This window comes from Rattus norvegicus, chromosome 2 (genome assembly GCF_021556685.1).
Source record: "Rattus norvegicus strain SHRSP/BbbUtx chromosome 2, alternate assembly SHRSP_T2T, whole genome shotgun sequence".
NCBI classification, from domain to species: domain Eukaryota; kingdom Metazoa; phylum Chordata; class Mammalia; order Rodentia; family Muridae; genus Rattus; species Rattus norvegicus.
The window spans coordinates 31,481,113-31,553,201 of record NC_141535.1 but is presented as its reverse complement, the minus strand read 5'-3'; the positions used below and the strand labels follow the sequence as shown (position 1 = coordinate 31,553,201).

At 45.0% G+C, this 72,089-nt stretch overlaps 1 long non-coding RNA gene and 1 other non-coding gene across 2 annotated transcripts; both read right to left on the bottom strand.

The window, feature by feature from the left end:
* Positions 1-5,356: 5,356 nt before the first annotated feature.
* Positions 5,357-5,460, bottom strand: LOC120101204 (U6 spliceosomal RNA). Its single transcript, XR_015678955.1, has one exon. It is a non-coding gene; the product is annotated as a U6 spliceosomal RNA (small nuclear RNA).
* An 8,978-nt stretch (positions 5,461-14,438) lies between these two features.
* LOC120100680 (uncharacterized) lies at positions 14,439-66,190 on the bottom strand. The gene is made up of 3 exons (XR_015670563.1): positions 65,927-66,190; positions 56,427-56,527; positions 14,439-14,891 (listed from the first exon to the last, which is right to left on the bottom strand). It is a non-coding gene; the product is annotated as an uncharacterized LOC120100680 (long non-coding RNA).
* Positions 66,191-72,089: the final 5,899 nt, after the last annotated feature.

Here is a 72,089-nt window from a genome sequence, read left to right as displayed (position 1 = left end):
TCAACGAAACATGATTTTAATTACATAATCACTTTGAAACTATAATTATACAATAAACGACGAGGATTAACGGGAAGTATAGACTACATTAAAAATTGCTTAGGTCTTGAGAAAACAAACTGAACATAAGGGGGGGAAGAAAGGGATGAAACCCGAGGTCTTGGGGAGGGGGTTGATAAAGCCTACCACGGTTTTCCTCTGGGCTGCTGAGGGATGGGCGCCTGGGGCTTTTGGCCTGGGCCACAAGCAGGCGAGTTTCTGAGTAAAAAGCAAGCTAATCCAAGACAGAATCAAAGAGAGACCCAGAAAGATGGCTCTTGCTAAACTTTCTACAAGAGCAAATAAAGCTGTTGCTTGACATTCGCTAAACGCTTTCAGGGCACCCGCAGTGCAGCGGGAGGTTGTTTTGTTGGCCCTCCGCTTCCAGGAGGAAAAACATCCAACAGAAATGGCGCCCGGGGTGCGGCGTTGCCCGCAAGGAGTTTATAAACAGCTGTCCACGGCCCCAGCGCGACTGTGAACGCCCTGGGGCTCACACGCAAACCGTGCTCTCCGCCCGACACCAACTTCCTGGCCCTGAACCCTTCTGAACTACCCCGGCCTTCTGTAGTTGCTTCAGGGTTCGCATTTAATTTTCGTGGAGGCCAAGGGCATGAACCAGATTTTTCTTCTAAAAGGTAGAAACTTGGCCTCTCACTCCCTTTCAGTTTTTAGGAGTCTGCAGAAACAGAGGCTCAGGAACCTACTGACACTAGCCCTACCGACCTTCAGACCCGGAGGCTATGTTCTGGAACCTGGTGACAGGGGTCTAGGCTAGGGCCCTGATTCTGCCTAGTCCTGAGAAACACAAAAGGAGCAGAAATGGGGGGATGGGGGCCGTGAGCACCACAGACAGAGGCCAGAAGTGTCTTTTTCAGTAGAATTCATTTTACCTGCGTCGCCAGGCTTGAGCACTGGGGAGGGAGTAAGAGACCTCGCAAATGTAACCTCATCTTTTAAAGGCGGAGTTTTATGACACATTTATGACCCACGTTGTCTTGGTTCACTTTTAATGCTCTGCCGTATATGTATAGGTGTGGGCGGTTTGGAAGGTAGATGCCTGACCTGATTTCAATGTACATGTGCAGGGTTAAACATTAGCACCCCTGATATCAGCCAAGAGGGGCACTCCTGCTTTTTGTTTAAGCTGAACATTGACGGCTGAAGAAAGTGGGATGTTTAAATTAAAGCGCGACCCAGGGGATGTTTTCTGCAGAACTCAGAGGTAGGGTTTGGGAAGCCAGCTGGAGAAAGTGACAATATGCATCTTGCCTTGTTTTTGCTTGGGCCCCGTGGTTACTCAGGTCTGACCCATTAATATTAAGCCACATCAGTCTGCAGTGGACCATCAACAACCACGGAAAAAATAACGAAAGAGAAATAAAATAGTTCATCCGAAGAGTCCTACTGTGAACGTGTTTATTCTTCGATTTCCTAAGCCCAGGATGTAATTTTCTCACCGCCCTCTTGCAAACAAAAGTTCTGGACTGGCTGGACACTGCTAAGGCCCTTCCAAAACCCCAGGGAAATTACCAGTGGGCACTAAGTCAGGGGTTGATTTTTATGGAGTCTGAAGGGAAAATAGGCATGTTGAGAATGGGAAGAAGAGATAAAGAAAGAGAAAGAATATGACAGGTAGAAACGGAGAGATAGAGCCTTGGGAGTAATGGTGACTAATAGGTATTATTTATCCACCACTTAGTAATATAAGAGATCTTTCTTATATTACCTCAGCTGATGCCTCTGTGACATCTACTTGTTAATAATACCAAACACATGTGGTATGTTTCCTGTGTGCTGTCGTGCCTGACATCCTCCCCTTCCTCCTATCGCACGTATGGGCAAGAATAGCCCGATCCCGTCTTACATATCAACACCCCAAGCATCAAGAGATCATTTAATCCATCCTAGGCCTCCTGGCCATGAATGGCCAGAATACATTGGAACCCAGAGTGGATTGGAATTCTTGGTCACCTAAGAGTAATGGTTTCACTCAGTCCTGAAAGCCTTGCATCGTGCTGGGCCAAGAACCATCAGCATGGACCTCCTGCTACTCTGGAGAGATGACAAGGGTGACCAGCCAGGCACTGAGGATCTTCTTCTCATGAGGGCTGGTGGCCGTGAAGGAAGTTTGGGTCTGGGTCTCTTTGACACCAGGTGCAACCCTCTGCAAAAGAAGTGGCTCAGGGACCATTGAGCGGGGAGGAGGGCGATTAGGCACGGGATTACTGCAGCTCCCAGGTGGCCTGCAGGGCCACCAGCTGCATTTACCAGAGTGATAATGCTCTACTGTCTTCTCCAGACACTGACAACTTACACCGCAAAATCAGGTGATGGACACACACCTCTGAAGGCTGCCGCATCTCCCAGTGCAAGGAGCATTCGAGGACAGAACTTAGTTGCACACTTGAAATAAAGGAGAAAGCTGCCATGTACTGATCAAGAGGAGGAGCCTGAGACAACGGCTCCCAGTTATCAGCACCGCCTGTGAGTGAGTGGCTGCAAGCTGGCTTTGTCCCATTCCTAGCAAGACAAAGGTGACTGTCCTGCTTAGCACTGTGTCTAGTGTGTCTAGGGGAGAAATAATGGTGGCCCCTTTCCATTTTACAGGCAGCCAGGCAGAGTAACCCATGTGGAAGAGCCGCCAGCATGTGTTTGGGTCTACTGCCTGGCTCTGTTAGCTGATCTAACTTTCAGTTCATGGGTTTGTTTGTTTGTTTGTTTGTTTTTTGGAAAAATCAGAGTGGAAGCTCTGAGCACACTGAGAAGGAGGAGGAGGATAGCAGAAGGTCCTTCCCCTAAATCCAGAAGGCCAGAGTCCTCCCTGTAGAGAACTGTAGCATTCTGGTGGGGAGGGAGCTTTATCAGATGGCCTTAGTGGAGGAAGCATGCAGAGACCTTTCAAGGCAAATTTCCACCCTAGCTGCACATCTGAAGCCTTTGGAGAAGTTTTGAAATTTTGATGCTCAGAGTAATCGAATCCACTCTTGAATGAAAAAAACCAAGACGGCTTGATATAAGATTTCTGGAGTTTTTAAGCACACCAAACACACAGCTCTGTCTGAGGATCGCTCCTGAGGGTAAGTGTCTCCATCCTTACAAATATCTCCCCTGCCTGATACTGGATAGCCATTTTTTTTTCCTAAGTAACATTGTTGAGACTTAGGAAATGTCTATGCTTGGTCCAAGGTTAGCTCAGAGGCATAGCACAGGTTAGTTCAGTGCTGGGGAGCCACATTCACCTATACCGAGTCACTTTCAGCTGTTGTTCTTCAAGTTGAGTCCCTGGGAGACTAGACCAGCGATTCTCAACCTGTGGGTCTCCTCTGCCCTTTGAAGGCAAAAACAACCTTTTCACAGGGGTAGTGTAAGACCACTAGAAAACCCAGACATTTACATTTACAATTTCGTAACAGTGGCAAAACCACAGTTATGAAGTAGCAATGAAAATAATTTTATGGTTGGGGGTCACCACAACACGAAGAGCTGTATTAAAGGATCACGGCGTTAGGAAGGCTGAGAACCACTGCTCTGCAGTGTGGCAGGAGATTATGGGGTCAGAAAAGCCACAGCTTGCGGGGGCAAAGAACCGTCCGCAGCCAGGGTCTTAATCAGGGAAGGAGACAGGATGAGAAAGGACAAATGGCAGCTTTGGTTTCTTTGGGAAAGATAGGTCCCCAGATAACCCTGCACCCTAGACAGTTCCCAGGGCCTATGGTTTATAAAAGTGGCATGGGACAAGTCAAGCCTGGTCACATGCATGCAGTGTCACTTTTGGAACAGCTTAGAACTACATAGTGAGCTTTAGGCTAAGAGTCAGAAAGTCCACCTAAGCCGTTGGTAGGTCTCTTAACCCGGGTCCTGTCCTGTGAACTGCAGATTAGGCGGATTAGACAGGAGACTCTCTCTTCCTGCTCATACATGCACCTGGAACCATTTTTGGCCATGGTAGGAATGGGTTCAAGCCTGGACTCAGACTGGAACATCACATGGCAATGTTTCGCTTCGATGCTTTCCTAAGACAGGCGACTCTGGCTGTGGTTGTTTTTAGTGCCATCTTCAGCCACCTCCTCCCCCTCTTCCTTCTGTCAAGTTGTCTACTGTAGAATTTGTAGAAACACTTGGCAGAGTATGTGAAGCCACCCTGACATCGCTCTGGCTGTGAATAGGATCAGAGCAGGTCACTGTTTTGAGCAAAGGAGTCAAGAATCAGTCTTCTGACCGAGGTGTCTCCCATTGCCTTGGTTAAGCTCTGGAAGTGTAAGGGCCAGCATGGTGATTTGCTGTCCCGCAGAGAAGTCTGCACTACGAGTCAAGGGATCCTTCAACCAAGTCCTCTCAATATCTGTGTATGTGTACCACGTGTCTGTGTATGTTATACCACAGGGGTCTGGTTTCTGACTCTTCATTAGAATACCTGGGCTTGCTCCTAAACTTAATAGTGTCCCCCAGAGAGCCCCCGTCATGCCTTGAAATAGTGTAAGTAAAGCAAAGCGTTTATATACTTAGCCTATCACATATCCTGGCTTTGCAATGTGGTGTATAGGAGTACCTGCTGTTTTCCCTGTGACTTCCTGGCTGACTGGAAACTGCAGTTTGCTGCTACTGCCCGGTAGCTCAAGACTATTCTACCATGAGCCACTAGCTTAGGAGAAAAAATGACAACTGGGAATACATTTTCTACTTCCAAACCACTGTGAAGGTGAAAGAAATCCTAAGGTGAATCACGGTTAAGTCGGGGACTGTAACCACAGCCCAGGCAGATCCAGATGGGTTAATTCACCAGCTCAGGTGCTAACAGCCACACAGGGATTTTAAACAACTTGCTGTGACTCTAATAGGCTGCTGGGTTTGGAAGCAGTAGCCTAGGGGAGGTCACGGAGAGGCCAGTAGTCAGCTGGAGATTTAAGGAAGGACCATTACCTGGACACTGCGATCTGAGAGGCTCTGTGGACGTAGTGACGACCCATGGGATGTAGAGGAGAGAGGAGAAGACATCTGAGCATAGAATCCCAGGAGAGCTCAAGGCAAGCACAGTGAGTGGAAGGAGGAGAGACTGCAAAAGGGACAGGACTGGGAGAGCTGGCGATGCAGGAGAAAGGCCTGAGGGATGAGTCTCCACGAGGAACATGGTAACAGGAAGTGCAACAGTGCCAGCTCCACCAAGGGGCTGATTGAAGGCTGCCATTTAAGAAAAGTCTTCACTGGAGTTGACATCTAAGAAGCCCTGGGCTGCCTTAGCCGGGTCGTTGTGACCATCTCCTTTTCATCCCACAGGATGCACAAAAGGACTCTAACTGGTACTTTGTTTGAGTTTTAAAATACGGACTGCCTCAGGAATCCGCATGTCATCCTCGTGCAGGGGCCATGTTAAGCTTCCGTGTATTATTTTGGTTCCAGCGCGTCTGCCAAAGTGAGCACTGGCTGTTCATTTTGATGCTTAACTTGAAACGGGGTACACACACACACACACACACACACACACACACACACACACACAAACTAGTGCAGAAGACACTATGCACTGGAGGAAAGCCAAACCCACACTCGCAGCCAGAATATGAAAACTATTTAAAACTCTCTGGAGGCTTCTCCTCTCGTGGCAAAAGCATCCCCTCCAGCCAGGTGGCAAGCTAAGCAAATCCAGCCGTGACTCCAGGCCACAAAAGTCAGCACCGTGGCTGCCAAAGCCTTGTGGGCCTAACAGGAAACCCACGGAGCAAAGCAACCTATGGCCTCCACCATGATGGTTTCTCTAAGGAAACTCAGAGAGCCTACAATGGGGGAAAAGAAGAAACCACAGAAACACCAAAAAAAGAAACAGAAGATCAGCCCAATGCCATCCCATGTGAGAAGGATGCTCGAAGAGTCCGCATCCCTCAGCCAGACTCTTCAGGGCAGAGGCTAGCTCTGCAAGGAGATGGGAGCCCGACGGCCATCTTGGTGTTGTCACTTCCTAGTCGGTCCTCCAGGTGACACCCACCCATTCAGCTCCTAATCTCATCCATCCTCTCAAGAGCCAGCTTGTTGAAGGGGCTGCTGGGCTGGGTCAGCAGACTACCAGGCTCTGTCTCGGCAGCTGAGCTGTGGGGGAAAAAAAAATCTGGAAGGACTCCAGTAACTGGTCTTTTCCTGGCTTGTCTTTTGGGCTAGGTGAAAACACGAGGCAGAAAATGGCAGTACCCTCACACCCTCGCGCCTGCCTCCCCGCCCAACCCCGGGTGGGTGGCTGGAAATGAACACAAGAGGGCGCTCTCTGTCTTGACCTGGGCGTAGGTTACAGGGCAAACCCTTAGGAACACTGAGTTTTTCCGTTGGCACATCGTGCTTCCTTTTTAAAAGCTGTTGCTTCCCCACCCGGACCCCGCCAATGACGACTATGCCCAGTGGCTCCCCACTGCCAGATTCCAAAATACTCTCTCTCTCTCTCTCTCTCTCTCTCTCTCTCTCTCTCTCTCTCTCTCTCTCTCTCTCTCCCTCCCCCATGGTCTGCAATTTTCCTCTTGCCCTGAAGCCACTGCTATGCAATTTGCACCTCACTAATTTCCTGACTGAGGCTTAATGCGGTCTGGTCACTGCTCACCCACCCACCCGGACAGCAGTGGCAGCAGTTGCTCACATCTGATTGGACGCTTATGGACTGGACACAACTCAGAAATTCAGTTTCGAAGAATCACATAGAAGGGCAGATGTTTGAGGAGCACAGAATCCCCTGGATTGAGGGCTCCTCCACACCCATGCTATGAATGGAGCTGTTTCCGAGCAAGCAAAACATCACACTTCGCTTGGTTGGAGGGGGTGTTGCTTGGCAGGATCGCGTGATTGACGCTCTTGTGGTCCAATTTGCTGCTCACTGAAGCATTAAAGCGGCAACCCTGAAGTCACTAGAAAGCCGGCAGCCTGAGCTAAGAGTGCTCGCTTCCAACCTACAAATAAAAAGCACTCTGTTGACGTTCTCATTTTGCCCGAGTTCTCAAAGCGTCTTTCACGTGGGCTTGCCAAATATGTAATGCATGGGCCCGCCAAGTACTTCTACAGGTGGCAATTAAAACAGCTGAGGTCTTCTCCCCATAATGATGGGTTGGGAAGACTATATAAGGGCTGAGGTTCTTATTTATGCTTCCTCGTTCTTAAAGGCAGAGTGGTTTAGGGGGAAATTCACTGGGGTTAGATGCCAGGTTTTGGTACAGATTAATCTGTGACCTCAGACGGCTTATTTAGACGCCTCAATTCTTGGCTTTCTAATCTGTGAAATGAAAGGTTTGACTAGATCATAGTTCGAGGGTCATTTTTGGCTAATGTTCTGGGAGCCCATTGTGTCCTTGCAATTACACGGACACTATCTGTCCTTATTTAATATCTTTTGGTCTTTTAAGAGAAAACATCCTGTCTGGAGGGAGAGATTGATTGATTAAGCACATTTTAAACAAATTATAAAGAGACATCTCTGTGAAACAAGGGCGGATGCAAGTAGGTTCTTATTCCTTCTAAGTCTCTCTGTCCCTCCCCATATCTCCCTACCTTTGTGTGTGTGTGTGTGAGTGTGTGTGTGTGAGTGTGTGTGTGTGAGTGTGTGAGTGTGTATGAGTGAGTGTGAGTGAGTGAGTGTGTGTGAGCGTGTGAGAGTGTGTGAGTGTGTGAGTGAGTGTGTGTGAGAGTGTGTGTGAGTGTGTGAGTGTGTGTGAGAGTGTGTGAGTGTGTGTGAGAGTGTGTGTGTGAGTGAGTGTGTGTGTGAGTGTGTGTGTTGTGTGAGTGTGTGTGAGTGTGTGTGTGAGTGAGAGTGTGTGAGTGTGTGTGAGTGAGTGTGTGTGAGAGTGTGTATGAGTATGTGTGAGTGTGTGAGTGTGTGTGAGAGTGTGTGAGTGTGTGTGAGAGTGTGTGTGAGTGTGAGTGAGTGTGTGTGAGTGTGTGTGTGAGTGTGTGTGAGTGTGTTGTGTGAGTGTGTGTGAGTGTGTGTGAGTGTGTGTGAGAGTGTGTGTGAGTGAGTGTGTGAGAGTGTGTGAGAGTGTGTGAGTGAGAGTGTATGTGTGTGTGTAGGTGCTCATGTATGTAAGTGCAGGTGCTGGTGGAGGCTAATACTCATTGGAACTGGAGATACAGACAGTTGTGACTTGCCCAGTGTGGGGTCAGGAACCAAATTCAGGTCCTCTGCAAAAGGCAGTGTGCACACAACTATCCCTCCAGCCCTACAATGAAATTCTTATTCTCAGATAACTGTGAATCTCCAAAAATATAAGGTGGATGTGGTGTTTACCTCCTTTGAGTGATGATGAGGGAATATAAACTCACTCTGAGTGATTGGTGACAACACACACGCCCCTGTCCCACGATGGTCCTGACACAGCTGTATTCCTCAACTGTGTTACTTATAAGCTACTTCTGTCAAGTTTTCAAAATACCAATAACTCAACAGATTCTCCAAATGGATTGATTTACAGAATTGCTCAGTTTGAAACATGTGCCATTTATATGATAGTAGTAAGTGGCTCAAGGTATCTCTGGGCATTTTAAGCTTTTTCCTGTGCATGGGTGTATGCATGCATGAATGCGCACACACACACACACACACACACACACACACACACTCACACACACTCACATACACTCACACACATACACACTCATACTCACACTCACTCACACTCACACACTCACACACATACACTCACACTCACATTCACACACTCACTCACACTCACACACACTCACACACTCACATACACTCACACACTCACATTCATACACACTCACTCACACTCACACACTCACACACTCACACATTCACACACACTCACACACATACACTCACACACTCACATTCACTCACACTCACACACTCACACATTCACACACACTCACACATACACTCACACACTCACATTCACTCACACTCACACACTCACACACTCACATTCACTCACACTCACACTCACACACTCACACTCACACACTCACACTCACACACTCGCACACTCACATACACTCACACACTCACATTCACACACACACACTCACACACACACAAACTCACATTCACACACACACACAAACTCACATTCACACACACACACAAACTCACATTCACACACACTCACACACAAACAACTCACATTCACACACACTCACACACAAACTCACATTCACACACACACACTCACACACACACATAAAGAAAGAGAGAGAGCATTCAAATATATGCATTGCTTGAACTTTCTGTTAAAACCAATCAAAGCTGTCATTGGTAGCAATGGTTCCTTTGATAGCTCTGTCCACACAAGCTTCCAATCTAAGTGGCTGCCTTCTGGAAGGCACTGAGCTGCCTTGGTGGAAAGGGTGGCAGGATTTCCAGAGCTTAGTACAAAATGGAAACGGAGAGCCCTTTGTCGGGAAGCTATTGAAAAATTCAGTATGATAACAGTGGAGCACTGAACTAAGCGGGAGGCTCTCAGAGACTGCAGATTCCTGGGATCAGCCCTGCCTCCTGCCTCCCTGGCCTGCACTACTGGCAGAGGGTTTGCTCCTGTTAGGGCAAAGAGCTGCTGAGGGCCAGGTGTCAATTGCCTAGCTAGCAGGTGCCTTGAACTAAGGATGTGAAGTAGGGGGCGGGGCTTATCTCCTAGCAGCAGAGAACAGCATCAGGACCATTAGGGACCACATCTAGTCCTCATTTACCAATGAAAACCCTGGAGCCCAGAGGGGTGCCAAGAGTCTCCCAAGTGTACAGAACAGAGCCTACCTGATAACAGCATAGCCCGCCGTCAAATTCATCAGGCCTGTAGGAGTGCAGCCCACCTCTAACAAAGGACGCTTTCTGTTGGTTTTGTTTAGAATGTCCTAATGTTCTGGGGGATCCTTTTTACTTTTCTTCTGGTGGGGTGAGGACAGCGACCTAGGGGTGGAGTGGTAAAGCACTCCTGGCCTGTCTCCTTCGGCCCTTGTCGCCATGGTGTCTTCCTTCCTCCTCAGCATTCAGCACTCCTAGCACCCCCGTATGTACCCCTCTGCCATCCTCCAGTTTAAAGGGTTGGCAATGGCTGCCAACAGTTTTCAGTCTTGGTGACAGGGAACCCTAGGGAGTTCTAGAACTGTGTGTTAAAACTGGAACCTAAGAGGGACCAGTAAGCAAACCCCTTTCTTTTCTCTTTTGCAGGACCGTGTCCAGAGACTCTCAGAGCACTGGCTCAGGAAGGAATGGCGAAGGCCCAGCCCTCTCTCCCTGGTGGTGCCAGATGCAAAGCCACCAGGTGTCCTACATAGTTACTCACTCACATCCGTGATTCTCGACTTACACACCACCCTCTTTCCACTCTGTCCACTTTGGTCAATGGCCTGTGCTCCCACTCCCTTGCCTTCCTCTCCCTCACTACCTTCCACCATGCCTGGGGCTCGAAAACCCGCTCCAGAGGCAGGATCTCATTATACAACCCAGATTGGCCTAAAACTCCTATGTAGGCCAGGATGGCCTTGGAACTTCAATTCTACTGAATGCTGGGGTCAACAGTTATGTGATTCACACCTGGCTTCACACCTGGCTTCACACTCGACCCTTTAAACCCTTTTCTTAAATGATGGACAGACAAACAGATGGGTGGACAGATGGAGGGACAGACGGACAGACAGACAAAACAATAGAACTTTTATCTTAGGGCTTCTCATCCCAGAGGGCTCTCTATTAAGCACATGGATGTTCCGGCAGACTCTGTTTCTAGCAGAATGCAGTTGAATATAGCTTTTGCTACTGGGGAATCTTTCTTAGTTGCTTCCAGGATTCCAGGGGCAAACGTGGACAGGAAACTAAAATCTGGAGCCTGGTCTGGTTCCTGGAGGCAGATTCCTGTTCCCCGCTTCAGCCAGTCTGGAACACCTCTCCTTCCTTATCACCCTAACCCACCCGGACTCCTCCCAAGAGCCCACCACTTCCAGATACATCATTCCCTAATGTCCTGGTAAATACAGTCTTAGGTTCATTAGTGTCCACTGATCTTCCACATCGTGATGTCCTATCTTCAGAGTGAGTTCTCCCACTGGTTGAGGAGTTTAGGTGGAAGGCTACCTGATGTCCCCCCCCCCCACACTGGAATGTGCTCTCTAGGACAGAGCATCTGGGTGTAGCACAAGCCACAGGGCAAGCATGCAAGTCTGTCTGGGAGCCCAGGACCCGTTGAGGACAATGGGACTTTTATTTCTTCTTGCCTCTGCTGGTAGTCTCTCTCCTGCTCTCTTTCTTGGTTGGGCTTTGGTTTAGACTTACCCTTCTGGGATTCGCTTGGTGTTTTCTTTTGCATGCCACCGGGAAAGTTTCTCTTTCCAAAGTGGACGGTACACAGATGGGTCAGTTAGTCATAGGCCCTGCCGGACCACAAGCGTTGGTGTTCAAAGGCTTCCCCAAACCAGCCTGACAGACAGAGGCCAGTCACACTCGCTTCTGGCCATTTGGAGAAGCATGATACATGACAAGCTAATCTTAAAATTACTGTTTTCTGTTGGGTTTATGAAATCTTAACTGAGTACCCTTCTCCCTACTGACCCCAAGGTTTTCACAGAACTGTCTAGAAGAAAAGTATTTTTGTGCAGGGTGTCTATTTGCTCCTCCTCTTTATGGATCGCTCACCATGTTTCCGGTCACCACAGACAGCCCTGTCCCCTTTATCTCAGTGACAAGACGAATCAAATGATGTAAAAGGCTGACTGCCCTTTAACCCAGCCAAGGATCTGTTGTTGGTTGGTTGCTAATAAAATACTAAAAAGTGTAGGAGGGAGGGAGTCTGATATCAGTGAAGGTCTTTAGGAATCCCCGAGAGATTCCAATTCTGCCTTTGCACCCTGGGTAGTTGTGGTATAACCTGTCCTCAGCTATTCCTGAGGCTAAGTGCTTGACACCATTATTTTCTGCTCAGGGGAACTGGGGTCCCACAAATGCACTCAATCTGGACTCTGAGCCTGAAGCCTCAGCCTGGGGAGTTTTGTAGACTCACTCCGGTGGAGAGATGCAGTATGATTTGAATTTACACACAACCACCTCACATACAGGCAAGCTCATACCATACACATTCACACACAATCACCTTGAGTACAGGCAAGCTCATACCATACACATTCACACACAACCATGTCACATACAGGCAAGTTCACACTATACACAATCACACACAGTCACCCCACATACAGCTAACTTCACACTATACACAATCACACACAATCACCCCCACACAGGCAAGTTAAGACTATACACAATCACATACAACCATATCAATTACAGGCAAGTTCACACTATACACAATAACACACAGTCACCCCACATACAACTAAGTTCACACTACACACAATCACACACAATCACCCCCCACACAGGCAAGTTAAGACTATACACGATCACATACAGCCATGTCACTTACAGACAAGTTCACACTATACACAGTCACCCCCCACACAGGCAAGCTCATGTTACCTGAGTGATGTCATCTACCTGAGGCCTGAGTGACTTCTCTTGGATACCAGTGCCTTCCCCTGGACTTACTTCATCATAATTAGCACCGTATGAAGTTAGTACTACTTATAGGAAGGATGTAAAGTAAAAAAAAACCAAACAAACAGCGAAATACATTCTTTTCCCACCTCAGCACATCTTCTTCTAAAGGTGGAAGAAGGACAAGACTTTGTTTTCAGATCCCTCATTTCCAGTCATCTGGGAGCCATTCAAAGGCCATGCATTTGCTGTTGATACCGTTTATAATTTTTAGATTAACTACAGTCACATACGCATCTGTACAGTGAAACCCGTCTGGAAGGCTCAGTGGCTGAAGGCTGACACAGTTGCACCCTCACGCCACCCCCTGACATCCTGACCCAGAACCGACCACCCACACCTCCCTGATCTCCCTTTGCTGCTCCTTCTCCGTTCCAGCCCGAGGTGCCAGTCATTTCCTACTGCTGACTTCTATTCTCTAGTTTTGATGCTGATAACTGTTAACCTCTTTGTTAACAGATAAGCAGACTGTAACTCCCTCACCCACTCTTCAGCTCCTGGAAAGTCTTGCTCTTTCCATTTCAGAGCCATTAAGAATGTCCCAGGAAGGGGTTGGGGATTTAGCTCAGTGGTAGAGCGCTTGCCTACCCTGGGTTCGGTCCCCAGCTCCGAAAAAAAGAACCAAAAAAAAAAAAAAAAAAAGAATGTCCCAGGAAGCTGATACACGGTTGCTCATAATCATTAAATCAAAGGGATAAATCCCAATAGCTCAGGCTTAGAGCACAGATCATAATCATTAAATCAAAGGGATAAATCCCAATAGCTCAGGCTTAGAGCACAGAGCTTTGTAGCGAGCAGGCAAACATTGCTAAGCTAGCATGTCGTACAGTCAAACCACCCAAATCCTGATTTTAATGGTGATGCTTTCTAACGTTATGTGTGGACGCAACACTTTCCAAATGTGACCTCCAGCAGCATCCGGGATCCCCATCCTCCTTCTTTGTTGTTCCCGCACGGCTCATAGGAGGGACAAGGTTCCTTCTGCTGGTCCTTAAAGACACGAGGGATTCTGCTTATAATTTTGTCCATGAAACATTAGCTTATGAGCCCGCTTACGCAGGTCATTTAAGTCCAGGTTTAGCTCGAGAGTTAGGGGATTTAACAACTATTCCAAGAGGGTGGCTATGTATATGCATCCATTAATTAAAAATGACTTATAAAAAGAATATTGAGAGAAAAACGTAAAGTTGATATAGAACCTAAACACGGTTTGACTCATTTTGCTGACGTCATGCGGTAATTTCGGTGATGGGAGATGTGCCGCCCGGAAGCAATTCACTCCGTAGAGCGGTAGAATAAGCCTGTACAGTTAAGCCGTAATGTCCATGCTTCCAGCCACCAGTGCAATTTCCCCTCTCTCAAATTATTCATTTCCTTTTTAATAGGTCACGTCTCATTTCCTGCGATTCAGCACTGGGTCCAATACAGTTATGGATTTGAGAGGAGGAAAAGAAAGAGAGCAGACAGGAGAGAAGCTTGGAGAAATAAGATGGCCCTGTTCTTAATTTCCCAGAGCACTTTGAGTCCGAGGCTCTCCTTTGCTTGTAAAGGGCTGTGCTGAGTGTATACTCTTGTTGTTGTTGTTGTTGTTGTTGTTATTATTATTATTATTATTATTATTATTATTATATAAGTACACTGTAGCTGTCTTCAGACACACCAGAAGAGGGCATCAGATCTCATTACAGATGGTTGTGAGCCACCATGTGGTTGCTGGGATTTGAACTCAGGACCTCTGGAAGAACAGTCAGTGCTCTTAACCCCTGAGCCATCTCTCCAGCCCTGAGTTTATACTCTTGAAAGAATAAGAAGCACACTGAAAAAAAAAAAAAAAAAAACGCCTCTTGATGAATAGTGCTTTTGCGCATGTCAGGAGAAGGAAGTGCCACAATGTGCATTTCTCCACAAGGCCAGGGAGAATATTTTGAAAAGTAAACTCCCATGTCATATGAAAAATAGACCAGTCCCTACATCTGTCTTGAGAAGCAATAAATCACGAACAAATATTTTAATGGCTTCAAACTACAGTAAAAAAGAGAAATTGTCCATGGCAGCTAACATTCTCATTGGGAGCGTTCTTCACACTGGGTCTCTGAATTATTATCGTGCATCCACATTTATAGTTCTGATGGATTCACAGGAAAACATCACGGGACCGCAGTCCTGTTAAATGACAGACGTAGAGAAAAACCATACCAAGATGAAGAATTCAGGGTAGCAGCCAACCCCGGTTACACACTCTGCAGCCTGAGAGGCCACTTAGGATGCAGTTGACATAGACAGCTCACTCCGACTTCATTCCGTAACGTTTGTTTTGATTAAAAGCCTGTAAGATAAGCATAGCCCTCGATAAGTATTTATTTAGTAAATCAATATTGAGTCTAAATGTGGTTCAGACTCTCCCCACCTCCTCATCGGTGGTTTGGGTGGGCATAGCTTTTGGGTGTTAGGAAATCGCTGGTCTTGAAGAGAGAACTCCGCGGTTTGGATGGGATGTTTCTCTTACAGAGGATGTGTTCAACTCCCAACACCCACATTAGGTGGCTCACGACTGCCTGTAACTGTACCTCCAAAGAGTCCAGTGCTTCTGCCCTCAGAGGGCACGCTCATGCACACACACACACACACACACACACACACACACACACACACACACTAAAATTCTTATAGATCGTGAGTTAGAAAACCGTCATGACCTCCCGTGCTAATGAGCGGCTAAGCAATCTTTTTCTGTACAGCTCTTCAGAGAGCTGGTGTGCTCCAAGTGAGGTCTAAAGCATGTCCTTATCTACCAGCTGACACAGTAGTAGAAACCCATTTCCCTTCACTGAATGCCTCAGAAACGTATTATGCAAAATGAGGTGTTCTGCTTACCCAAAGACAGTGAGTGTGCAAAGTTCAACCTATCCATAGCTTTTGTCTCTATTCTTCTAAATGAGTAGACATTAAAAAAAAATTAGACCAAGGGGCTGGAGAGATGGCTCAGTAGTTAAGAGCACTGGCTATTCTTCCAGGGCACCTGGGTTCGATTTCAGCACCCACATGACAGCTGATCCCTGACTGTAACTCTGGCTCCCAGAGATCTAGAAGCCTCCTCTGGCCTCTCTGCACACCTCTGGACACCTGCAGGTATAATACACCTAATGAAACTTTTAACTTTTAAAAAAATGAAAGTACACTTTTTAAAAAATGAAAGTAAAAGTGCAAAAAAAAAAATTTAAAAAGGGCTAGAGAAATGGCTCAGTGGTTAAGAACACTATTCTTCCAGAGGTCCTGAATTAATTTCCCGGCAACCACATGTTGGCTCACAACCGTCTGTAATGGGATCTGATGACCTCTTCTGGCGTGTCTGAAGACAGTGACAGTGTACTCGCATACATAAGTAAATAAATCTCTGAAAAAAGGAAAGTAAAATTGTATCATAGGATACATACTATTTTTCATTTCTCTCCCACATTATTATCCAATTTGGTTTTTGCTCACTGCGTTCTTTTTGAAAGTCATGTGATAGGACAGGGTTTCAGGCTTTCTTCGGAAAGGATCTCTTTCATTTGGGGGATCTACTCAGCTCTCATTTGCACACTTCATCTCATTGTGTCCCAGCACTGATCTGGATCCCAGGATGCAGATGGGCAGGAGTCTCTGCCTTCGCTGTCTTCCCTGCCTCAGTTTATCATCTACCTTTGAACCTTGAGGACCACACATTTTGGTCCCCACATTACTGGCTGAATATCTTGATTGCAAACCTTTCTCACACTGTGAGACAAACCTGAACTTCCAAAGTAGTTCTTGATCTCTCAGGTAAGATTGATAGACATTCTAGAAAACACAGCTTGAGAAGCAGGAGGGTCCAGGAGGAGAATGAGAAACCACCCGTCACTGGACCATTCTAGGCATGATATTGTAGGCTTAGGGTGGGGTGCTTGGGATGTGACATGTTTTATTCAGGGCTGGAGGTGGGAAGAGAGGTTACAATTACAAAGTGTTGATCACTGATCTGAAAAGGATTCAAATTACAGACAGATTTAAAGCACTGGTTCTCACCCTTCCTAATGCTGCGACCCCTTAATACAATTCCTCATGTTGTGGTGACCCCAAACCATACAATTATTTTCGTTGCTGCTTCATAACTAATTTTGCTACTGCTAAGAATGTTAATGTAAGTATCTTTTTTTTGATGGCCTTAGGTGACCACTGTGGCCGCGGACCCACAGATTGTGAACCCCTAGCTTAAAGGAATCAACCCCAATGATGCTGTAATTAACCCAATACTGCAAAGGTTTGAGGTTGAAAAAAATCAACCAACAAAGCCACAGCACTCTGGACCTGTGTCTTCTTCTGGGACTCTGGTTACACAGTGATAAAAGGGCCCACTCGGGAATGAGTCTCGGACAGCCCCGCTCAGTGTTAGCTTTGACGTCACTTCAACTCCGTTTCTCTGGTTCGTGAATTGAGGACAGGAGGGAGGGAATGGACCTACAGTGTGCAGGTCTCGAGAAGAGGGATGAGGGAGAATTTGCTTACAAAACAGATGCTTTAGGAAAGGATCTGCCAAGGCTGGGTGAGTGTCGCTTCCTGGGTGCATGAAGGTGGGGTTGGTGCAGGCAACCCTTCCCCATCTCATACCTACCTGGCCCCAAGTCTGCCTCAGCTGTACCCAGGCTTCCCGTTGCTTGGCTGTGTGAAGCCTACAGCCCTGTATGTGACCTGAGCTGACTCCACTTAGCCCCTTCTACCAGGCAAGGCTCAGACCGTCCTAGCCTAGAGAAGGTCAAGTGGGGTTCAGGGTTTCCGCCTACCGTTGTGCTATTTATAGCTGTCGTTGCCTTCGTTTTTCTCTCAGGTCGTTAATTATGTCTTTTATCCCTCCAGTTTTCTGAAAAGAATAATTGACTCAAAGTGCCGGGGTGTCAAATATTTATGGACAGTGGTGTGTGTGGCAGTGGAAGCAGCAGAAATTAGAAGAGGCCTTAGAGAACTATAGAACCAGGAAAGCCGTGGCCAGAAGTTTCTAAGGTACCCTAGCTCCTGGGCCGCAGACAGATGTTTACAGGAATAGGGCAGTTTCCTAAGGCAGGACTGGCCTGGTATGACACAGTACCAGCATATCAGGGCCTCTTGAGGAGGAGAGTGTACACCCTTTCCAAAGCAGGCAAATGGCTCTCTTAAGGATAATTTGTAGACCCAAGAAAAACATGGTTGCAGGTTGGATTTGGCCCAGGGGTCAGCAATTGAACATTCTTGGGTGGTCCCACCCCTTCCACAGACAGAAAATAAGCAGGTCCACGGAGAGGACTCACCCCTTCAGTGACCAGATGGGCCTAGAACCCAGGTTTTCCCAGCTAGCTGGCTCAGGGTCTTCTGCTCTGGAACGGCGCTCCTCCACCCTTGCCCTCCTGAGGGGAATGCGATGACAGTTTGACTGAAAGCAAATGGTGCCTCTTCAAGCTATGCTTACTCCAAAAAAAAAGCCAGCCACAGGTTTATCTTCAGCCCGTGTGGAACAGGCCCCTTTTAAATGGCTCCAAGCTACTCACCTGCTTCCTTGCAGCTGACAAAGACCTAAACAACAAAAACAAAAACAAAAACAAAAAAACCTGGATTCCTGAATGTTTCCGGTTGCTAAAAGTCCCGCCTCAGAAGGTCCATGGGATCTAATTCCTCTTTTCTGCTCTGTGAAATGGCTGTTCTAATTTCTGTCAAAATGGATGCCACCTGCAAAAGAGGCCCTCACAGTTGATCTAGAAACATCCTAAGTTCCTGGACTTTGATTTGGTCACTGCCCCTCGAGAAGGGACTGAAGCCTGTGGGGCGTTTTCCCTGTGATTTCTGTTTGGGGTGGGTGGAATGTATCCTGGTTGTCTGCAAATGTCACTTTCTCCGGAAGTCACACGCCTAGGATGACAGCTGCCCTGGAACAGCAGCAGGAGAGACACAGGGGCCCTGAGAGACATTCTGTTGCCACATCTATCCCTACTCTGAGGCTAAGCACTCATTACTTCCCGAGGTTTTACCCCCAGGACGCTACCTCACCTCATCACCGCTGGTTTGGGAAACTATGGTTACTCCCACTGCTCTATCCCAACTGTGAGCATGAGACCATCACCAGTGGGCTTTACTCATTATTTTCTATATAGCTCAAGTTCCGGAAGTCTAGCGAGCGAGACTCTTTCTCCTCCTCCCCAGCAACCTCAGGAGGAGGCTGGGATCACCACAACTATTGCTCACTGAATGTTGACTATTCTCCAAATATAGCGCCAAGTCCTAGAGCCTTCCTCCCTAACCCTAAGTCCCCAATTCCCTATCACCTCAGTGGGGGTGATATTTTGTTTTGTTTGAGACACTGGGTAACCCACACTGGCCTCAAACTTACGATCCTGCCTCCCAAGTACTGGGATTATAGCATACCCTACCACGGATGCCTTGTTTTGTTTGCTTGTTTGACGGTCATGTGGTTGTGTGTAGGGTGATGCAAAGGGTTCCTAGAAGGTGACCCGCTCTTAGGATTTTAGTCTCAAAGATGAAAGCCCGAAGACAGAAAGATGGCTGAAGGTCTAACAAGGAAGGAACAGGTACCATGAGCTGACAAGACAGCCCCCCAAGACTTAGAGGCACTGTTTTCTAAAGCATTCAGATCTAGACACACTTGGGTCCACCTGCCCAGGGACCCTGAGGTAATAGAACCAGACATTTTTCCACATGTGACCCTGAACCCCTCAGTGACAGCCCCTGACACCAAGCCTAATGTGTGCACGCACACACGAGAGAGAAAGAGAGAGAGAGAGAGAGAGAGGGAGAGAGAGAGAGAGAGGGAGAGAGAGAGAGAGGGAGAGAGAGAGAGAGGGAGAGAGAGAGATTGACTGATCCTGGGATTTCCCTAGGGGGAAAGGTACGCCAGGCTTATCTTATCAAGGAAAGGGAACGTGACATTTCTTGCCTTCTCTGAGTATCACAGAGAAGTTCATATTGTGTTTATTCTGTCTCTTTCAAATCTGTGTTGTTCCTTGTTAAATCGTGAGGTTGCTGAGTGTGATAGACTGGTCAAGAGGATCCAGGAGGGGCTGCGGATCCAACTGATTTCAGGTCCCATCACACGATGTGACCAAGACACTAACACTGTGCACACATTTCGCTACGTCATCCGTGTATATCCGTTTTCCCAAACCATGAATCAATCTCCTCCTACAAAGGATCCAGGGCGTCTGTATTTTTTAACTCATGTCTTAGAATGGTCAGCACAGAGCTCAGCACCCAGAGAGTGCACACAATATTAAGAAAAATCTGCATCAATGGGCTTTGTGCACAGAGCTATTTGTCCCCACACGGACAGATCTGTCCTCGTCTGCTTCGTCTGCACTCACATACACACACACTCGCGCTCACAATTAAAATAATAAAATAAATCTGAAAAAAAAAACCCACAACGTAACCCTTTACTGCCTCCTGTCACTGCAGCGCCCGCCCCCATTCTGCTTGGCTCTCTGTTACTGTCTTAGGGTTTTACTGCTGTGAAGAGACACCATGATCAAAGCAACTCGTATGAAAGAAAACATTTAACTGGGGCTGGCTTACACTTTCAGAGGTCTAGCCCATTATCACCATGGCAGGAAGCAAGGCAGCGTGTAGGCAGGATTGGTGCTGAAGAAGGAGCTGAGAGTTCTGCATCTTGGTCCAAAGGCAACCAGAGGGAGACTGTGTACCACACTGGGTGGAGCTTAAACATAGGAGACCTCAAAGCCTTCCCACACAGTGACACACTTCCCCCAACAAGACCACACCTCCTAATAGTGCCACTCCCTATGGGCATTCAAACACATAAGTCTGTGGAGGCCATTCCTACTCAAACCACCACATTTACCAAACAATAAAACCAGTCCAACAGCAAGTCAAAAGCTCCCAAACATTGCAAAACTCAGACCAAATAGCTGGAGGTCTATGTCCAGTCAAGGTTGTTTGAGGGGCTGTGTTGTGAGGTCTGAGATGAGTCAGAGGTCCTGAGAGTCAAAGAGCCACTTCCAGTTTTGCTGCACTGAATCAGGTACATCCTGTATGACTTAAATGCATTACGGTCTGTCAGTTGATAGAATTGTTATTATCTATTCTTACTAATTTCATGTGTAGTGTTCTATTAAGTTTTTTCAAGGGTTTGAGGCTATTCAATCATTTCAACTGGGGACCTAAGGTGTTGCTTGGACTGATGAAACATATAGTTTTCTTAAATAAATATTTTCATACAATATTTTGATTATAGTTTGTTCTCTCTCATCTCCTCCCAGAACCTCCCAACCTCCTAACCCATATAACTCCATGCCTGTCTCTGTTATGACACTCTAGTTGTCCTAGAACTCACAATGTAGACCAAGTTGGCTTTGTGTTCACAGAGATTCACATTTCTCTGACTCCTAAGTGATAGAATTAAAGTTATACATCACCATACCCTGGCCTCCTCTCTCTCTTTAGAAAATAAGCAGACAATCAGAACACCAAACAAACAGAAAAAGAAAACAGGAGAAACACACACACACACACACACACACACACACACACACCACAAGAACACAAAATTCACACACACACACACCACAAAATACAAAATTCACACACACCACAAAAGCACACAATACACACACATACACAAACATACACATACACACACCACAAAAATACAAAATTCACACACACACAGTGCAAAAACACAACAATTGGAAATCATAATATATAAGCCAGAGACTTGTGCATGAGACTAGTAAGGTTAAAAAAAAAAGGCCAAACGACACATTATGAGACAAAAACAAATCTCCAGAAATAACTTAAATTCATTTTGGGTTGGCCATCTACTGTGATATATAAGTTTCTGCCCTTAAATGTGGCTTGTATACCCAGTGAGACTCTTGGTTTTTCCCTTGCAAGCAGTTGGCAGGGCTGATGATATTTTCAGCTACAACACAGAATGTTCAATTCCATCCGGTGCTATCTTTTCTTGGTTCCTATAGTCTATAGTTCTATTGGCTGGCACTTAAATGTCCCAGGTTGTTTTTCCCCGTGGATTGACACTTTTGTAGGCATACAATGTCCTCTTTGATAATTTGCTGTACAGTCTGCTCTATTTAAAATTACCATAGACTCCTGTTTCCATTGGTGGATGTTAGTAAATATCTTCTTTGGGTTTTCTTTTCAGACAGCCCCTATAATCATATTTTAAAATAAATGTTCTATTTATTCTTATTTTTTGTGTACGACTGTTCTGCTTACACATTTCTCTGTGCACCATACTCATGAAGTGTCATCAAAGACCCAAAGAAAGTGGCAGACCCCTTAAGACTGATTTCATCTGTGTTCCCTTGTTTCAAATTTGTGTGTGTGTGTGTGTGTGTGTGTGTGTGTGTGTGTGTGTGTGTGTTGAGTCAGTAAAGTTATTTCACCTGGAGAATTTGAGAAATTTCCAGCTGTTATTTCTACACACACCCGCTTTCCTGTTCTTTCTTCTTTCCTTCACAGAGGACATGGAAATTAAAGTCTCGGTCCCACAGGTCCTGACACTGTTCTGTCTGTCTGTCTGCTTGCTTGCTTTTTAAACTGGTTTTTCAGCGTGCACAATGACAACCATTCCATTTTCCAGTTCCTTAATTTTTCCTCTGCCCTCGTTCTATTGATGAGGTGATAAAGCCTTTTGTTAAGATTACTGCATATTTCAGTTCTGAAGTTAATATATTTTTTCTCTATTTTTTCTATTTCTTTGCTGAGACATTCTATTTCTTTTCTGAATCCCTTTATGTTTTTTCTCTTTAAAATATTATATTACAAATGTGTTCATAACTCCTTACTGGGGCTTTTTCAAAACTCATATCTGCTTAAAATTATCATTTCAGTGTCAGCCTCTGTGACTGCTCCCTGGTGGATTATATTTCTTCATATACTATGGACTAGGGGGGAGTCATTATTTTGTGTTAGTTTTTAAACACATAACTAAGAAATTCATTATGAGGCTTTGAAAAAAAATCCAGCTAGAAAGAAAGAATCATAGAGTGGTGGTGGGGTGGGGTAGTACCATAGACCCAACAGCTTGAAATCTTGGTTCTTAGTTGGTGGAACTGTCTGGGAAGGATTAAGGAGTGGCCTTGTTGGAGGAGGTGTGGCCTGCCCTGGGGGTGGGCTTTGAGGTTACAGAAGGCTTGCATCATTCTCACTGTACTCTCTGCTTGAGATTTAAGCTCTCAGTGTCCTGTTACCACCTCTTCACCCCATTATTACAGTCTCTCTGGAACCATTGCATAGTTAAACCATCTCTCTTAAAGATTGCTTGGCCATGAAGTTTCATTACAGTAATAGACAAGTAACCAATATACTTGGTTTTATAGGGATTAATAAAAGTGATGTTCGGGGGTCAAAACTAACTTTCTTATAGAGAAAGACTCTATGTAACTTTCCCTCAATGCTATTGTTCTAATTAAGGGTCTTCTTCTGACCTCTGACATGTATGGCATGTGTTAAAGAATTGTCACTGAGCTTCAAATGATCCGATGATGATGGAAGAAGATTTTGTTATATTTAGACACAATTTGAGGTTTTAAAGTAACTCCATTGCCTGATTGCTCTGAATGAGCAAATGAACTGTTCTAGGCCAGGTGTTACATCAGAGTGATCTGCTCGGTATTCTAACCTATGGCGTCATTTACATACATATGTACATACATGCATGTGTGCATGCATACATGCTTACATACATATATACATACACACACGTATACATACAAACATGTTAAGAATGCACATTGCGGGGCTGGAGAGATGGCTCAGCAGTTAAAAGCACAGGCTGCTCTTCCAGAGGTCCTGAGTTCAAATCCCAGCAACCACATGGTGGTTCACAACCACCTGTAATGATATCTGATGCCCTCTACTGGTGTTATCTAAAGACAGCTACAGTGTACTTATATATAATAAATCTTTAAAAAAAAAAAAAAGAATGCACATTGCAAGTCGATGAAGGTGGGCTACAATCGAAGCTCCATGGGTAATCTCAAATGGCACTACGTCAGATTTGATTCAAGCTTGAAGCAGACAGGCTGACTAGATAACTTAATGAGACCCCACGATACCAGCCTGAGCCCCAGGAAGAAGAAGCGTTGTTGATTGGGAGCATCAGGTTACATTTTGAGATCCAAATCAAATATTTCAGAAAGGATCGTGTTACTTTTTATAAGTTTCAAAATAAAAATCACTATTTGGAAAACCTTTATCCTCTAAAAAAATGAAAAGAAAGAAAAAAGGGAGGGAGGAGGAGAAGGAATGAAGAATAGAAGGGAGAATGAAGGGAGGGAGTGGGGAGGGAGGGAGGGAGGGAGGGAGGGAGAGCAGATGGGAGGGAGGGAGGGAAGCCTGGGTGGTCAAAGTCTGCTTCAGTAAGATTTACACATGGGTGATGAAGAAGAAGAAATCGTACTAGAATAATCTAGAAAACATTTTGCTGGTGTTAGTCAGATGCAGACATACCGAATACTTTGAACAAGTGAATCTTGGGAGAGAAGGGAAAAAGAGAATGAAGACGTGATTTTAAACATTCTTCAGAGCTGAAAGCAGCTCGCTTTGACACAAATCAATGTTCTTGCCCAAACAGCACTGCTGTGGCCTTTGGGTGTTAACTAGATATTCCCAGAGACTGCGTGTAAACCTTTGGCAAGCATTGAGTTCTTGTGTCAATACATGTGATATCAGCAAAGATCTCACAATTTGGAACGAGCAAGATTCAAACGCTGCTCAGCTCCAGCAAAGTCAGCTCTTATTTCATCTGCTTCTGTTTTAAAGACCTTATGTAATCTTACATCTCAGAAATGCATGAAACACAAGCTCCCAGGCTCTATATTCCTACTATTCCTTCCCAGGTTATCTCTATGATGAACTATGTATGCATTCAGTTTAAACACACGTGTGCTAAGCAGGTAGTTTTACTAGAAAGATTTTTTTCCCACGTGGATCTACCAATTAGCTCCTGCAAGACTGAGGCGTCAGGTAAGAGTGTGAGTGTTCCAAGGTTTCAGGATGCAGCTCTTTTAGAAGAGCTCAACCCCTGCTGCTGGGTCTTTGGTAATGGGACTGCAACACATTCTCAAGAGACAGTGGCAAAATTTGATCATAGGTTTTGTATGATTCTCTTCTGAAAACAGCTGAAAGAGTGAATGCTGAGTTTATAAAGTGGCAGATGTATAATCCGTGAGATTAGGCAGTAGTACCAGGCCAATAGCCAGTTAGAAATGGAACTGAGATTCGAGTTCAGTTCACCTTCTCTGAATATAGCTCTGGCAGCACTTAGATAGTTTAATACACTCTATAGGAATCAGGACCCTGTGCAAGCCATGATGCAAGGAGGAGGGAGCCACCAGCACTAAAGGGAGCTCGGCCAATCAGAAAGCACCAGTAAGGGTTTTCGTGGGAAAGTGCTAAGAACTGGACAGAGACAGAGACAGAAATGGGAATGGGTGGGAGGCTCGTCAGCGCACTATGAATTGGCGTTTCTAAGCTACCACATCCATGGAGACTGTGTAGTTAATTCCCTATGGCCTAGATAATGTACATAGCCTATCAAGGGTACAGTGGTGGGCTGTGCACACTGCCAGAGCCAGTAGCCTGTGTTTCTATCTCAGTTCTATTTCTTACTATGTGACAGATTACTGGCCATCTAATCCCTCAGAGCTTCCACTACTTATCTACAAGAGGGGCACTCATCCATTGTCTCTGATGTAGTAAACACTTCACAGGCTCAAAGAGATAGACCAGGCCCCGACTCAGTGGTTCTCAACCTTCCTAATGTTGCAACCCTTTAATACAGTTCCTTGTGCTGTGGTGACCCCCCAGCCATAAAATCGTTTTGGTTGCTGCTTCATAACTGTAATTTTGCTACTGTTATGAACAGTAATGTAAATAGCTGTGTTTCTGATAGTCTTAGTTGACCTTTGCAAAAGGGGTCGTGACCCACAGGTTGAGAACCACTTAGAACCTAAGTAATGAACAGAGGGGAAAGTTGGGGAAGCAGCTGGTTGGTGGAATGCTTTTCTGGCATGCAAGGACCTTGTGGCTGTGACTTAAACAAAAGAACGTCTGCAAAGCATCCGATATTAAAAATGGCCCGTGGGGTGATTTTCTGTTATTTCCTTTTTCTTCTTGAAAAATGAAGTTGTCCTCAAACAAATCCTTGTTCATGAAAAGACCAACATTAAGAAACTGCCAAGAGATGGACCAACTCACTCCCCTTGGAAGCTGATTCTGATGTTGCACTCCAGCTTGAGGTAAATAAAGGGTGGCAGGGGTTTGAACATCCCTACCATTGACCTGGCCTGACTTTCCTCCCAAGGCTGCACCTACTCTTGGTTAATGGTGGACATCAGTCATACCAAGTGGTGTATGGGATGGAGAGAAGAAAGCAATGTCACTTCCCGGTGCTACATGACAGAACTAAGGAGGTTCCATAAAGGTACATCACCGGATAGAGAACTCCTGGAGACAAGAACCAGTTTCTTTGTGTCCCTCCTCCAGCGACTCTCAAAATATCTTCCTAGTAAGAGCACCAGTGGAAGGGGAAGCCCTGGGTCCTGCTAAGACTGAACCCCCAGTGAACTAGACTGTTGGGGGGAGGGCGGCAATGGGGGGAGGGTTGGGAGGGGAACACCCATAAGGAAGGGGAGGGGGAGGGATTAGGGGGATGTTTGCCCGGAAACCGGGAAAGGGAATAACACTCGAAATGTAAATAAGAAATACTCAAGTTAATAAAACAAAACAAAACAAAACAAAAAAAACACTTCCTGCGGGTAGAATGGAGGCCATACCTCTGTGCCCGTGCTCAGGGTTTCGATGACAATCAAATAATGTCATTTGTGTAAAACCTCTTTAGGAATGTACAATACCAAGCAGGACTGAGGAGTTAATATCTGCTCGTTTCGGGTCTTGGAAGGAAGGAGGAAAAATAAACAGTAGAAAAGATGAAAAGGGACTGGGGCGGGGCGGGGGAGGGGTGGGGCAGGCAGTGGCAACCTGGAGCCACTGAGTGAGGGAAGGAGATGGAAACTGCTTCGGGGGATGCAAGGGTCACCTTCTCCACACTCTCCACACAGCCTGACATCCCTCAAGACCAACTCAGATACTCTGTTCTACAACCAGCCACGGGGGCTGGAGAATAACTCTGCACCATAAATTACAGCACGAGACGGCATCACGTAGTCATTCCAACGCTGGCTGCACTTGATAGCATGATACAGGAGAGGCCCAAGGTCCAATCAAGCACTTTAAAAAATAAATAAGTTAGGATGTTTCTGTTTTGTAAAATGCCAAGAGTGAAAGCATGCAGACCAAGGAAACAAAGGCATTAAGGGGACACAGGCCCATCGATCAACAGTAGCACATCACTGTGAGTCGGTCCACGCGATTGTCTTGTCTAGGCTCGTGTGCGAGCATCAGTGCAACCTTCGGTGAGTTAGACTTGCTTTAATGTTAGCAGTCTCCGCGGGTCTGAACATAGTCTTTCTTCCCTGTTGAGTCTAGTGACAAAGTCATGTCCAAATAAGTTATTCCAGGCATCGAAACACCAGGAACGGAATCACATCCAGCCATCGAGAAGCAGGCGACTGTTCCGTTCAAGTCCCCATGGTCAAGACGAGACCTGCAACTCGGCTGTAGGACTAGAGTGGGATCTTTCTCCTTCTACCATGGACACAGAAGGCCTGGTTCCAGTCAGGCTGTGTGTCCTGAGACACCCCACGATCCTCCTCCTCCTCCTCCATGTAGTGGTGTCTAGGCTCTGATGGCCAGGGCACCAGAAGAGCTGGGTCAAAGTCACCTCCTTCTCCTCGTCTTTCTTCTAAGCTCTCTTTCATTGCATGCCCATTGCAGGTCTTCCCAAGGACAAGAGTGAAATGCAAACAACCCTTTGGAGTTCTTGCTGACACTTCTGATTGCAGGTTGGAAGTGTCCAGGGAGCTTGGGTCCTAGCTAGCTGAGTGGAGTGTCCGCTGATTGGAGGACTCTTAGGCCTAAGCTGGCTGTGTTCCCTCTCCCTTCCCTTAATCAAGAGGCCTGGCTGCAGAAGTCCCAGCTGGCATGTGAGGAGCGGCCAACTTTTGGTTGACAGGAGACATCGTTTTTAATCAGGGAAAGGCAGAAATGAACACAAAAGCTCTCTTTTCTCCTCACAGGGTTGAGTATCCGACTGTGGGTTTACGTCCATTTCTATCCGGCAGGGCCCATCCGGGAGAAGGCCTGCCATTTGGGACCAAAGGCTCAGCCTCCTGCCTTCTCCAAGTGCCAATATTCTGACCCAGGGAGCAGTAATATGCCTCTTCCAAATGTTCCACAGCAGGCTGAGGGGAAACCCAGTCTCAGCAGACTGTGGCCCACCAGGCTCCTGGGAGCCACAGGCCACACATTTCCCCAGCCCCGGCCTTCTTTCAAAGGCCCTTTATTAAGCCACCAGCTATTTGCTGTGGAGACATTTAGGATGAAATCATTGTGTTAAACAAATAAACTCAGCTTCATCCAGAGCTCTGGTCTGGGAGCAGAGTAAGAAAATAATTTCTGTCTGCTTGCCACAAAAGCGGCTGGAAAGGCCCAAAGAAAAATATTATTTTTACTCCATTGTGTGAAATATTGTCCTGGAGGATCTGACGGGCTCGGCTTTTGAAGAGTTTGTGCTGGCAGGTTTCACGGGGGCCCCCGGGTCGGCCTCCTGGGATTGTTTTCTGCATTAATAAACTTAGTGTGATGTGTGTTAAAAGGAACGTTGTTTGCTTTGTAAATAAGGGATGTCAAACAAGAAGCAGAAACCTTACAGACACTGGGTGATGTGTTCTCGGAGAGGGAGGCGGAGAGGGAGAGGCATCCTGGAAAAGCGGGCATCTCCCTGGCTCCCTGAATGGAGCTGGGGCCTTGTTGAGAAAACAAATCAGCGTGTTTGAGTCCAAACCAGGCCGTTTCCTCACTGATCCTGGTGGGAAACCTGCACACTTTGCCCCGAACCAGCAGGACACAGGCTTGGGAAGGAAAGTTCTCAAGTGTCTGTCAGCTGCGTGGTGGGGGAGAGCCTCCGGCCCCCCTCCCCAGCCCCCTGCTTCCCAGAGAACTTTCTGGCTCATCTCGGTCTCCCAGCCTGGGCAAGAAGGAGGGGCAAAGCTAAGTCTTAGGGAACTGTAGCCTCTCCTCCTCCCTCCTTTTCCTCTCTTGCTCTTCCCCTCCCCCTCCTCTCCCTCTTTACTTCCCTTCTCTCTTTTCTTCAGCCTCTCTCTTCCTTTTTCCCCTCTCTTTTCTGCACCCCGGAGCTGGTTGCCGATGTCAAATTCCTGTGGGGCTCTGGGGACACTGACACCGTGGGAGACACATCACCCTGGCCTGGTGATCCTTGCCTCCATGGGGAGCCTCTGGGAGCAGGGCAGGATGTGCAGTGTCTCTGCCTTAAGTATTTGCTATTTTCTCAGGTGCCTGGAGTTGGCCCTGAGGCCCCTCCACCGTGCTATGGCTATCCTGTTCCTTCCAATGTTTTTGAAAGCTCCTAGACCTCCCAGGTGGCTTGCCTCTGCCACTGCCTGTGATGTTCACCCTGTTCCCTACCTGTCCTGGTTGGCCTCCTGGGCTCTCTCTCCATGTCTACTCTGGAAATTTCTGTTTTCTCAGTGCTCAAAACCTCACATGGTTCTTTGAGGCTTAGGATGGGGGTAGGAAGTAAAGGGTGTCACAAACTCTGGGAACCGTCATGTCTGGATACGGACTGGGGGCCTGGTACTTACAGACTCACCTGAGGGCTCTCGCTCACTCATCCTCCAGGCGGTTCCTGCTGGTTACTTTGGGAGAATGATCACACTTCAAGGTTTTTAGCATCAGGTTTCTTCCGCCTTATTGTTAAGACAGGATCTCCTACTAAACACAGAGCTCACAGACTGGCTAGACTGACTGGCCAATGAACTCCAAGGATTCTCCTGTCTCTGCATCTCTTCCCCTGGAAGCGGGGTTACGGACCCCTCTGCCCTACAGTACTTCCAAACTCCAAGTATCCAAATTCCAGTCTTCATGCTCTCCCAGCAGAGCCAGCTCTCTAGCTTCTCAACACTTTCATACACAGGGTGGACTATGGGGGTGGGGAGTGCGGGACACGTAGCATCATCACCAGTGGGCCACAGCCACTGTCCTGACTTCACATGCCCTTTCAAAGACGACACAGAGGTGTCTGAGGCCCTTGTCTGGATCTATGAAGGCTGCCACCACAAACTGGCTGGCATCAACCATAGAAACCGGTTTCCTCATAGGTCCAGAGGCCCAGTGTGCAAACCCAAGCTGGTGACATTCCTTGGCTTGTAGCTGGTTCTCTCAGCCTTTCCACGGCCTTCTCTATGTGTCTGTCTCCTCTTCTGTCTGTGTGTCTGTCTTTGTCTCTTTTTGGCACCCGTGAAAGTATTTAGGTTTCCCCCTGTATAAACTGGGACAAGCTCCTTTCCCCCAAATCATCATCCCTTTTGACGTGTAATGTGTATCAACTCTTGTACCATATATGGTGTGATCACAGATTCCTGTGATTAAGACATGGACTTGGGGTTGGGGATTTAGCTCAGTGGTAGAGCGCTTGCCTAGAAAGCGCAAGGCCCTGGGTTCGGTCCTCAGCTCCGAAAAAAAGGAAGAAAGAAAAAAAAAAAAGACATGGACTTACCTTTTTGGGAGCCCATGACAAGCCCTCTGTCACTGTCAGAGTCAGGGCTAGGCCTTGAGTTGCGTGATTTCCTGTGGACAGCGCTGAAGGGCTGTTGACTTCCGGCCTCTGCACACATCACATACGTGTGCCTGAGCTCCTGTACACACATGTGGGCTCATACGTACAGAAGCATAAAGTCCAACACAAAGAGGCCCCATCTCTGAGAGCAGCCCGAACCACATGGTTTCTTGTAAGATGGTTTCGTGTTGAACTTACGTGCACTGTTTTGCAGTTAGCAGACTGGAGTTCAAGGGTCAGGACAGATAATTTGTTTTGCCGGTGTTTCCTCATCTATGCACTGGGGATGTCACATGACCTCGCTTAAACTCTTAAGCAAGATAATGGACGTAAAGCAGTTAATTAAACTCACGTTCACTGTGAAGTTAAGAGTCTACTACAGACACCAAAACAAAATACCACAGGCAGGCTGGCTTAACGGATAGAAATGTTGCCCGCCCTTCTAGATGCTGGACACTGGCCAGTTCGGCTTCTCCTGCGGTTCTCCCTGGCTTGCAGATGGCCAGCTTGTTGCTGTGATCACTTGGCCCTTTCCCCTGTGTGCATCTCTTGGTCTCTCGTCCTCTCCGTATATGAATGGCCGTGGGTAAGGACTTTCGGCTTTACTTCCCTTTGGTTTTTCTTCTTTAAAGGTGGTTAGAACTTCAACATGTAAAGTTCTAGGTGACATAATTCATTCTACAGCCAAGTTCAGGGTCAGCTATCAGTGTTTTATTACTACAAACTCAAAGGGGCTGGGGAGGTGGCTGGGCAAACATGAAGACCTCAGTTCTATTTCCTGTACCCACATATGAGCCAGGCCATGGCAGCCTTGGCATGGAGGGGATGAAGTTGACAGAATTCTTGGGGTTTCATAGCTTGCTAGTCTATCAAAATAAATGAGCATCAGGTTCAGGTGAAGAGCCCTACCTCCAGAAAGAAACTGAAGAGTAACAGAGGGGACATCACCATTGATGTCTGGCCTCCTGTCGAGAACTAATAGGAGCTGCGTCCCTGCTCGATGTGCAGAGGGAATATCTACCCCCACGTCGCTTACGGCTAATGCAACATTGGAAAGGACCTTGTAACTTTCATGAGCTTCCTGGGCCTTCCCCAAGTTTTAGGAACCCTTCTTCTCCTACCAGAAAGTTTCAGTTTAGAGGAAATAGTTTAGCACAAGAAGAGATAAACACGAGCAACACATTCACTGGCGATATATAACACTTGCAGCCTCAGGCTAGACTGAAATCCAACGGCAGGGTAAGTGGACTGGAAGCTTCGTCGTGGGACACACGGGACAAGTGGGTCACACTGGGAAACAGACCAAGACTGCAGAGGCTGACGTAATAAGTTCGGGGAGCTGCAGGGAGCTTTGGAGTCACAGCCAAGAGACTTCCTGAGCCCAGGCTGCCATCTACAGCCCTTAGCAGCCTCCGTCTACTGTCCCTCGTTGCTGGCTTGTTTTAATACAACCTACCTGGTTGAGTGGAATAAGCCAAAGAAAACCAGGAAAAGTTATAAAGAACTGCCAGAAAGGGTGTTTAAAGATTACACGTTGTTTTGTAAAAACTCCGATGTACTCCATCCAGTATTAAGAGACTTCACTCTGGAGTATATTGTTCAGCTCATGGGAGCTGCTGGTGTTCCCGAACCCATTGCCGTTTTTTGGCAGGCAACAACCATCTTGGAAGATCTATTTCTTATTAATTTTAATTGCGTGTGTGTTTTAGAGAGGGAGGAGGAGAGGGCATGCACAAGGGCTCATGGAGGCTGGGGGTGTCAAACCCCCCTTGACCTCGAGTTACAGCTTATATGACAGATTCTGGGAACTGAGTTTGAGTCCTGTGGACGAACAGTACATGCTCTTAACAGCTATCCAGTCCCGAAACAGCTACTTTAAACAGTGGCTTTAATCTCCCCTGGGAGGTTTTAACTGAGCGGTTCCTACTCCCAAGTGCATGCACGCTGCCCGTGGGTCTCCCACCAGAGCCCCAGTGCGTCTGAAACCATCTACAGTTGTTACTCCTGTGAATGATCTCACTGCACACTGCAGTCTCTCTGAGACAGGGGGACATCCCACATCAAGAAGAAACCCCTTCTGTCTCCAATGGCCTTCCTCCTAACAGAAGAAACCAAGGAAGTGAGGATTGTACTGAGAATTTCCCTGCCACAGCAGCTTCCCTCACAGCTTTGCACCATCTTGGTCGATTTGCATGGAGTGACCAGATATTCTCATCCTGCCTGAGAAGAACGTTCCAGACAAAAACTGATGGATGAAGCTTGACAGTTAAGGTCACTGTGTGTCTCCATAGGAGTGGGAAGCCACACTGGCTCCAGCATCCCTCCAGAGCTTTACCCTAGACAGCAATACAAATCCAAACCCACACCCAGTGAAGCAGTCCTCTGTGGCCTGTATGTAACCAGAGCAGATCTACCCAAGTCTTAGCTCACTTCCTGTCCCTCTTGCACACAACCTCTACTTACCTGATCATCTTTTTACACCGATTTCAAAAGAGTAACTGAACCAGCATTTATACTGCACCAGAAAGAGACTGGACAGTTTCTATCCACTCGTGCCTATGAGTCTTTATACTGTGCTTTCTACCCTTAGGATAACCAAAGCTTGGCTGTCGAGGGAGCGGCCCACTGTGAGTACTGTCTTCAGTTGTAGCTCCATACGATATGATCAACTCAGGATCAGTGTTCCCCCAGAGATTTTTTTTTTCAAGCCAGGGTTCCTTTGTAGAGCCCTGGCTGTCCTGGAACTCGCTCTGAGAGCAGGCTGGGCTTGAACTCAGAGATCTACCTGCACCTGCCTCCTGTGTACTAGGATTAAAGGCGTGCACCACCACCCCCTGGCTGTTCCCATGGAGATTTTAAAAGCACATTAGAACATAATGCAGCATCAGCTACAGGATCCCTCAACATGAACCAGAGGTTGGTATTGGTCAGAAAGTACTGTTAGGAGAGAATGAACATTGCACAAAGCCATTGATTAAACGGGACCAGTACTAATTTCCTTTCAACTGAGCTATCTGGGTGTCTATAAGTTTTTAGTTAGAGGGAGGAAACTAGTCAGACCCAAGCAGTTTCCTCCAGGAGGATATGACCAAGATCTCAGTATTCATTTTTTTTTCTTTATGGACAGCAATAAAACAGAAGACTCCTCTCCACCCCCTCCACCTCTGTCTTTCCCATTTCTGACATATTTATTTTTTAAATATATAACACGTACAATAAATTCCCTCTTTGTTGTACAGTTATGCACATTTTCAATGTAGAAAACATGCAGTCAGCCCTTACAATCAAGACATTCAACAGCTACACCATCCCCTCTGCCCAGATTTCTCATACCCTTTCACAATAATTTCTTTTGCCACATCCAGGCTCCGACACCCTCTGCCCTTTGCAGACCATCCTATAAATAAAGTCATCCCGTCCGCAGCTGTTTGAGTCTGATTTCCTTCTCTGGGAACCACTAAGATTCACCCATGTTTACTGGAATATCAGAGATCTGTCCTTTTTCTCTCCAAATGTAATTCCACTGTGCGGTTATACCTAGCTGGTTTATCTTTTTGCCAGTTGAAGGGCATTTTCTCCCTTGGTTTTGTGACACTCAAGAAGCTGCTATAAACATTCCCGTGTAGATGTTAGCATCGACGTGCTTGCTTTTCCCTTGGGTAAATATCATACAGTGAGACTGTGGCATCCAACACTAAGTGTATGTTTGGCTTTATCCAAATGGGCGAACTATTTTCCAGAGTGGTTGTGCTGTTTTGCATTCCCACCGGCAGTGGACGAGAGCTTAAATTACTCACCATTCTTGCCAGCTCTTGGCATTGTCAGTTACAGTTTCTTTTGAAATACTGACAGCCTTGTTATTTAGAAAGGAAGCCATGCCAGTAAGGATCTGTGACTTATTTACTTTGTCCTTTGACTAAATACTTGGATCAGAGTTTGACCTCAGAACCCTGGACAGTCCAGATCGGGTTTAGCCTAGTGTTTTCACTGCTCCCAAGTTCACTACCCCCACCCACGTCCACGGCAGTTGGAAAGGCCAACAGTCTAGGAAATATGGAAACTGAGACCAGAAATCCAACAGTCACTGTTGCAGACAAGCCTGGAGCTCCCTTAAAAAACATGTCCCCAAAGGATTGTTGCTATTCAAAGGTTTGGAAGCTGCCAAGCTCCATCCCAAGATTTGTCTTTATTTGGTCTAAATCTGAGCTGTGTGCAAAAATCTTCCCCCAGTATATCCATGGAAAACAATCAGCTTTGAACCATTGTTTAACGTCACAGATGCAAGAGGCAACACGTCCAGCCTCAGCCAATAAGAGGCTTACTAAAAATCCTTAAAAAGACATTAGATAGATAGATAGATAGATAGATAGATAGATAGATAGATAGATAGATAGATAGGCTAATCAGGTACCTACCATCAGCTTGGGTTACATGAGATCTTGTCTCTTCCCCACAAGACCAATTAAACAAGCAAACAAACACAAAAAGAGAAGTGCCAAGAGAGCCTTTCATAGGGAAATTTCATAAATATTCAATATATCTCTGAGAATCTGGTGGGCCACATACAATCAAGGGACCTTATGAATATCTAGAATTGAGTTCATGACTGAAAAGAAGACAACACAGGAATATCATCTACATCAGTGGTCCTCAACCTTCCTAATGCCACAACCCTTTAAAAGTTTCTCATGCTGTGGTGACCCATGACCATAAAATCATTTCATTGCTACCTTATAGCTGTTATTTTGCTACTGTTATGAGTTGTAGGGTAAATAACCTATATTTAGTATATCTGATATGCTACCTCTCCCCCAAAAGGGGTCACGACCCACAGGTTGAGAGCTGCTGACCTATATGAACCTATGAAAAATGTGCTGCCAGTTGTCTCGAGTCCCATCAGAACACATGGGAAACCTAGGTGTTGAGACATTCAATGAAATCTCTTTGTCATCATTAAACTTCTAAGCTCACAAATGAACACCTAGAATGCCCCATGAGGTAACGAATATGTATTTTTCTACAAGTACAGGAAAGGAAAACAGTAATAGAAGCACTGACAACCTCAGCATCAGTCGCTAGGAGAAGGAAGGATCTAGGTTTGCATTTCAGTTTATATCTGGCATTGCTAGGAAGACTTAGCCATGCAAAGGGACTGGGAAACTGTGTCCCAGGCACAGATGGTAGGCTGATCAGTTACAACTTTCTGAAAGGAAGCCCAGACATTGGACTTGGAAAATGGAGACACTGTCAGCTATGGTAGATGTGTTCAAATATTAACAACCGAAGGGAAACGTGGCTAATGAATTAAGTCTGAGAATGATATCTCACTAAACGATGATATCAGTAAGAAAACAGAAGGTATTGGTAGAGATTTGGTGGGTTTTGCTGCTGTGAACAGACAGTATGACCAAGACAACTCCTATAAGGACAACATTTAATTGGGGCTGGCTTACAGGTTCAGAGGTTCAGTCCATTATCATCATGGCAGGAGCACAGCAGCATCCAGGCAGACAGGGCACAGGATGAACTGAGAGTTCTACATCTTGTTCCTCCAGGCAGGTAGGACCATGGGCTTAAAGCCCACACCCACAGTGACACACCCATTCCAACAGGGCCACACCTACACCAACAAGGCCACACCTCCAAATAGTGCCACTCCCTGGGTCAACCATATTCAAAACACCATACTTGGGGTCAGAAGGGAATAATACTGGAAATAAAAAAAAAAATCAGGGACTTATTTTAGTCAATGTTCTCCAAAACCCAGAATCAATCAGTGCAGCTAGCTGTCTGTCAGTCAGTCTGTCTATTTATGGTTTCCTTCTGTTTCTGTGTTAAATATTATGACCAAAAAAACAGCTTAGGAAAAAGAGGGTTTATTCATACAGTTTACAGTCCATCAGTGGGAAAAGTCAGGGCAAAAACTTGAAGTGGGAACTATAGAGGGAACTATTCTTCTCGCTGGCCCACCAAAACTTCTACTTAGCCAGTGTACTGACTTTTTCTGTCAGTGTGACACAAGCTGGAGTCATTTGGGAAAAGAGAGCCACAGGTAAGAAAATTCTCCCACCAGACAGGCCAGTGAATAAGTCTGTGGAGAACTGTGGGGCAGCAGGCTCTGAAAGGTACCCGGATTCCTGGTCGAATCCCCGGAAATCCTAATAGGGACGGCAGGCGCATTCCCAGCCTCCCAGATCAAGGCCTCACTAGCTGCAGCCCCCCACAAACCCCTGTAAGAGAGGTTTGAGACAGATCAGTCACAGAGGACATCACCCCAAATCCCTCCTCCACAGGTGAGGACGTGACCATTGGTCGCGTAGGCTCAAGACAGATCAGTCATAGAAACAGGACCACACCCCCGAATATGCAGATGAGGTCTTCCCAAGCTCTCAGGCCAAACCAATAGGAAGCACCTGCAGTCAGACACTGACCCATTCAAACAACTGTATTTAAGTGTCCTGTTCTGTATTAAAGGGGTGCAGTAATTATTCCATCGTCTGAGAGCTTCTGTCATAAGAGATGTAACACCACCGCTTGGGGAAGAGATATGCTCTCCCAAAATCGCCACCAGAAGCGCCCCTGCACCCCTCACCCGCTAGTCAGTCTCCTGCTGGCTCAACCCACCCTAGCAACCAAAGCGGCATCGGCGGAAAGAAGGACTGGCAGTGAGGGATGGTGAAAGCTGTTTGCTCTCCATGCCCGAGTTAGTTCTCTCCCCCGCGCCCAAACCCACACACCTAGCGGGGAGTGGGGGAGATCACTGTGGGAGAGCTCCAGGTGCTAGAGCCCCCCAGGGAATTTTTTAAAAATGTGTGATTGATGTGGAAAGGCAGAGCTCTCTGTGGGCAGTGCCACCCCTTGGGCTGGTGGTCCTGCGTGCTATAAGAAAGCAGGCTGAGTGAGCCAGTGAGCAGCATTTCCTCGTGGCTTCCACATCAGTTTCCGCCGCCAAGTTCCTGTCTTGAGCTCCTGCCCTGATCCTCCTAGGTGATGGAGGATGAAATGACCCCTTCTCATCAAGGTGCTTCCGGTCACGGTGTTTTATCCTGGGAATAGAAACCTAACTAAGACAGACAGATTTCTTACACGGCATAGTGCCATCTACTTAGGGATGTTACTACCCTCAGTGGACTGGCCCCTCCTACATCAATTAAAAATCAAGACAATTCCCCACAAACATATTCACAGGCCAATGTGATCTGGGCAATATTCTTCAATCCAGGCTTTCTTCTCTGATGGCTCTAGGATGAATCAAACTGACAATTAATGCTAGCTAGGACACTGTCTACCATCTACCTCAGGCTTAGACCTACATCTTGATATATAAAATGCAATTTTTCCTTTCTCTCACTTTCTTGCTCTACTCGGGTCCTCATCTATCTCCACTGTGCCTCTGCCAACGCCAGATTAAGGCAGGTTGCCCTTTGGACTCAAGTTCCAGTTGTTTCTAGGTGCACTCTCACAGACATAGAAATGATGTTTTATCAACTCTCTGAGGAATTCATTAACCTAGACAGGCTAACACTTAAAATTAATCTCCACAGGACCCAACATTAGACTTTGGGTCAGAAAAGCCAAAGACTCATCAAATGAGGCTGTTTAGTCCAAGATTCAATACAAACACATAAGCGTTAGAAACTTGGAGGCTGCCACAGAGCATACCAGTACATGCACTATTGGATTCTTATAAAAATCGGAGAGAGAGAGAGAGAGAGAGAGAGAGAGAGAGAGAGAGAGAGAGAGAGAGAGAAGAAAGAATCGTTGGACCAATGAGGGTTGAGATGCTTCCAGTTGGATTAAATAATTAACCTGCACATCCAAGAAACTCAACAAACTCCAAGCAGGATAAACTCAGAGTTCCACACCCACACAGGATATTTTCAAAAGTTACCAAAACACAAGGCCCCAGGCTCCTGATAACAGTGAATGAAATCAGTTCATACATAAGACAGATGCTACTATGATTAATAGCGGACGTTTTGATGAATTAAATGATCATGCAAATGGTAGGTTTCATTATGATGTTCCCGTAGCATACATTGTAGCTTGCTCATCCCCTCCTCTTCCCTTCCCCCGTCCTTTCTCCTCTCTTGCTGGTCTCCTTCCTCGAAATAGTCTGCCTTCTGTTTTTTCTACCACATATCTCTGTTTATGTATTTTTTTTTCTTTTCTTTTTTTTCGGAGCTGGGGACCGAACCCAGGGCCTTGCGCTTGCTAGGCAAGCGCTCTACCACTGAGCTAAATCCCCAACCCCTCTGTTTATGTATTTAAGCCTATGTTCTGTGTGATGAGCAATGTCAGCTGTAGGCTCAGGTGTGTGAATGCTTGGTCCTCAATTAATCACGCTGTTTGAGGAGGTCATAGTTATAGTACGTTTAGGACCTGCGGGCCTGTTGGAGGAAGTACCGCCCAAGGAGGAAGGCTTTGAAAGAGCACAGCCTTGTTCCACTTCCGGTTCATACTCTCTGCTTCCTGAATGCGGCTGAAAATCCTACCCAACTCCTTCTTCTGGCCGCCTGCCGCTATACCTCCCTCTCCTTATACACCATCCCTCTGACACGGTAAACCAAATGATCTCTTTATGCCTTAAGATGAGTTTTTGTTCTCGGTGCTTCATCACAGCAAATGATAGTAATAATACAGTATATGAGAGAAAATGTGTGATGGTTTGTGTTTTCTCCCTATGGCACTATCTTTTGTTACCTTGTTTTAGGCATTCTCTTCTTCTTACCCCATAGTTCTCTTTCCATTTTCAGCACACACTCACGCACGCACGCACGCACGCACGGGAATTTTGCCTGCATTCAGGGCTGTGTACCACATTTGTGCATTGCTTGTAGAATCCAGGAGAGGGCATTAGATCCCCAGGGACTGGAGTTACGGGCCATTGTTAGTGGCCATTCCGGTGCTGGGCGTTAACCTGGGTCCACCAGAAGAGCAGTCAGTGCTCAACCATTTAGCTGCCCCTCCAGCTCCTAGGGTGAGATGGGATCTCAATATTCTTCAACTTGCGTTTCCCTGGTGGCCAAGGATGTTGAACTTTTTTCATTTATTTTTATTTTTATTATTTATTTCATTTTAAAAATATTTACTATTCATTTGTAATTTCATCTTTTGTCTTTTTTTTTTCCCGGAGTTGAGGACCGAACCCAGGGCCTTGTGCTTGCTAGGCAAGTGCTCTACCACTGAGCTAAATCCCCAACCCTGTAATCTCAGTTTTTGAAAACTGCTTGACTCACTTACTCACTTATTGACTGAATTATCTTGGGGGGGGGTGCTTAATTTTTTCATTTCTTTATGTATTCAAGATATTAATCTCTTATGAGAAGATGGTTGACAAGGGTTTTAATGTAGGCTAGTTTCTTTTCTGCTGATCACTTCCTTTGCTGTACAGAAGCTTTTTTAACTCCCTCAACAGTTCTTGGGATAATTTTCTAAGAGTTGGATTTTTTTTCCCAGAAGGCATGAATGACAGACAGCAGGAGGATGACGTATTCCAATGTTATAAGACTCTCAGCCAAAAGTGCTATATCTGTGAAAGCAGCATTTAAGATACCCTTAAATCAACAGCAGTGGAAATAACTCATAGCTTTCAGACCTGCCCTTTGGGTGGAAATTATAGAACACTGGGTAATAATTCAAATCACACAAAGAAATAAAAACCACCAGTAAAATTAACTACACAGGGCAAACGTGGACGGCAGTGTATAGTAGTTTCATTTATAACTCTTTCTCCCATATGATTTAAAAGACAAATGCACAAAGCAACAGCTATAAAATCATTTATGGGCTTAAAATGTATAGCAATGTAATATGGTGGCAATAATAGAGCAAGGGAGAAGGATAAAACACCTATATTGGAACAAATTCATTCTGTACTGTTGCAATGAAATTAACTCTAACCGAATTGTTCTAAATTAAGGTGTTATTTGTAATTTTCAGGGTAACCACTAAAAAACAAAATCAGAGAAAACTTAAAACCTCAAGTCAAGGTGTTGAAGATGTAGCTCATAAAATGCTCGCTGCATAAACAGGAAGACCTAAGGTCTACCCTAGTAGCCATGTCAAAAGCTGGTCAAGGTGGCATGAGTTTATAATCCCAGTCCTCGGGGGTGAAGACAGGAGACCCAGTAGCCACCCCTGCTATCTTAATCTACAAGATTTAGGTTCTAGTGAGAGAATGGGTCTCAAAAAATAAGGCGGACAGCTCCTGAGGAACAACACCCAAAGTGGATCTCTGGCATCCACAGGCATGTACACATGTGAGAGCGAACATGTGTGCATGCATGCATGTAAACACACACACACACACACACACACACACACACACACACACACACACAATCTGCCATAGAAACAACCAAGGAATCAAACTGATAAAAATAGAAATTATCTGCCTGATGGCAAAAGAAGGCGTTGATTGAGAAACAGAGGAATAAAATAGGAAAACAGTCATAAATCAAAAGTAGCAAATGACAGCCATAAATCCCACGTGATCAAAAGTCACATTTTAAAACTCCAGTCAAAAGACAGAGATTGGGGGCTGGAGAGATGGCTCAGCGGTTAAGGCCCCGACCGCTCTTCCAGAGGTCCTGAGTTCAATTCCCAGTAACCACATGGTGGCTCGCAACCATCTGTAAAGAGATGTGATGCCCTCTTCTGGTGTCTGAAGACAGCTACAGTGTACTTATATATAATAAATGAATAAATCTTTAAAAAAAAAAAGAGAGAGATTGGTATGAGAAATAAACGAAGCCCAAGCTCTAATCTCCCCATTATTAACAGAAGAGCATTAAACCAGAAGACAAAGTAAAAGCAAGTTTGTGGAGAAAGACTTCAGGCAAAGATCATCAAAAGATGAGAGGATTGGCTATGGTAATAAAGTGAATACATCTAAGATAAATATTATTATTAAAAACAAGGAATGATATTTACAAATGCTAACGGGTAAGAGGCCATGAAGCTGAGAGGGAGATGGGTTTTGGGGGTCCCCTGGGATGGGTTGTGAGGACTCCAAGGAAATTAGAAGGAGATAGTAGGGATGGGTATGAGAAACACATTGTATTCACACACAATCTTCAAAGAAGAAAAATACTTTAAAAACTTCTATAAGATAGAAACAGTAATTCTCCCCAACTCACATCATATGGACAGTGCTACACTGATACAAAAATTGGAAACAAAAGAAAAATTAAAGATTAGTATGGGGGGTGGTAGGGGTTGGGGGTGGGGTGTGCATATTGATACAAAACTGGTTTTCGGAAGTAGCACTAAACTGCAACCAGCAACCTATAAAAGGGACTGTTACCATAACTAGGACTAGGGTTTCACGGTTAGGTCAAATAAAGAATGGATCGGTGTAATGTAAAAGACAATAAAAGACAAATACTACACGACCATCTCAATACCTGCAGAAACATGTGATAAAATTCAGTGATGTTCCATGACAAAAACAAGCAAACAGGCAAAAATAATAAATAAATAAGTAAATAATAAATAAATAAATAAATAATAAATAAATAATAAATAAATAAATAAATAATAAATAAATAAATAAATAAATAATAAATAAATAAATAATAAATAAATAAATAATAAATAAATAAATAAATAATAAATAAATAAATAAAGCGAAGCCAATTAGGAACAAGAAAGAACTCCTTCAGTCTGCTAAAGGTGTCTATGAAAGACCTACATGATACCATCTAGTGGTCAAGACTGAATGCTTTCCCTAGAGACAAAAAAAAAAAGCTTCTGTTTCTAAGACTTCTATTCAGTAGAGTTCAGGAGGTGATGGCCACAGCAATTAGGCAAGAAAGAGAAACAAACGGCATACAGATTGAAAATAAAAAGTAAGAATATTTACACTGACAGACAATGTGATTTGGGATATAGGACAGTCCTAAGAAGGGAATTCGGGAAATGGCTCAGGCAGTAAAGTGTTTGTTGCACAGAGTTTGAATCCCAAATATTCATGTAAATAATCTGGCAACTCACGCGTGTGATCCCAGCACTACAGAAGTGGAGACAGGAAGAAATCCTTGAAGTTCATTGGCCAGCCAGCCAGCCCAGCTGCACTGATGAGTTCCAGGTTCAGTGAGAGACTCTGTCTCAATGATAGGAAGATGTCTGATATCAACCTCGTGTGTGTGTGCCTTGTGTGTGTTGTCCCCGTGAGTTCAGATACCCATGGAGGCCAGAAGAGGGTGTCAGACTCTCTGGAGTCACAGTTACCAGCAGTTTGAGCTGCACAAAGTGGGTGCTAGGAACCAAACTCAGGTGCTCTGCAAGAGCAGCCAGTGCTCTGAACTGCCGAGCCATCTCCCCACCCCTGTCTTCTCTGATAAGTGTTCTAATCTTTACTCCCATCAACAATGCAGAAAGCTTTCTTCTCTCCATACCTCACCAGCACTTATTATCTTATTTTTTTTTGGATGGGTGTGGTCATGACTGGATTGAGATTGAATCTCATTGCGGTTTTGATTTGCATTTTCCTAATGATTAGTTACACTAATGGCTTCTTTGAGCAGTGTCTGTACAGGCCTTTAGCCCAGTTTTAAAATTTAGTTTTGTTGTTGAATTGTCTTGAGTTCCTGTTAACTCATTCTGGTGGTGTCTCTTCTTGATTATTTTTCTCTTCAGGACAGAAGCATTTCAACCCGATGGAATCCCATTTGCCTAGACTGCTTTTTCTCATATGTTTGAGGTTTCTTCTTCTTAAATCTATGTTTAGAACAATGTTAATGAGATTTCCCCTCTCGGGTTTTTTCAGTAGTTATTTAGTTTCAGATCTTACACTTATGTCTGTAATCTACTGTGTTATTTTTGGTTCAGTGACTGGTTGACTTTTGGCAAGTGTGTCAGCAGAGTTAGATATTGACACCCTTCTGCTTCAGTCCACAAACAAAATAACGCAAAAAAGTCTTAAGTGTGAGAAGGAAAACAATAAAGCACTTAGGAAAATATGAGGGCATCTATTAGTTCTATGTTCTTTTAAAAAAACCATCTGTATGACCTTGAATTAAGTAAGGGCTTCCTAACTTTAGAAGAGCGAAGAGTATTTTTTAAAAGATGTGTTGCCAGGTAAGACAAACCTTCCTACTTCAATCGACCTGCCTAGTGAACTCAGGACACAGGCCCACAGGAACAGTTGAAGACCTGTAGATAGGAAAAACTACACGCCCGAAAGCAGAACACTCTGTTCCCATAACTGGCTGAAAGAAAACAGGAAAACAGGTTTACAGCACCCCTGACACACAGGCTTATAGGACAGTCTAGCCACTGTCAGAAATAGCAGAACAAAGCAACACTAGAGATAATCTGATGGCGAGAGGCAAGCGCAGGAACCCAAGCAACAGAAACCAAACTACATGGCATCATCAGAGCCCAATTCTCCCACCAAAGCAAATATGGAATATCCAAACACACCAGAAAAGCAAGATCTAGTTTCAAAATCATATTTGATCATGATGCTGGAGGACTTCAAGAAAGACGTGAAGAACTCCCTTAGAGAAACACAGGAAAACATAAATAAACAAGTAGAAGCCTACAGAGAGGAATCACAGAAATCCCTGAAAGAATTCCAGGAAAACACAATCAAACAGTTGAAGGAATTAAAAATGGAAATAGAAGCAATCAAGAAAGAACACATGGAAACAACCCTGGATATAGAAAACCAAAAGAAGAGACAAGGAGCCGTAGATACAAGCTTCACCAACAGAATACAAGAAATAGAAGAGAGAATCTCAGGAGCAGAAGATTCCATAGAAATCATGGACTCAACTGTCAAAGATAATGTAAAGCAGAAAAAGCTACTGGTCCAAAACATACAGGAAATCCAGGACTCAATGAGAAGATCAAACCTAAGGATAATAGGTATAGAAGAGAGTGAAGACTCCCAGCTCAAAGGACCAGTAAATATCTTCAACAAAATCATAGAAGAAAACTTCCCTAACCTAAAGAAAGAGATACCCATAAGCATACAAGAAGCCTACAGAACTCCAAATAGATTGGACCAGAAAAGAAACTCCTCCTGTCACATAATAGTCAAAACACCAAACGCACAAAATAAAGAAAGATTATTAAAAGCAGTAAGGGAAAAAGGTCAAGTAACGTATAAAGGCAGACCTATCAGAATCACACCAGACTTTTCGCCAGAGACTATGAAAGCCAGAAGATCCTGGACAGATGTCATACAGACCCTAAGAGAACACAAATGCCAGCCCAGGTTACTGTATCCTGCAAAACTCTCAATTAACATAGATGGAGAAACCAAGATATTCCATGACAAAACCAAATTTACACAATATCTTTCTACAAATCCAGCACTACAAAGGATAATAAAGGGTAAAGCCCAACATAAGGAGGCAAGCTATACCCTAGAAGAAGCAAGAAACTAATCGTCTTGGCAACAAAACAAAGAGAATGAAAGCACACAAACATAACCTCACATCCAAATATGAATATAACAGGAAGCAATAATCACTATTCCTTAATATCTCTCAACATCAATGGCCTCAACTCCCCAATAAAAAGACATAGATTAACAAACTGGATACGCAACGAGGACCCTGCATTCTGCTGCCTACAGGAAACACACCTCAGAGACAAAGACAGACACTACCTCAGAGTGAAAGGCTGGAAAACAACTTTCCAAGCAAATGGTCGGAAGAAGCAAGCTGGAGTAGCCATTCTAATATCAAATAAAATCAATTTTCAACTAAAAGTCATCAAAAAAGATAAGGAAGGACACTTCATATTCATCAAAGGAAAAATCCACCAAGATGAACTCTCAATCCTAAATATCTATGCCCCAAATACAAGGGCACCTACATACGTAAAAGAAACCTTACTAAAGCTCAAAACACACATTGCACCTCACACAATAATAGTAAGAGATTTCAACACCCCACTCTCATCAATGGACAGATCATGGAAACAGAAATTAAACAGAGACGTAGACAGACTAAGAGAAGTCATGAACCAAATGGACTTAACAGATATTTATAGAACATTCTATCCTAAAGCAAAAGGATATACCTTCTTCTCAGCTCCTCATAGTACTTTCTCCAAAATTGACCATATAATTGGTCAAAAAACAGGCCTCAACAGGTACAGAAAGATAGAAATAATCCCATGCATGCTATCAGACCACCACGGCCTAAAGCTGGTCTTCAATAACAATAAGGGAAGAACGCCCACATATACGTGGAAGTTAAACAATGCTCTACTCAACGATAACCTGGTCAAGGAAGAAATAAAGAAAGAAATTAAAGACTTTTTAGAATTTAATGAAAATGAAGGTACAACATACCCAAACTTATGGGACACAATGAAAGCTGTGCTAAGAGGAAAACTCATAGCTCTGAGTGCCTGCAGAAAGAAACAGGAAAGAGCATCATATGTCAGCAGCTTGACAGCACACCTAAAAGCTCTAGAACAAAAAGAAGCAAATACACCCAGGAGGAGTAGAAGGCAGGAAATAATCAAACTCAGAGCTGAAATCAACCAAGTAGAAACAAAAAGGACCATAGAAAGAATCAACAGAACCAAAAGTTGGTTCTTTGAGAAAATCAACAAGATAGATTAAACCTTTAGCCAGACTAATGAGAGGACACAGAGAGTGTGTCCAAATTAACAAAATCAGAAATGAAAAGGGAGACATAACTACAGATTCAGAGGAAATTCAAAAAATCATCAGATCTTACTATAAAAGCCTATATGCAACAAAACTTGAAAATCTGCAGGAAATGGACAATTTCCTAGACAGATACCAGGTACCAAAGTTAAATCAGGAACAGATAAACCAGTTAAACAACCCCATAACTCCTAAGGAAATAGGAGCAGTCATTCAAGGTCTCCCAACCAAAAAGAGCCCAGGTCCAGACAGGTTTAGTGCAGAATTCTATCAAACCTTCATAGAAGACCTCATACCAATATTATCCAAACTATTCCACAAAATTGAAACAGATGGAGCACTACCGAATTCCTTCTATGAAGCCACAATTACTCTTATACCTAAACCACACAAAGACACAACAAAGAAAGAGAACTTCAGACCAATTTCCCTTATGAATATCGACGCAAAAATACTCAATAAAATTCTGGCAAACCGAATCCAAGAGCACATCAAAACAATCATCCACCATGATCAAGTAGGCTTCATCCCAGGCATGCAGGGATGGTTTAATATACGGAAAACCATCAACGTGATCCATTATATAAACAAACTGAAAGAACAACACCACATGATCATTTCATTAGATGCTGAGAAAGCATTTGACAAAATTCAACACCCCTTCATGATAAAAGTCCTGGAAAGAATAGGAATTCAGGGCCCATACCTAAACATAGTAAAAGCCACATACAGCAAACCAGTCGCTAACATTAAACTAAATGGAGAGAAACTTGAAGCAATCCCACTAAAATCAGGGACTAGACAAGGCTGCCCACTTTCTCCCTACTTATTCAATATAGTTCTTGAAGTTCTAGCCAGAGCAATCAGACAACAAAAGGAGGTCAAGGGGATACAGATCGGAAAAGAGGAAGTCAAAATATCACTATTTGCAGATGATATGATAGTATATTTAAGTGATCCCAAAAGTTCCACCAGAGAACTACTAAAGCTGATAAACAACTTCAGCAAAGTGACTGGGTATAAAATTAACTCAAATAAATCAGTAGCCTTCCTCTACACAAAAGAGAAACAAGCCGAGAAAGAAATTAGGGAAACGACACCCTTCATAATAGACCCAAATAATATAAAGTACCTCGGTGTGACTTTAACCAAGCAAGTAAAAGATCTGTACAATAAGAACTTTAAGACTCTGAAGAAATAAATTGAAGAAGACCTCAGAAGATGGAAAGATCTCCCATGCTCATGGATTGGCAGGATTAATATAGTAAAAATGGCCATTTTACCAAAAGCGATCTACAGATTCAATGCAATCCCCATCAAAATACCAATCCATTTCTTCAAAGAGTTAGACAGAACAATTTGAAAATTCATCTGGAATAACAAAAAACCCAGGATAGCTAAAACTATCCTCAACAATAAAAGGACTTCAGGGGGAATCACTATCCCTGAACTCAAGCAGTATTACAGAGCAATAGTGATAAAAACTGCATGGTATTGGTACAGAGACAGACAGATAGACCAATGGAACAGAATTGAAGATCCAGAAATGAACCCACACACCTATGGGCACTTGATTTTTTACAAAGGAGCCAAAACCATCAAATGGAAAAAAGATAGCATTTTCAGCAAATGGTGCTGGTTCAACTGGAGGTCAACATGTAGAAGAATGCAAATCGATCCATGCTTATCACCCTGTACAAAGCTTAAGTCCAAATGGATCAAGGACCTCCACATCAAACCAGATACACTCAAACTAATAGAAGAAAAACTAGGGAAGCATCTGGAACACATGGGCACTGGAAAAAATTTCCTGAATCAAACACCAATGGCTTATGCTCTAAGATCAAGAATCGACAAATGGGATCTCATAAAACTGCAAAGCTTCTGTAAGGCAAAGGACACTGTGGTTAGGACAAAACGGCCACCAACAGATTGGGAAAAGATCTTTACCAATCCTACAACAGATAGAGGCCTTATATCCAAAATATACAAAGAACTCAAGAAGTTAGACCGCAGGGAGACAAATAATCCTATTTAAAAATGGGGTTCAGGGGGTTGGGGATTTAGCTCAGTGGTAGAGCGCTTGCCTAGCAAGCACAAGGCCCTGGGTTCGGTCCCCAGCTCCGAAAAAAAGAAAAGAAAAAAAAATGGGGTTCAGAGCTAAACAAAGAATTCACAACTGAGGAATGCCGAATGGCTGAGAAACACCTAAAGAAATGTTCAACATCTTTAGTCATAAGGGAAATGCAAAGCAAAACAACCCTGAGATTTCACCTCATACCAGTGAGAATGGCTAAGATCAAAAACTCAGGTGACAGCAAATGCTGGCGAGGATGTGGAGAAAGAGGAACACTCCTCCATTGTTGGTGGGATTGCAGACTGGTACAACCGTTCTGGAAATCCGTCTGGAGGTTCCTCAGAAAATTGGACATTGAACTGCCTGAGGATCCAGCTATACCTCACTTGGGCATATACCCAAAAGATGCCCCAACATATAAAAAAAGACACGTGCTCCACTATGTTCATAGCAGCCTTATTTATAATAGCCAGAAGCTGGAAAGAACCCAGATGCCCTTCAACAGAGGAATGGATACAGAAAATGTGGTACATCTACACAATGGAATATTACTCAGCTATCAAAAACAATGACTTTATGAAATGGTTGGACTTTAGGCATATGGTTGGAACTGGAAAATATCATCCTAAGTGAGGTAACCCAATCACAGAAAAACACACATGGTATGCACTCATTGATAAGTGGCTATTAGCCCAAATGCTTGAATTACCCTAGATGCCTAGAACACATGAAACTCAAGATGGATGATCAAAATGTGAATGCTTCACTCCTTCTTTAAAAGGGGAACAAGAATACCCTTGGCATGGAATAGAGAGGCAAAGATTAAAACAGAGACAGAAGGAACACCCATTCAGAGCCTGCCCCACATGTGGCCCATACATATACAGCCACCCAATTAGACAAGATGGATGAAGCAAAGAAGTGCAGGCAGACAGGAGCCGGATGTAGATCTCTCCTGAGAGACACAGCCAGAATACAGCAAATACAGAGGCGAATGCCAGCAGCAACCACTGAACTGAGAATAGGACCCCCGTTGAAGGAATCAGAGAAAGAACTGGAAGAGCTTGAAGGGGCTCGAGACCCCATATGAACAACAATGCCAAGCAACCAGAGCTTCCAGGGACTAAGCCACTACCTAAAGACTATACATGGACTCTGACCTCATAGGTAGCATTGAATATCCTAGTAAGGGCACCAGTGTAAGGGGAAGCCCTGGGTCCTGCTAAGACTGAACCCCCAGTGAACGTGATTGTTGTGGGGAGGGTGGCAATGGGGGGAGGATGGGGAGGGGAACACCCATAAAGAAGGGGAGGGGTGGGCGATGTTAGGGCGGAAAACCGGGAAAGGGAATAACACTCGAAATGTAAATAAGAAATACTCAAGTTAAGAAAAAAAAAAAAGGAAAACCTTAATGGTGTCTATAAAATAAAAAAAAGAAAAGAAAAGAAAAGTCCTCCCCACATTAAATCTATTCACATAGTTAAAAAAAAAAAAGATGTGTTGCACATTAACACACTGAAATCACAGAGTTCCTATTTCAAAAGATACCATTGAGAAAAATGAAAAGAATCCTAAGAGTGGAAGAAAATACCTGGGGATCATTTTGTAAGGAATTTCATCTAGAACATGCAGAGAATTTATAAACAAGTAAATAAGAAAAAACAATCTGATTAAAAACACGTGGGATGCCGGGAGAACTAGCTCAGTGGTTAGGAGCACTTGCTGTTCGTTCACAGGACCCAGGTTCAGTTTCAGACACCTACACGGTAGCTCACAACTGCCTGTTATTCTAGTTCAGGAGGACCTGAATGCTCCTTCTGGTCTCTGAGGGGTCTCATGAATGTGGTATATGAATATATTAGCTAAACACCTATACACATAAAATAAAAATAAGTAAATCTTTTTTTAAAAGAACATAGAACTTAAACACCATAACCTCTGTCTTAGGTACCATGACCAAGGCAACTCTTATAAGGACAACATTTAACTGAAGCTGGCTTACAGGTTCAGAACTTCAGTCCATTATCATCAAGGCAGGAGCACAGCAGCATCCAGGCAGGCATGGTGCAGGAGCTGAGAGTTCTACATCTTTTTCTGAAGGCTCCTAACAGAATACTGGCTTCCAGTCAGCTAAGATGAGGATCTTAAATCCCACACCCACCGTGAACACCTACTCCAACAAGGCCACACCTACTCCAACAAGGCCACACCTACTCCAACATGACCACACCATCTAATAGTGCCACTCCCTCGGCTCAGCATATACAAACCATCACAATATCTAAATATTTAATATCTTCTGTTGAAGACATTAAGAATGACCATTAGGCATATGAAAATGTTAGCCCCCAGGAAAATACCTATAAAATCAGTGAGATCTCAATCCATATTCCTTAACATGGGTAAAGTGGAAGTTTTTGGTTGATCATGTGATTCAGACTCTCGTGCTGTTTTGCTGAGACAAGACCTGTGGGAGGATACATGATGTTTGGAGGGAGAATAAGTGGGACTCAATGGTCAGTGGTGGGGATGCTTGCATAGCTAGCCTTGCATAGCTAGCCTTGCATAGCTAGCCTTGCAGTGCGTCATGGGTCTGTGTTTTTGGCCATCTTTACTTCCTAAAGAGAGGCACGGCAGAGAACTTCTGGCGTCCAGGCAGGTCCTGGTTGCTCCTGCTGACTGATGGTGATTCGACAGAGGCCTGGCTGTTTCTGCTGGATTGTGACACTGCTGCTGATGCATGCTTGGTATCCTGACACTACTGAACTGGACTGTTGTTATCCTGAATATGGAGACTTGACTTGTCCCAAAACACTACATCTGAACAGGTCCACATCCCCTTGTACTATTCACCATCTTTTCAACTTTGGATAGTGGGCTAGAAGGGAGGTTGGAGTGTTTGAGAACCCTTGTTAAAAATAGGTTTATTAAAACGTAAGCCTACACAAGGGCATTGTCAGAAATAGAAGATAACAAGTGTTGCTGAGATGGGAAGAGCTCGCAGTTAAGCATTGAAGGTGGAGATGGAAAATGGGAGTGTCACACCGGAAAACGCTTTTGATTAGCTTCAAAGCATTTAAATACAAAATTGCTATAGAACCTTACAACTCCTATTGCTAGATACATGCTTGAGACATAAGAACATATCTTCATATAAACCACTTGAGTAGAAATACATTATGCTTGGCAGCTGATGAAGGGAAACAGCACTTCTATCACTGGCTGAACACAAATGTCTATGCAAGGAAATTAAAGTTCAACCATGAAAAGGAAGAATCATGGGGCAAACATTATGCCCAATGAAATAGGCCAACACAAAAGGCCACAGGTGCATGACTCCACTCCCATAAAGCATCTAAAGAGACGGAGACAGAAAGAAGAGTGCTCATGGGGACAAGGGGAGGAGGGACGGGCGACTGCTGATGCATGTGGGATTCCTCTGGGAGGTGCTGACAGGGTTTTGGGATTACAGAGAGGATGGCTGTATGTGTATATGAGTATACTAAAAACTACAGGAGCGGGCCTTTCCAAGGGTGGGCTTTATGGTAGATAATTTATATTTTAATAAAGTTACCACGAGAGAAAAGTATCGGGAAAAGTTACAAAGGTAAAAATCAAACCAAACCAAAGATTAGAGAGGCAGTTTTACTCCAAATCTGCTCTTGAAAAAAAATAGCAGCTTAACTCTGGATTCTCAATCCCTGCACCTGAGAAACAGGCAGAGATGTGTTCTCTATAAGAGGTCATTTGTGACCTTTTCAAGTTATAAATTGCAAATGTCAAAAGATAAAGACATTCGAGAGTACTTGTTAGCTCAGATACAGAGTTGTCTTCTGACTTGGAAGCTTTTCTCCTCAGACTCGGGTGTTTAAGAATGACCTCATCACTTCTTCCCAACTCTTGGGCGTTGGTGTTGGTCTGTTTCCTCCACCATAACAAACACCTGAGACAATCAGCTCTTAGAGAGAAAATTGCTTCTGCTCACAGCTTTGGAGGTTTTGGTCCATGATTGATTGCCCCCAGGAGGAGGCAACACGTGGTCACACAGCACATGGGAAACCAGCCACCTCGTGGCTAAGACACAAAAGACAGAGAAGTACAGTATGGTGGTACAGGCCTGTGATCCCGGCTACATGGGAGTCTGAAACAGGAGAAAATTTGAGAAATTTAATGAGACCTTCTTCTCAACATTCAGGAAACTGCAGAAAAATCAGGGATAAAGAAACATAAGAGTGAGAGGAAGGGAGAAGTGACGAAATGTGTCACCTCCTGGGCAAGACACAAGCATTGCAAAGAGAAACTCACAGGCACCGGGATGCGTGTGCTAGGTCTGCCGAAGAAGGGACCCATTCCAGATATAAATAGAGGAGGGGCTCAGGGAACCCTGCCCCACACTTCAGGACTATTTGCTACTGATAGATTCAGGGAGAGGGAGTAATGACCTTCAGTTGTGTACACACTGATGACATAACTGGTACACACCAGGACCCAGTGGATGGTTTTGATGCAATGGTGATGCAGGTGGCTGTGGTTAAATTAAGTGAGTCACAAAACTAGAGCCTAGAGCAGGAGTCATGGACCTGGGAAAGGAACCGCTAGGGGCAGCGGGAGGGTGCTGAGAGGGACAGGAAAGAGACAAGAGGGGAGAGAATAATCGCAGTATAATGTATACCTGTTTGAAACCGTCAAGTGACACAATATTTTTTTTTAAAAAGCTTTAGCATGGCAACAGAAAAGGCATGGACGGAAGCAATAGGTCTGTGGTAGAGATGGAAAAACTAGATCCCTGCGACTCTCCTCAATCACACCCAGAATGACGTAACCACCCACAGACTCCACTTCCTACAGATTCTACCACCTCCCAAGTCCCAGAGGGTCTTCACAGCACATACCAGAGAATGTGTGCAGTGCCCACAAAGCTGGTAGCCCTGAGTTTACACAACACAACAGTACTCTGCCAGTCTGTGACTGCATGTAAACGTGAGACTTGACTGCACCGTCGAAGAGGCCGACCGAGGAGGCCAGGAAGACACATACTTATAAAGAAGTTCCTTTACTTGTAAGTGAGTGTGCATATCTATGGTGAGACGAGTGATCAAGCGTGCGCATCTGCCCTTCTCAAACTCTGCTCCCTGGAGGTATGAGGTGAGGGGTGTTGGGTGAGGAACATGTGTCCTCCTCCCGCACGACTCCTCCAGACCTCTACAGAATGAGCCTGAAGGGCCAGGAATGGAGCTCGGTGGCAGCATGATTTCCCAGCATATATCAGGTGCCACATTCAGTCGCTAGTGTGGAAAAAAAAGCGGAACACGGCTCAGAAACACTTTTTCTAAAGATTCATGATATTGGATATTTCAGTAGATAAAAACATCACTAGCAGATGGCTGCTAACAGCAAGAGAACTTGAAAGCCAGCATATTTCAACGGCAACAGCCACTCTTACTCACTCCCTTTCCTGGTAACCTCTTTATTTTGTCTTTAAAACCCTAATAAAAACACTACGTAATTTGCTCCAACACCATGTTCAAAGCGAGGCTCAAGAGGTTTATTTAGACCAGCCCATGTACTGCCTAAGGTTATTTATGGGGCTAATGCCCCACAAGGGCAGCGTTAGAAGGCCCACTTCTCTTAGGTCATATGTTGCTCAGAACAGTTCCTGGAAACAACTGTCTTTTCCTAAGACCCCAGGATGTCGTGAACAAAAATATACACTGTGAACTACCTTCACCTCCCAAGCCCTGTTCAAAAGGAGTTTTCGCATAGCTCTCCCTTCTTAATGTTGAAATATTTCCATTGATGATTCTTTGACCCGACAAATTGTAAAACCTTGGGACTTGGAATTGTTTGCTAATGTTTTCTTCAATTATATCGTCTTGTGGGTCCATAAAACCCTGAAGTTATTATAAATAAATAAATGGTTTTCTCTTCATGATGTAAACCATCTCTCCCTGAGGTCAGCGGGGGAAGTTTGGTTTGGATGGAAGCAGAGCCTCCCAGGGCTGGGTAGCTCTCTACCCAAGGGGCTAGTCAAGCAAGCAAGCAGAGCCTGCTGCTGTGCGTCTTGTTTTAACTTCCAGAGAGAAACCCAATCGTCTGAAATGTTCCTTCTTCATAAAATACTCTGCATGTGGAGACAAGGACCCCGACTCCTCAGAGCCAGCTGACAAGGAAGGATATGTGAGGTACGCCCATGCCACTGACACTGATCACACTGGACCCCCTAAGGGCTCGGTAGGTCTGTGTGTTAATGAGCCCAAAGCAACCTTCCCCACCTCAGTGGTGAAGACATGATTCAAGGTGAAAGAGAGCTAGGATGTAAAGATCGATTAGGAGAGAAATTGGCTGTTGATGCCATGTTCTGCTGAGGGGAATACTTCTTTTTTTTTCTTTTTTCTTTTTTTCGGAGCTGGGGACTGAACCCAGGGCCTTGTGCTTGCTAGGCAAGCACTCTACCACTGAGCTAAATCCCCAACCCCGAGGGTAATACTTCTTGGGAAATGACAAACCCGCCATTTTCTGGATGCCTCCAGGCCTCCGTACCTATCCTGGTTACGAAGATTCTGAGACCAGTCTGTGTGTGGAAATAAGTCCCATGACACCATGCAGCGTGGGTCAGGACAACTGCTGGCTCACACCTGTGCTCCTTGGCTGGATAATGACTGTGTCTGATTCTTTGGGTTCAAGGCAGGGTACTCTCTACGAAGGATGTCTCACTCTCAATTCTTTGCCCACAAAATACCTCTATTTCTCCTCCTACAGTTATATTAGCACAGAAATGTGCTTTTCGGAGAGTGGAAATAGAGTACTTGCTAGGATTTAGAGTATCATTTAGAGTCAGGGTTACAAAATATCTGTCACTGATTTTTTTTTTTTTTGCTGTTGTTATGTGATTTAAAAAAAAAAAAACCCACAAGTTTCAGATAAGGATTGTGAAAGACACAAGGACCCTTTTTCACAAGTAATATTTTAGGCTTTTATGCTTATTTAAAAAATTTTTATGATAATGATTACTTGTGTGTGTGTGTGTTCATGTGCCTGTATGTGGTATGTTTGTGTGTGTTCATGTACTTGTATGTGTTTGGGGGGACATGTGGTGTGTGTTTTCATGGCACATGTATGAAGGTCAGAGAATAGTTTTTGAGAGTTGGTTCTCTCCTTCTACTGGGTGGGTCCCAGAGATGGAACCCAAGCTTGGCCACAAACACCTTTATCCACTTAGCCATCGTGCCAGCTCTGTGAGTAATGCTACAGCTACTTTTGGAGACAGTTTGTCTGTTTCTTCTGAATATATTTTTGCCAAATGAGTCAGCAAGTGTGCTCATTTATAACTTATACACACACACGGAACCCTTTTTGTTTATGGTGATAGCAGCTCTATTCAAACTGACAAGACAAACAACCAAAATGACCTTCAAACACAATGGACAACCTGGTATGTCAGATGACGAACTGTCATTTAGCCTTTCGCAGAAATGGGCCATTGTGCTCAGTAAAGACAAAGAGAAGCCTGTATGCACATGGCTGAGTGAAATAAGACAACCAGAAAAGTTCACACACTGTGTGTTTTCAACTCTTACATCTGGAGAAGGTAAAACACAGAGTTAAGAAAAAAAGAGGATACAGTTGCTAGATAGAGATCCAGTCCAGGGTAAGAGCAGGTAAAAGATGAGGATTTAAGTGAGAGAAACATTTTATCCGAGGTTTCCAAAGAGTGGTGGCACAGTAGAAGCTGCCTTCATGAGACACAGTACATGGGGTAGATGAAAGGAAGGGGGGCTTTTTCCAGAGCGCAAAAGATTGAACTCCTGCAGGCTTATATTTTTCTAAGCCTTATTTAATAAGTGCACTTAAATGCTTTAACCTCCCTTCTAGCCCACCACCCATCAGAGGTAGAGGAAAGGAGAGGTTAATAGAACAAAGGAGGATGTGGGCCTGTTTAGAAATAGTTCTCTGTAGCAAATCTAGTCTTCGTTGTCAGGATATCAGCAGTTCAGTTTGCATGAATCAACAGCCATAGCTCAATCCACTCACAAACACTATTCATGAATCAACAGCGGCAGGTCTATCCAGAAGAAACCACAAGGCTCTGCCAATCGGCCAGGCAAGAAGCCACTGGGACAGCGCCAGAAGTTCTTCAGTGGTGTTTCTCTCTATGATGTCATGGCAAATGATGACTGGCGAAAGAGTGGCAAGGCGAACCAATACCACACAACTGCCTGTTGGGTTATACTTACATCCTCTCCAAACATAATGTGTTCTCTCAAGCATCTACTCTAGCCAAACATCATGTTCTGTTTTCCCAAGCTGCTTCCAGAAAAACAAAACATGTCTGCTCTCAACAAAACATCCTCCCACATGTCTGCTTTAGCAAAATCACTTTTTCATAAGACAGTTTCCAGAAAAACATCACCTGACACAACTGAGTCTCCGAAGAAACCAGGAATTTCCACTTCATACGCTGGTCGGGGTGCAGGATGAATGAATGTTGAACACGTACGTTTTCTACGTGACCTGCAAGCAGAGGGGACCAGGTGAGAAAAGGGCAGCCAGTGGGAAGGGGAACGGAGACAAGGGTGGGTGAATGGAAGGTGAATGTGAGTAAGATATACTATGCCATGCATGCTTGGAAATGTCATAAATAAACTCTTCCTTTTGTGTACAAAAATAATAAATAATAAGAAAAGAAACTTTTATATATCCTGAGATGTTCATTTTCTTGTTTGCTTGCTGGTTGGTTTTTACCATAACAAGAAGCCCAAGACCTCAGACGTCCCATCTCACTCAGCTACACTTCCACATAAGTCAGTATATCTCCAGTGTGACCAGCCCCTCCCCCATCATTTTCACCCCCAGACCCTTTTCCTGGATGTTCTCTGGAATTCACACCCAGTATCAACAAAGCCCCAATGTCCTCCACTGCTTGTCTGTATATCCCTTTACTTTCTGACTGAGATGGGAAGAGGATGCTGTAGGTACTGTCTTTCTGCAGTTCTCCAGCTTATGTCCCACAGTGGTCCTAAGCTGGGGCGGGTGCCTCCTTGTTTTCCTCTTCCAAATCATTCTCTCACCTTCCCTCTCAAACATCAGATGATGCCTGACCACCATGGAGCCTCAGGAGAGTCCGTGGAGGTTTTATGCTAGGCTCAGTCTCTCTGTTTCCACCTTCTGTGTTCCACACCTCTTCCCACACTGCAACACCTCTAGCATTCACTGACATCTCTCATCTATATCCAACTTTAGTGCCTCTTGTCCACTACATAGCCTTACACCTATCAGCCAGTAAGACTTCACACAGGAATCTCAGGGAGACATAAATATTCAGTGGATAACAGCAACTATCCTATTAGCTGATGGCCCTATTAGCTGATAGCTACTTCGTGAAGGTAGAAATGTTTCCTCACTTCCAGATTAGCCTATAGTCAAGTAGAATATGTTCCCCAAAAGGAGTTAGGCAGAGAGAGCTAACTAGTCATGGTCATTGCATGAGTGATGAGTGAATGAGAACAGGGCATCATGGGACATGAATATCTGTAGCTTCTCCACTTACTGGTTGCTCTCAGTCTCAAGTAGGTCTTTGGAAATCTCTGAAAATTCTTTTTCATTTCTCTAAGCAACTCTGCTTCTCTCCCTCGCCTTTTCCTCTATGCTTAAGCCTCAGATGGGTCCTCTTCCCTCTACTCGCAGTCCACAAGCCCATTTGCAACTTACTAGAACAAAACAGAAGCCATCCTGCCAACACAGTGCCTGCCTTTCCCACCCGTCCTTTCTGCCACCTCTGGTTGATGCCAAATGAATGCGGCACATCCAATCGGTCCCATCCCTCCTTTCTGCTCAAGGACAGCACACTGCTTAGGCCCACCCCACCTGCCTCACCCACGCTTCTAAGTCAGCATTCAACCGTGCTGCAGCTTCTCCCGTCTCAAAAAGCAAATGGACTGATAAGGTCTAGAGACCAAACCAAACGCTGCCTATGCCTTTCCCTTCCTCTGTAGCTGCTGTGACCTGTAAAGCAGGATTGACCTGACTGGGGTGACAGGAATGAAGAAACAGATGGGAAGACAAGTGGGTGTCAGGTGGGCGCACACTCTGATGATGTCACAGCAGCAGCAGCCTGGGAGCTCAGCAGGAATGAGGAGAGCTAATCTTATCAGGGGTCTCTACATGGGAGCAGTCTCAGTGTCTGTCAGCAGGGAAGAGGAAGCCATGGTTGGTGTTCTCTGTACACACTGTCAGCATCCACACTCAGATGGGGGAAGGCCTTGCTATTCCCAGGAATCCCAGGGGCTCCTTTATATGAGGATGCTTATATCCACAATACACATTCATTTAGGAATTTATCTGTTCCCCACGTATAGCTAGACTCCTCATAAGATCTGTGTGTTCTTGCTGCTTCGAACTCCTTTTCTTCTGCCTTACCTAATTTTTTAAGACTTTCCATATTGAATCTATCACATGTAAAAATGGAGAACAGCGAATCTCATAATTATATCACCCAGAATTAAGAATTATGAACAGGCTGGGCCTGATGGTGCACACCTTTAATCCTAGTACTTGGGAGGCAGAGGCAGGCAGATCTCTGTTAGTTCAAGATAAGCCTGGTCTACAGTGCAAAGTCCAGGCCAGTCAGAGCAAGATTGTGAGACCCTCCCTGTCAAAAACAAACAATCAAACAAACATGCAAGACTGCTTCACTTCTTCCCCTCTTGCTGAAGTATTTCAAAGCAGGTCCCAGGAAATAGGGCATTCCACTCCCAGATATTTCAAGCTTTGGCTATTAAATTTGAGGGGTTTCTTAGCTAACTTTAATATTACATGAGGTTGATATAAACGTATTATAGAATAATTCTCATTCTCCCTCAAAGTCACTCCAGTGTGTGCAGGGCTTCACTTTCACTGTTTCCTTCTTTCTTTCTTTTTTTTTTTTTTTCAGAGCTGAGGACCGAACCCAGGCCTTGCACTTACTAGAGCTAAATCCCCAACCCCTCACTGTTTCCTATGAGCCTTTCTTACTCAAGGTTTCTCCTGAATGCATGAGCAATGTGTTACTAAACCCAACGGCCATTCTTCACTGCTGTTTGCTTGGGGTTTGAGAGAGTTCTCAAAACAAGGAATTCTGTTTCTATAACAAAAGGTCCACAAAGGGGTGGCTTAAAAGCAAGAGAAATGGATTTCTTATAGTTCCAAAAACTGAGGTCCAAGGTCAAGGTGCCAGCAGATTTAGTGTCTAACAGAACTTACTGTCTTCTTCATCCATGCAGCCTTTCTTACTATACCCAGTATAGTAAAAGGCAGGGCAGCTCTCGGGCATCAGTTACAGGGACACTGATCTCATACTGAAGAGCTCTGGTCTTGAGATCCAGTTATCTCCCAGTTTTAACCTTGGAGGTGAGCTGTTGACTTAGATGATGGTGACAGTACAGATGGCCATTGAGAAGCCAGCAGACTTCCAGTGCTGAAGCCAGAAGAGCTGTGGACAAATGGAGACCTGGTTGTCCATTTCTCCGTTCACATCTTTATCACCTTTCTCAGGCAGCTAACAAAGGTGAGTAGTCTTTTTGTTGTTTTGTTTTGTTTTTTTGAGGAACAGTCTTTTCTTGTTTTCCAGGACATAGCTATCCTTGGGTCTACCTTGGCTCTCTGGCCACTCTATCAGCCTCCTTGCTGGATCTGACCTCTGATTTTGGCACACACAAAATGAAGGGTCTGTCCTCACCTTCCTCTCGCCTGTCCCTGTACTAGGCTTCCTTTCAGTACGTCCTGTGCAGGGATGATGTCCAGGTTCCTGTCCAGCCTCTCATCTGGACTCTAGACTTCGATTGCTACCCACTCCTTGGCATCTCAGAAATCTTAAACCCAGCTGGGCAGTGACGGTGTAGCTTTTGTTCCCAGCACTTAGGAGGCAGAAGCAGTTATATCTCTGAGTTTGAGGTCAAGTCTACGGAGTGAGTTCCTTCCAGGACAGCAAGAGCTACACAGAGAAACCCTGTCTCAAAAAACCAAACCAAACAAACAAAAAAGAAAGAGAGGGAAGGGAGGGAGGGAAACAGGGAGGGAGGGAGGGAAAAAATAACTTCTTAGACCATCTCACATTAAACACTTGAATTGAAAGAGCAACCCTGAATGTCCAATCGTCTTATGACAGTATTTGGAAACTTCAGCTTTCTGTCTGCTTGGAACAAAATCTTGAGGTCATTCTCAAGTCCTCCCTGCGTGCGCACATTCAACCCATCAGCAAATCTTTCTGGTTCTACTTTCAAAAAGTATTCACACTCCTACTACTTCATCCTGCCTCTGACGTCTCTATATCGCATTGGATCATTGGCATAGACTCTTAATTGATTTTCTTATCCCACCCAAACAAATGCAATCCTGTTATGAGATTTTTTTTCTTTTTTACATCTCGATGTCAATGCATGAAAGAGAAATGGAAAGAATCATGTGTTAACAGAAATATAAAATTATTTTCTTATAAATCTCCTAGAGAAATTTATTAGGTCACAGATACAATGACTATTTCTAATGTTTATTTGTTTTACAAATAAATGAGAGAGTCGCCTACCTCTGTGAAGTGCTATGTCAGCATTTCTCCGTTTTTAAAGAAGCTGTGTGATATACAGAACAGATGATTTGATGAGTACCATTTCAATTCCATCTATACAAATATGAGCTTTAAGTATTTTAATATTTAATAAACTTTTATATAAATGCGTGGATATTTTTATATAAATGCAATCTCAGGACCTGTGCAGAAAACAGTAGTTAGTTGAACACCATTCAATGCACCATGTTTTGTTTGTTTGTTTGTTCATGTTTGTTTGTGTTTTGAAGCAGCATTTCTCTGTAGAGGCCTGGCTGTCCTGGAACTCACTTTGTAGACCATACAGACCTTGACCTCAGAAATCAGCCTTCCCCTGCCTGCTGAGTGCTGAGATTGAAGGTGTGTGTCACCACCGTCCAGGTAAATGTAACATTTCTTGAAGTCAAGTTTTTTGCATGTGAAATTTTATAAGCAACATAGTCAAGTATATATTTTGGCCCTTTATCGCTGATAGTACTTCTATCACACCGACTCCTAGATTTTCTAAGCATATTCTTAGTCCTTAGCATTATGCCATTTTTTTTAGAAATCTTTCTTTAGGAAAAGGAGCAATCCATATTCTCCCAGGAATATCCCGTTATGCTAACATGGCAGTTATTTCACTGCTATGAGCCACCCCCCTCCCAAAAAAAATGTTCCTACTTATCTCTCCCTACTTTCCAGCAAACACAACCATTATTATTCATAATTCCCTATAATCAATAAAACATTTGCCCAGCCTTTTAGTGCTAAGATTACATGCAAAGAGGCATAGCAAATGTTATCTGTGGCTCACCCACCAAGACTCATAATAGCGTGCCAACTGGACCCACAGAACCAGGACAAGTGCCATGGACACATATGGCTTCCCTTCTTTTGAAGCCCCAAGGGATTGCTCTGCAAAGAAGATGAGAGTCAAGTCTCTGGAAAACTAGCAGGGAAAGGGCAGCTCCTGGAGGCAGGCTGTGTCTTGCATGTTGCCATCTTCAACTGCGTGGGAAAGAGGAATTCTGGTGAGAGGGAGCACTTTCTGGTGAAAGGGAGCACAACTCATTCCCTCTGTCAGCCAATGATGAGCAAATTGTCTTGGCAATTACCCTTCAGTTCATTCCAATCTCCATGATGCACCTCTGCCAACAGCTCCTCCTCTGTCTTTCACAAAAGTGATGTTCAGTCTTCCAAACACGCTGGGATACCCATGAGCTCTCCCATCACATCAAAGAATTCTTCCAATCCTCTTGCCTGCTGAACGCCACCTAGTGTTGGCTCACCCGTCATCTTCAAAGGGCACAGGTTGTAAAAATCTGTGGTCTTGGATGATTCTCAACTTCTGTCTCCTTGAAACAGTGGATCTTTTTCAGCTGTGTTGTTCAACTTTTCTTCAGAATGAAACTTACATAGGAAAAAAATCACAGCAAAGTTAAACAACCCACTTAAAAGCACTAGCCATCACCCTCTCCAAAGGGTCAGCTCACCAGATCCTCATCTACCAACCCCATGGTGCACACTCCTCATTGGTTGCTATACTATGCGGTTCTCGCTAGCCAACAAACAGCCTATGTGTGGAAATACATAGACTATGGATTGCACATTAATTGCATACAGTATCTTTCAATGCTGACATTCGGACTTGTTCATCCCTGTCTCTCACTGCTAATCATTGGTTAAATATTTTCATAGGAGAAAAATGGCTGAAGACACCCATCACATAGGGTTGCCTACGTAGGGATCTAATCCGATCCAGATACTCTGTATGACTGCTCTATGTTCTAGCTCATCTTATCATTCCTGAAGTAGCCAAGTGTGCCCAGCTATACAAGCACATTAGCTAGTGTCAGTGTTAGATATTCCTTTAGCAATGTCCAGATACCGTCTTTGACATTGCAAACACAGCACCACACGCTCACTCAGAGAGAATCTGTGATTCAACTTCGTGGGTTTGGGGTGATTTTCTATACTATAAAAGTAAGAAATGGTGGATAGTTTCTAGCCCTCTGATATCTTCCTCATCAACAACAAATTGCTTTAATAGGGGAACCCTCTCTGTCTTGTGGAATGACATCTACCACATCCTACCACAGAAGCCAAGAGATGAGCTCTTTTTTCCTTCTCACGGCAGTTATGGTTGTCAGCAGACTTGTCAAAGACTCAGTCAGCCTCATGTACTCCTCGAGACTTTAAGTCCAGAGCAACCCAAGATCTAACTTTGTTTCAGTCGGATTTCTCTAGCCATGGCCTCACTCCTATACCCCAAGCCTCCATTCTTCATAGAGGTCTTGATTTCTTCCTCTCCCAAGCCTGGTTCTTCAGGATTCCTGTCAGTAACTACGCGCCTTATGGCTGCCAACAGTGGTCTCTCCAGGATGTCTGCCTATTATTCGTTCTGGGGCCCTCAGACTTACCCACTAAGACAAATAAGGAAAACATATTTCTAACTCCAGAAACACCTCTGCAGTCTTCAGGAGAGATCTCAGTAAGTTAGCATTTGTCTGGGCTGGAGCTAGATTAATGATCAGGCTTGTGTCGCCCTCGGGGACTAAACAATGGCCAGAGTTCACACTAGAATCACTTGGAGAGTTTTCAACATATTTGACTATTGGGGGGTGTTATTTGTGTTGAGCCTCTGTGTTTATTAGTTTTGATGACATGGCCCCATCGAGACACTTACACTTTAGTCTTGTCACATTTCAGTATGCCTGCATTGGTGTCTGTGAGTTTCCTTCCTTCTTAGGCAGGATGAGAGGGTCTCCTACACTCTCTTTCAGTCATTTGTTCGCATGAAAAGGCTGCTTAGTTGTGCTTATTGGAAGTGAGGCCAAGTAGGTAAGGATGGAAATTCTGGGTCTTGGTACCTCCGGCCGGAGGAAGGAGCCCAACCCACCTGGAGTGCAGAGCAGGACAGCGTGTGTGCGAGGCAAACAGGCCAGTACTTCATCAGCGGCACAGCCAGTGCCTCAGCTGTCACTAGGATGAGGCTTGGTCCCTGAGTGCTCTAAGCTAAATTCATGAAGGGAGTGTTTGTGATGGCACCTGCTGAGGAAGGGGACAGGCAGATCCTAAGAGCGATCTGTGGCATCCTCGGGACCCCTGTGATTGCGGTCTCTCTTTACCCCAAGGCTTTGTCTTGTGTCGGCATTAACGACATCAGCAAAAATGAGCAGCTCACGGAGCTCAAGCCCTGTTCATCAGTCAGTCTCCCAAGCCAGCCTCCTGCTGCTTTCCAGCATCTGGGCTGTCCGGCATCCAAGGGACCACCACACAGTGATGGGGTTGTTAGGGACAGGGGCAGTTAAGTGCTGCATCAACGAAGCCTCACAACCTACTCGCAGTCTAGGCACCAAAACACCTCACAACCTACTCGCAGTCTAGGCACCAAAACAAATACTCAGAACCGAATGCCCACCCGAGACTGAGAGGGTGGTGAGCGAAATGTGGTTGAGGAAGAGCCCATCAGTCCTGAAGGCAGATCTTGGGTTTGCTCCAGTTGACTCCAGAATAAAGAATGACTACTGCTCCCATGAGTTGACTTCCGTCCTCTTTCTTTCTAATTACATCTCTGTTGAGATGCCTGATACAGCACAGAATCACTTTCCCTTCACTTTTGGAGGGCTGGGAATCAGCCATGTTAGCCAAGTAATTCACCATTGATGATATTCACTCGGCCCCAAATCCAACTTTTATAGTGCATGGTGCGGTGCTTCTCGAGTAATCAACCATCACTAGCCAGACTATGTCATCAGCAGCCTCTGCCGTTTCCTCCCATGCTTCTGTTTCTATGAATTTGCCCATTTAGAAATGTCATATATAAGTAAAATCTTACACCGTATTTTGAAAGTTCATCCATGTTTGATCATGTGTCTGTTCTTTACACATTTACTCAGAGCATCCTGGCTTTCCACCCCTGAGCCTGTAGGGGACGTTACAGGTTCAAATCATGACCCATGTCTTCTTTCAGTGATTAGGAAGGAAGTGTGCATGCTGTCTTGACTCCTTTTCCTGTTGCTTTTTTAAAAAATACTCAGCTAAAAACAACTTAAGGGAGAAAGGGTTTCACTCAGCTCACTGTTTCAGATTACAGTTCATCATGGTGGAGAAGACACAGTCTCAGAAACTTGAAGGAGGTGGACACAGAGCATCCACAGTCAGTAGCAATGAGCAATGCATAGGTGTGGACCAGCACTCAGATCTCTTTCTTCATTCTTATACAGCCCAGGATCATCTGCCTAGGGAATGGCACCACCCACAGTGGGCAAGTCTTCCTACTTCTGAAAATTGCCAGCCTGACCAAACAGCACAACTTTCTTCTAACTTTTTTCCCTATTCTCTCTTGGACATTTTGTGCTCCTCTTATGAAGGCTATCCCACAGACATCTCAAGGGGATCCTCATTCTCAGTGCAGATGCTGAGGCCTTACCAGATGGGAAGTCCGATCTTCTCTTCTGTTGTGATTAAGGTTAAGATGCTGGCTCTGGAGTTAAAGTATTTTAAAAGCATTTTTCTAGTACTAGTTATTGAAATAGACACTTGGAGAAATATGTCTTGACCTGCATCTGGGACCTGTGTCTACTTAGCCCCAGGGGGTGGCGGGTGGGGGGATGTTGTAACCATGTCAGAAGCTTCTGTATTTATTTGCAGGAGGCCCCAGACTAATTACACATTCAAGGCCTTCTTTATGACAGATGAGATTGACTAAGGCCCAGTTGTTACCATCAGGAAATCTACAGTATTGGTAGAAACATGAGCAGGAAAGTGGGGGGAGTAAAAGAGAGAGAGACCAGAGGTTTGGCGGGGAGGGAGAACAGAATCTGGCATTAGATTTTTGCTTTATGAAGTATTGCCCGGAGGCTTGAAAGCTGGAAAACCACAGTAAGGCTGCCCCTTCCACCTAGATCGCCACGCAGGAGCGGGAAGCAGAAAAGCAGTTCTCTGGATGAGTCATTTGGCCATTCCTGGAGTCCTTAAACTCAGAGGAGTCCCATCTGCAGTCACAACTGAAACTATTCCTCAGGCTGGCACACTTGCTTGAAAAAACAATGGGGATATGAGAGTTTCTGCTCCAAAGAAGTTAATTTTTTGCACTACTCTCCCCACACCCCAAAAATAGGTACATTTTATGATTACTTAAATGAGCTTAATTCCTATAGTCTATGGCTAAGTCCATCTCTTCTTATTCTAAAGGCACATACAGCGCCTTTGGTAGACAGTGGAAGCAGCTAGAAGAGGCCATTCCCTCCCAGGCCTTGACAGAGGGGTACACAGGAGCCATCTCAGCACATGCACTGCAAAGATTTCTTCCACCACCAAGTGGGATTCCAGCCATTGCTTTCAGATACCTGACCAAACGTGCTGAAGAATTTCAGTCTTGTGCCTGTGTCTGGAGTCAGCACCGATCAGATCCGCTAGCAACAGGGAGGTGGCGCTTCCTGAGGGACGCATCTTTCAGAGACTGTGTCTTCAGGAAAATCCTGTGTGTCCTTCAAAGCCTTCTCCTGGCTGCCTTGAGATATACTCCCCCCCCCCACACACACACTTTGAGGAAATGGATGGACTCCTTGCAGAGGTTGGGTGGCTATTGGATGCTCACCCTTCCAGACTTCCGGAACCCTGCTGACGCATCTTGCTCCCTCCCCTCCCTTTGGTAGGCACGGGGCCAAGGCAGGGTTGAAACGGCTCTCAGTGCTTCAACTGTTAACTTGGATTTTTCCAAAATGTGTTTCTGGTTAGTTTAAAAAAGGATAAACAAGATTTAATAGCTGGCAATGAATCACATTTTTTTTTCCTCCCTAAACTCTATTTGGATCCACTCAAACGCCTGTCATTCCACTTTTGTACAAATAAATAAATCTCCTTTTCTTTTGTGCATTTTTCCCTGTCCTGCATTTCCTAAAATACAGTTTGTTTGACGGATGAGTTAAGCAGTCCTGAGGTTTGTTTTTGGCTCTGCAAGCAACTGAACTGTTTTCTCATCATAATTCAACAGGACAGGGTTACCAACCTCCTGAACACTCACGCTCGTTTAGAGTCAGAACCACCTCTCCCAAAGAAGAAATGGCCGCTAGTGTCCTCAGTGTAAGCGTCAGCTGTCCTCAGAAGCCTGCTTGTACTCACAGCCCTGCTATGTCTACCTGTCCGTCATGTTGTATCTATACAAGACATCCTGCGAGCACACAGACATTGGACGTGAAATCACAAGCAGATGAGAGGTGAAACTAAAGCGATACACAGAGCTAGGTTCACCGTCTCCTCAGGCTCAGGGACTTTGGCCGAGGGCTTGATAAGCAGAGATCTAAGCTGAAATTTAAAAAATAAAAAACAAAAAACATGTAATTAGTTTTTAACAACAAAGATCTGGAAAGTGTCAAACCGAAATTAAACCTATGCATTTTCTGAAGTGATGTCTTAGGTTGAAAGTGATGTTTTCCGAGTAGACGTGCCGTCTGGCTTCCAGCCCTTGGTGAGATGGGAAAGGGACTTCTAGGAGAATGGCCTAGGATAATGAAAGATGAGCCATCAAAGGCAGGGGGACTGTGATTTCCAAGCTAACCTGGGCTACAGCATGAGCCTCTGTTTTGTCACTGTTGCTTGTTTTTGTTTTTTCCAAACAGGTTTACCAAAAAAAAAAAATATATAAGTCGAAGGACTCCTTTAAAGATTTCCACACAGATGCAGAGCCTCTATGAGCCTGTCCGGCACATGCTTCCTGAGATCAGGATGCTACTATGTCAGAAAGAGGTTGGGCCTCCAAGATGGATCATGGGAGCAGAACCCAGGAGCAGGCTCAGGTGGCATGGGAACAAGAAGACAGAGGAGCAGGCAGCCAGCTGTGGTCAGGCAACCCTCCTCTCTCCACACTTCTCTCTCAGCCTCGAAGCCTTCAAGCCACGTCACCTCACCACCAGATTTCTTTTCCCCAGGGATTTAAGGTTTTTTTTTTTAATTGTAGATTTATTTATATCTTTTTTATGTCACCTGTGGCAATGTTAAAAATAATCCACTTAAAGCTTGCAGTCATCCTGAGGGCAGGGATGTCCCCATCTTTGGCCATCCCTATGTCTAAAACAGCACATCAGAAAGCAATAAATACAAGAACGCTAACCGCCACTCATCAATCGTTCTTTCTTCTACTAATGCTCATGCACTCGTAGCACACAATGACCGTCCATGTTCCAAAGCCACCGCGAGTGTGGTTTCTAACGTTTTATGTAATGGCTGGAAGTAACTGGTGGAGCTCCATCACTGTGCCCACTGGACCCTGGTGTATCCAAAACCCAAACCGGGAAGGGCTGGCTTAAGCCAGCGATTCTTGATGTTGTTCAAGCACTGGACTGATCTAGAGGGCATGATAGGACAGAAGCCCCAACCCCAGAGGCCCATCAGGAGGTTTCAGTGCTGCTTGCCCACTCTTTGGGAAATAGTTGGCCCATAGGATAGGCAAGGGCCGTGAATAACGAGGTCTCTGGCTCCATGGACTCTGTTGTGGGACGGTGAAAAGCACCCTGGTTCCCAGTTGAGGAAGCACAAACCCCGGTGACCCTGAAGGGATGGTGCCTTCATGGGTTGCCTTTGTCTAAACAACTAGTGGAAACTAGTGCTTTCCCGATTTAGGAAGCAGCCTCTTGCTTAACAGACATGGAAAAGAGCAAGCCCGTTCTCTGCTTGGGAGGTTGTATCCTGCAGGATTTTCTGGGGATTCTGAGCTGATGCAGTCCTGGCACCTGCTTAGTATCTATACGAGCTGCTAGTATCTGATGCCATAGCTACCACAGCAGTTTCCTAAGGACCAGCACTCACGTGGCCTGGCTGCAGGCAGCACTGAGTCCAACATTAATCAACTCAGCATCTGGATCCAACCCAAGGCACCCATCGGATTGCCGCAGTCGCCTCTACCCTCAACTGTCAGCAACCGGTCAGGGGAGGCTGGCAGGTCTACAGTGCACAATCTTCCTGGAAGGCTAAGTGAGCTGTTCGTAAATAAGCCAAATAACTTGACAGCGTGAGTGAAAGCTCTCCTCAGTGATCCGTCAACTGGAACCTATACCATGAGGCATGTTGCCTTTAGCAGCAAAATCACTGCGGTAGGAAAGACCTGGGTAGATCGGGCCCACTTTTGAAAGGTATGATCTCCTGGAGCTGACTATAGGAACAGTAACAGCCATTTTCAAACCCCTTTAGACTCCCTTAGTCTGCTGGAGCTGAGACCCATTCCTTTTTGCTTTAAATGGATTCATGAGCTTGAGAGAGTACGTTCATGCACGTGTGTGTAAAGCCAGAGGGCAACCTTGTGTGTCATCTGCAGGACTCCTGTCCACCTCTTTTAAGACAAGGTCCTTTACTGGTCTGGAACTCATCGGTATGACCAGCATGCAGCAGTGATGGTGAGAAGTGTGCACTACACCCAGCATTCGTTTGTCACAAACAAGTGCTTGGACTGAGGCACCCCACCCCCACCCAGACCCTAAGACTCATTCTTTAGTAACACTGGAAAGACATCAGAACTCCTGTTCAGGTAAGTCCTAGAGAAGGGCAGGCACTTCCAATGGCTAGGGAGTCTGCTCATCATCACCATGGCAACAGCATGGGATGATGCTGAGCACTGAGCCCAGTGTCAATGATATCCGTCTTTTTTGCCGCCATGCAATATTTTATGTGTTCAACTATGGGAAGCGAGGCCCGGGACATTATCCAGGAGAGATTCTTGTTAGTAATTGCTGTGATGTGTTAAGAGAAGCAGGCAGTAAAGAATCAAAATTCACCTCATCAAGAAGGGGAAAACAAAACAAAACAAAACAATCTGCAGATAACATTGTAAATCAGCCAGGAGACAAATGTCTGCCCGGCTTGTCACCCGCCATTTCACGGTACTGATTTCTCAAAGCCTAAAACCATAAGGAGCCCAACCCGGAGCGGAAGGGCGGCATGACCTCCTAAGCTCACTGATTTAATTTTCCTCTCTGAACACACGCAGCCCCATAATTAGAACATTTACCAACCATAAATACAATTTAAACTCTGTACATGTGCGTCTGCGTGTGTAGAGAGGCTTGAGCTAAGATACGGTTTCAATAAAAACAGTCCTTCCGCACTGATTAGAATGTGTAAAGAGGAAATCTGTTTTTACCACAATCTACTCCAAACTGGTGTTGGCAGCCACACTCTCGGCTAATAAATGTCAATAGCAAAGCTACACAGAGGTATAAATTAAAGGCCTTGCAATCTGGGTATCCGGGGCTTAGCTTGAAACGGTCCGCCCAGCTCGCTGTGCTCTGCCCAGCTGTGGAGGAACGCCATGGCCTTTGTCTGGCTCATGGACTGATGAAAGAGGGTGTTTAAGGGCACTCCCCTTTGCAATGTTTTAGAAAAATACTTATTTCCTGTCTCTTCAAACGGTAGTGATCGCTCTCTGGCTCTATGGAGTCAATAAGAATTACATTAATCAATTAAAGACTTGATGTTTTCTACTCTTCTTTCTCCTTTTCTTCTTTGCTTGCTGCTTTTCGTTTTACATGTATGTGTGAGTGTTTTGCCTGCGTATATATCAGTGCACGGCGGGCTTGCCTGTTGTTTGAAGAGGCCACAGTAAGTGCCAGATCCCCCGGAAATAGAATATTAGACTGCCATGAGCTGCCATGTGGGTGCCGGGAATAGAACTTGGGTCCACTGCAAGGAAAGAAAGGGCCGCTAACCACTGAGCCATGGCTCCAGCCCCGTGAATTCTGTTTCTCACTTCCTTTTGATTTATGGAAACGAAAAGTCAGGAATTACCTATGGATTCCACCCTCGGTTCACCATCTAGGCCAACAGCGGCCACCGTAAGCCCTCCTGGGAGCCAGTGGGCTCAGAAGGAAGTGGAAATACCAAGGAGAGCTACAGGCAATGAACACCAGTCCCGGGTGAAGACGAGGAGTGAGGTGTGCTCGGTCTGCCTGCTAGAAGGCCAGTGAGCCACGGTCATTCCTTCCATAGGCACATCCCAAAGAGATCTAGAGACAGGGTAGGCACGGCCAGGTAAGAGTCACGGAAAGACCATAAAAAGGCTTCACACAATGTCCACGTCTCTCCTTCAGGCCGGCTGTGGGGTGAGCTGCAAATACTAAAAGCAGTAACACCAACAGGATGTCCGAGGCCAGCCATGAGAGTGCATCCTATAATCCCAGCACGCAGGAGGCCGAGTCGGGAAGATGTCACGTTCAAGGCCAATCGTGAGTGACAATGCGGGATTGAGACCACATCTCAAAGAACCTATCACATAGCAAGACCCTCCACCCCCATCTCAAAGAACAAACAAAAAGCAAACGTGTGCTAAGCCCCAGAGACTGTCCATTCAAACCAACTGCTGCCAGGCAGGAGGCAGGAAGCATCATTATCACAGAGGTTTGGGGACTTCTCACGGTCACACGGTGGTCAGTCAGCTCCTCTGCCCTTCTGTCTCGCTAGTTTATGCCGGTGAACAATGAATAGCTATCCAACTATTCCTCACTGTAGTGTTGCAAATCATGTAATGTTATGGGGTGCTGAGCCCTGAGATCTAGTAAGGGTCACTGGTTAAAAAAAAACAAAAACAAAAAACAGGCAAGAAGACCTCAGAGCCCCCTATCCAAACCATCGCTTCAACATGGCAGGCAAAAGCCAGATAACCCTAACCTGTGTCTCTCCTAGCCTTTCCTCCTGCCCCATTCCTCTCTAGGCAAGTGAGTAAGCATGTGTCTGTGTGCTCCTGCATTGAGTCGTCCATCCATCTCAGGGTTGCTTGGCCTTTCCTTAGGTTTGAGTCACAGTTGCTGAAGACTGTTTCCGTGCATACTGTGTAAACACAAGGGGGAGAGGAACACTTCCGTGGGAAGAGCACTTCAGACTCGAGGAAAGCAAACCAACTTGCCCAAGACTTCAGTCACTTAAAGTCACAGATCTAGACTCTGTGAGAGTCTAGATCTTGAGACTCTAGACTCAAGATCTAGATAGCAATGCCACAACACAAAACACCAATCTCTCTTACAGCCCCTTTACAAATAACAACTTAAAAACATCTCTCCCTTCTACTCACAGAGCAAGAAGGGGGCCGAGCTGAAACACGCGGCTCTCTGTGGGTTTGCTGACAGAACTTGGAGCCTCCACATTACCTAGGACGCATGCTCTATTCCTCTCCCTCCCATTTTCTTCAGCGAGATTAATCTCCTCCATCCTCTCTAACCTGCCCTCCTTGGGAGCTAGAGGCAAGAGAGTCCCCTAGAAGAGACCCTCCTCTATAGCGCATCATTCCTGGGTTCGCCTGCGGATCCTCATTAGCTGACCTGCCTGCATGATGAAAGACATTGCTTTTTGGTTTATCCGCCCCCCCCCCGCCCCGTTAGTTAAGGAATGTCCTAGGCTGGTTTTTTAGTGTGTTTGTTTTTCTTGCTTCTGTAATGGTTGGCTACAGGGGTGTCACCATATTTTGGAAACTTCTCTAAGCCATTTTCCTTGCACCCACGGGTGACCATTAAAACGACGGGAGTGTTT